Raw genomic sequence first — 72,089 nt, 5'->3', positions numbered from 1 at the left:
AATAGCGAATCTACAAGCTCACAACGCAGCGCGTCATGATGATATGCGTTGTGAGCTTGTAGATCGATTAGATTTACATAAAAAGAGAAATAATTAGTTGTACATAATTATTGCAATACTAATAATGTGTGGTTGACACAAAATCCCAAGGCACACCTGGACTTTCAAATAGCCAAAGTTTAAATACGGCCAAAGTGGTTAATGTATGTTTTGTAAAAATAATTCAAATCTACAAAGTAACTAGTAACTAAAGTTTTCAAATAATTGTAGTGGAGTAACAGTATAATATTTGCCTCTGAGATGTAGTGGAGTGGAAGTAAAAGTATTGAAAATTGGAAATACTCCAGTAATGTAAAAGTACCTAAACATTTTACTTAAAGGAGAATTTTGGACTAAGGTTTTCTTACCTTTTCTATGATGTTATGATATCTTAGGATGAATGGTACAGTAGAAAAATGTCATAACTCCATCCCGGGTCCGCCACAGCTTAAAACGTGTGTGGATAGGCCTTGCGTTAGATCGCATATTTTAATAGCTTTTTTCTTTTTTTGTGAGATATCATAACATCATAGAAAAGGTAAGAAAACCTTAATCCAAAATTATCCTTTAAGTACAGTACTTGAGTACATGTACTTAGTTACTTTAAACCACTGCTGATGATTGCATAACATCAATTACGCAAACTTTGTATGGAAAAATCTCAACATACGTACGCTTGGATGAATATGCAATTACTAAATACTTCCAGCCATATGGTGTAGGCTACATTGTTAACACCACTCGTGTTATTATATTTACATACGGTATAGCTCAGTACCATAAAACAAAGTGTTTCATTTCTTGGTTCATTTGTGTTTCTCATAAAGTCCACCCACCCAAGCTGTGTGTTCTGTATTTATTACACACTTTATTCTGAACCTTGTGACATGACCTAGTTTGACCTAGACAAGATATAGTAACACATTACAAAGTAATATGTCACCGTCCATAATCACATTATTTTGTTCAGTAACAAAGTATATTATTGGTTCAAGGTTACTTGCCTTGCTCAATCTACTATTCCACACTCTTCCACCCCAGTCGTCTTACTGACGGATGTTCATTTGAAACTCTCAATGCGTAACTGTAATATTTCAAATGACTGTGATACTTAAGAATTGTGCCTCTAAACATTCCGTAGAATTTCAACAAAATTATGCCATGGACATTTGTGAACATTCGGCGAAAATATTTGGTGTAGCTGGAAAAAAGGAATGGGCCAAGGATAGAGCCCTGGGGACCCTATTCAGTAGTATACAGGGTTTAAGTAGTTCAATTAAAACCTATGGCATCAACACATTTTTGTTTGGCTTGGTTTGCTTCTTTCCGCTGTTATCACGTGTATGCGTACGCAAACTGCAACAGCTGCCACACTGTAATCAGGAGAAAATAATGGAAACAAATTAGAAAAAGGCAGAGGCTGCTGGATGTATGTTTAAGTGGACAGGCTTGTTACATAACGTGAAGGAAATAAAAAAGAAAGAAAGAATATCTCAGTGAAAAGTAAGTTATGTCCAGATCAGAAACCATGTCTACAGATGTAAACTCGATAAACAATCTGTCTTAAGCAATTGTTCTCATTTATTTTTTAGGCAACTTCTGAAGCATCTGGCATCTCTGCCAGGCCTGCTCGCCTGCCCAGGGCTGCAGTGCAGCGGTGCCAGGGTTTAGCTGTTCACCGACTCAAACACACACAGACGCACTGGGGTGAAAACATAATCTCAAGGAATTCAGTGAAAAAAATGTGATTGTACAACCTACGGTTAAAGGGCCTGTTATCGCACCACCATTAGGCCGATTTGAAACATTGGTTTCTTCCTTGGCCTATTGGGAGAGTGCAGGCAAAGTTTCACGCTGTTCGGTCCGGCGGTGCAAGAGATTAGCTGCTCACACACATACAGTACAGACTAGAGTACACACACACAGACACACATACGGACAGGGGAGAAACCTCCCGGCCGTTCTGGGAGAGCCTTTTTTTTGTTGTTGACTGAGATGTAGGCACAGATTTATGCCCAGTCAGAGTCAGGCAAAAGCAAAATCCCCGCTCTTTGAGTTGTTCTCTTGGAATTGGAACAGTCAATGCTGTGAAAGTCATTGCTATTGGAATATGTACTCTGCAACGCAATCTGTTAAGAAAATCTAGGCTTATCTTTTCCACTTATAAATTACTTTGTGCTGACCCAGGGGGGAAATTGTTCAAATCGTCTACATTTAGGCCAATGCCCCACCCCCATGTCTTTCTTTTCCCGGGGAACCAGAAAGAGAGAACTTAATCCTGGACAAGGATTTAAGAAAAAAAAGAAAAGAAAAAAAGAATAACCATGGGAAAATTGACTTTCTCTGCAGTAAATCTGGGAAATGATATAATTGCCTCAGTTTGGTAACGATGTAATGTCTCTTGCATGGCAACTACAGTTCTCAGTGTTTAACATGCATTACAGACACAAACACACACGTGCGCAGGCGCACACACACACACGCACACACAGAGTAGCAATCAGAGAGAAAGGGAAAGAACGTCAGTATGTTCTCCATATGTAGAAGCCATGCAGCATGAGTGGGTGTTTGATATGGCAAGTATTTATATTTGTGTATTCATGCTTGCGTGCATGCGTGTGCATGTGCGTGTGCGTGTACGTGTGTGTGTGTGTGTGTGTGTGTGCACGTGCTGACTGAAGGCGTCCTCTCCTTGTCAGTCTCAGGTCAGTGGAATGTCTTTCAGGAGGGGATGACACCGTTGACACAGAGCCATAGTGCTGTTGACGGTGCTATAGTGTTGTGTAGCTCATAAACACAGCTTTGTTTATCCCTCCGAGGCCCCATGTTGCAGTGGGAAAGGGTTAATTAGGAGTCCAGTTACAAGCCGTGGACAAAGCTGTGAACCATGTCCAATAAGGAGGTGGTCTTGTCAAGACACCACCCAACACACTAGCACTGGTTCCCCCAACCTTTTTCTCTTGGAGTCCCCCCGCTTCTTTCATCTGACAAAAGATGAGACCCCCCCCCCCCCCCCCATGCACTATAGGGCATAGCATTGGTGACAATTTTGTGGTGCCACAGATCGAAAGCCCATTCATTCTTCCCAGAATGAGATTTACGAGAATATTATATTCATTATTTTAAGCCTGGAACCAAGACATCCAGGCTGTGTGACAAAACTGCAAAAAAAAGGGGTATTTATTAAATATAGCACATAATATAATTAAATATTCAAATATTTTTTTGACACAGAATCAAATGTTTTATGGTCATGATTCACCACAAGCCTGGCTGGATGGCTTGGTTCCAGGCTTAAAGATAATTTATATAAATATTTTCGGAAATCTCTATGGGAAATGTTTATGGGTTTTCTATCTGTGGTTTTCTTTTGAAGCAGATCTACAAGCTGCTTGTAAGATCTGCTTTTTTCAAAAGATTTTAATACATTTTTGCCTCACGGTGCGACTCGATTCTGCTATTTTTGAATCGTGAAAGAACTACTGGTTTGTATGGTTTAAAAGGTCATTTGTAGAATCGGCCTCAGGCCTTACATAAAACATGCAAGTTACTTCTTCCATCACTGCTGACAAGGCCCTGGTCCAGACCCCAGGTTGTTGGGAAACACGTTACTGCACAAGAGGAGCCCAACAAGAAGCCAGGAGGTCCAGGGGGGTCCAGGGGCCCAGAGCAAAGGCCCCACAGGAGAGACACATAATGAGGTTTCACCTCTCAACACAAGATAAGATAAGAACAACCAGCGAGAATGAATCGACTGCCATGGACACAGTGCTGGGATCGCCAGCTGTGTGCGTATGTGTGTGTGTGTGAGTCTATGACTTCATGTGCACATGTTTTTAATATGTGTAGCATGTGTGTGTGTGTGTGTGTGTGTGTGTGTGTGTGTGTGTGTGTGTGTGTGTGTGTGTGTGTGTGTGTGTGTGTGTGTGTGTGTGTGTGTGTGTGTGTGTGTGTGTGTGTGTGTGTGTGTGTGTGTGTGTGTGTGTGTGCGTGCGTGCGTGCGTGCGTGCGTGCGTGTGCATGCATGCATGCGTTGTGTGTGCTTGTTTGTGAGTGCGTGTGCATGCGTGTGTGTGTATAAGATGATTAATGTGGCTATAAGTGAGCGTATGTACTATGTATGCATACAGATGTACATACAGGGACAATGCTTGTTATTTGCATTGTGTTTGTTTAAACAAAGTGAGCCATTACAACGGTGTGGAGAGAGAGTTTTAATGTGGAATGGCTTCCAGCCAAGACTTGATTTATTAATCTGTCTCATTGGGTGTGTGCGGTATGTGTTTGATTGTCGATGTGTGTTGATGCAACATGAGGACACACACCCCCCATCCCCCCACCCCCACCAACCCCCCATCCCCACCATCACCACCACTGCTATCGCTACAGTGATAATGCTTGGACCCCCAAGCCCCATTTAGTGATCAGTCAGGCGTGGGTCGTGGTTCCCAGTGGTGTAAAGTATTAATTACATGTACTTAAGTACAGTGTTGAGGTATTTTTTTTTACTTTGCTGGAGTATTTCCAGTTTTCAGTACTTTTACTTCTACTCCAATATACAGTTCATCTCAGAGGCAAATATTGTACTTTTACTTCACTTATTATTTGAAAACGTATAGTTTCTAGTTACTTTGTAGATTTTGATTATTATTACAAAACATACATTAACCGCTTCAGCCCTATATACATTTCGGCCATTTGAAAATAGCCGACCTACAAGCTCACAACAAATTGTGTGCTATTTTCATAAGATCTTTATACATTTTATACGTTTGAAAACTGCATAATGAGTACTTTCTACTTTTGGTACTTTAAGTACATTTTGTTACCAATTCTTTTGTACTTTTCCTCAAGTAAATGTTGAATTCCGAACTTTTACTTTTTACAATTTCTACATGGCAGTATTGATACTTTCACTTGAGTAACATTTTTGAGTACTTTTTTCCGCCACTGGTGGTTCCTCTCCACTGTCCACTGCAGGGGGACTGCAGCAGCAAGAGGGGGAGAGGGGGCTTTGGGGACAGGGTGCGGGGGCCGTGCAGGTTAACGGGTCAGAAGGAGTATCTAAACAACTGTCCCCTAATCGCTGAAAGATCAGATCATTTTCCAGGGGGAACCACTTGCACAAGAAGAGCTCAGTATAACCGGGGCATGTGGTGGTCTTATGGTCTTATGTAAGCCACCTCTCGCCAGCATAAACATGTTTTCGTTGTGCGATGATATTTTGTGACGTGCGCGACCTTATCACTCAGCAGAATCACTGGTGGAGTGTACTGCAAAATAAGGGGGCCGGGATGTTGTTATACTTGTCGTAACCTTGGAGATGCTCCACGGAGGGCCGCTCAACAGCATTCGGTGATATAAACTTTTCCCTTAACTGAAGCGACCCCGAAAGGTTTCTGTTTCTCATGCCATATAGAACCTTTTATGGAAGTTCTCTAACTATGGTAGTGTTCTAGTGAGTATTGCAATTGCAATAGCTATTGGTGTTGAAACCTATGAAGTGTAGAGGTCAACGTTTCAAAGGTTTCTCAATGGAATTTCAAAATACTTTTCCACGATTACCTAAAGTTTCTGGTACTGGTGACGTTGTCGTGCGTTTAATGCTTAGTCACTGTAACAATGTGAAATTTAGTGATATTTCACGTTTACGCCCAAAGCGAATCACCCAAGTTGAAAAATGGGTGATTTTCGCCGAAGTGAACAGAGCAGCTGTGTGTGTGCGTGTGTGTGTGTGTGGGGGGGGGGGGGTTCGGTTCAAGCTAAAATATAAATGGTGTGAATGCAACAGAGCGACACTTTTCCCACAACTTTTATCGTGTCCGCTGTGAGCACACTTTACACGGCAAACCTTGCCAATCTGTCTCCTCAGACGGCTGTAACAGCCTGTTAAAAAATATATACTTGCAAATACCGTTTGGCCCATGGTCAGGCAGTGGTGAGCTGTTAAGCAGCTCATTTGCAGCGGCTGAAAATCGGGGGGCTTTTGTTGTAATGGAAAACACACCTCCATCTGATTGGAGTCACTTCAAAGCCCCACCTGTCACTGAACCTCCGGAGGAGATGGAAGGTATAAAAACTTGCGTAAGCAGCTTTCTCCCACCACCGAACCCCTCCAACAGACACCGGATGTGCACAAACGCACGCACGCACGCACACACAGGTACAATACATATATGTACAAACACATGCACACACACAAACACATGTATGCAGACATACACACGAACACACATTTGCACGTCCGTGCGCACGCACATACTCACACACACACGCACAGAGACACACACGGAGACACACGCACGCACACACACGCGCACACACGCACGCACTCACACACACACGTGCACACACGTGCACACAGACACTCCACCCTGCTAGAGCCCCAGGGGCCACATACACACATGTCAGGCCCAGAGATTTGTTAACAACCCAATTACTAATGAAAACAAGGTGCGAAGTAGCCCAGGAACCAAGTGTATGTGCGGGTGGCAACGGGTCTGCAGGCGGGCCTGATCCTCGGTCTGGGCCTCTGGCCAAACACGCGCACGCACACACACACACACACACACACACACACACACACACACACACACACACACACACACACACACACACGTGGCCCTTTAGGAGGCTGTCACGGGCAAACACAACAGCTCATAGGGTTACTGTAGGTTTTGTGTACACATCTGAGCCAAAAGTGTTTTACTAACACCCATGGCCACAGTTGGCTAAGTGTTATCGCTCCCTTTGATGTTAAAACAAATCTGAGAGTCCCAGTGTTATTTCAGTTCACGCTCGACTTGCAAAATATGCTTTCGCGTTTCAACATCGTGCATACCGCTCGTCAGGCAGAAACAGACGGAACGATGTCTAAAGTATCGTGTGAAGTGTTTTCAGAGCTGCAAAGAGGTATGGCTTATAACGTTTAATGATGCGATCGGCGGGTGGAGGGGGAGAAGGGATGGGAGGAACTGAGAGAGGATGGGTATGCTGTAAAAATGTGTGTAAAATTAAAATCATAATGTCTCTGTACAAAACACAATCATGTATGGAATGGTAATTGCAAAAAAAAATATTCTAAGACTCTGGAAATCAGATGTGCCTCACTTTAAGACTTGGTCATCTGAACTTGTAGACATTTTTAGATCATCTTGCTCAAATATCACTCTGAACCTACTTGGTTAGTTGTATGCCTTCCACTTTCCACATACGCTTTATTTAGCAGTGTAAGTCATTGTAATGACCATCATTGTTTTGAAACTATGCCCTGTTTCTTTTTCCTTCTTTTTTTTGTCTTTGTTTATGCTCTTTCGTCTTTTTCTTTCTTTTTTGGAAAACAAATACAAATATTATGAACAAAAATGTGTGTAAAGTGATCTGTGAGGGTCAGGATATTGGATGGATGGATGGATAGACGGATGGATGGAGACAGAGAGGCAAGGCAAAGAAGGGGGGAGTGAGGGTGGAGTAAAAAAAAAAAGAAGAAAAAAGTAGAGCACGTAGTGAGAAGAGCCGTGATGTTTGCAGGAGTCAGCTGGGTAGGAAGCAGGCCAAACACACTGGCCTAATGTCAACAGCAAACAAAACCCCCAAAACTTTGTTTGCTCTCAAATTCCTCCACGACTTCCCTTCTCGCTCGCATGCTTTCATTCTTCTGTCTCACTCCCTCTCTCAGCTCTCTCTCTCTCTCTGTCTCCCTTTCTGCGTCTCCCTCCCTGCCCCCTATTAACCCTACCTCTGGAGACGGCTTGGAGGTCTAGTGGGGATTAGGCGCCGAGGGAAGGGTGTTGGTACATGTGGTGGATACTAATGTGTTTATGTTTGAGGTTTCCTACTCATGCCTGTTTATTCTTTGATTTTTCCTTTTCTTTTTTTATCCCCCACCCACATACTGCCATTACTCGGTTTTTATTTGACGGTTGGTTATATAGGTCACAGTCGTAACGGTGGCAACTACATTTTTGTTTTGTTTGTTTAATAAGGTGCTTAATGCTGATTTCTGGCAGACGTCAAACACTATAATCTTCAGTCAGGGATTTGTTCGCACGTTTTGAGGCAGAAACGGCACGGATGAAAGTACCATCGCACATCAGGCCCGTTTCTGCGTATGCTGTGTACAAGGCAATGCATCATCAGCTTACACATCTGGACCATGCCCGCCGAAAAAAAGAGTGGGTCCCGTTGGATGTTGCATAAGGAACTAGAGCTTTGAGACACCAGGGAAAAGGCGTGGTGCGGAACGTGACGTCAAAGACCCTCGCCTGCTTATGAGCGAGCGAGTGATTCAGGAATCCATTAACAGACAATAATCTGCTTCGTCTGTTTATTCTTTATGATGCACAGTATTGCACACACACACGCACACACTCACACGCACACGCATGCACGCACGCACGCACACACACGCACACACACACACACACACACGCACGCACAACAAAGTTTCTGTTACAAAGTTCATCCAAAAGCAGATGTTGATGAGTAAAGGGGGAGTGCACTCTTAATTCCATTAGACTGGTGATTAGTGTAAGGTCTCTTGAGGAACCATCTACAGGAAAGGTCAATAAGTGCTTCTTTTTACAATTTTCAATTTTAGGCATTAAGCAGATGCTCTTATCCACAGCCACAGACAGTGTAGTGCCTCGCTTCAATACATACAACATAAATACAGTATGTATGTAAGGCAAATACGCCAGTCTGAAGACACGCATCATCATACTGTGTACAATGACCTTCTAATTCATTGATGTTGTCCGGTTCAGATTTAACAAAAAATACAAATTAATGTTACTGTAGCTACTACACTGAAGTAATAAATGACAACCACGGAAGACTTTTGTAATTTACAGTTTTGTGAGTAGCAGGGATACATGGCATTGGGAGTTCATGTAAAAATGGCACTCACAGTCTCTACAAATCAGCCAATAAGTGATCGCACTGTCCTTGAGCTATGCCTGATTTATGCTTGGTTCAGCACAAAAAAATAGTCGTCCTACAAGCTCACGTTATGAGCTTGTAGATCAGCTATTTACAATGTGCAACATGATGCACATTTAAATTAGGCGTTAGAGTAGCTGAAGCCCAGAACCATCTTGGACGCTCTATTGCACGGGAGATACTGCAGGACAATAACTCCTTCCTAAGCCCTGAGGACAGTGTCGATGACAACTGGTCTGGACCTGTCTTAGCTCAAGGCTATAGGAGGTGGCTGCCCATTCCCATATCACCGGAGGTGGGAACCAGTATTGGTTCAATGAGAACTCAGAGATGATTGCTACCATACTGAAAGAAACGTGCGCAAGGCATACGGTGCAGCGTACAACAGCCCTACAATACATCTGAAAGGCTCAAGCTGAACTGCACAACATCAAGGAAGGAGGTGCAATCTATTCTGAGGAAACTACTAAATAACTGGTCGTCTGGCCAAGAAATCTAGACATTTGCAGTGAAGAATGATTAAGCACAACTTATTGTTCTTCTTATTTTCAGTTCAAGCCAGTTCCCCACGCTCAATGAACGACAACTTGATCCATGTTGCTGCTAACCCCCATTTGTTGGCCTGTCGTGAGTATGTACAGTAGTAAACCACAGTTCTCCTCCCTTGCACATGCAGTCACCAGCAACTTCTTTTCACCTGACAGTGAGGACTTATAGTTTCACCGGGAGAGCATGATGATGCAATGTCTCTCCCAGTTCCCTGCTGAACAGGTGCTGTAGGATTTGATAGTGCAGCGACAAAGAACACAAACTCCTGTCCGCTTCCCACCTGTGAACACAGCCAATTGTGTTCGATGCAGCTCTCGGCCATGCCAGAGTCAAACTCCAGTCTCTACAGTGATGAGTGTGGGTATTTACCCCTGTGCCACCCAGGTATATACACGGGTAACAAACGCGTGTTGCCCGTGCCATTCTGAATTAAAAGTAGGCACGGAGGTTGTCGCATCAACTCTGGGATGGTGGTTGAAGACCACCCCCCAGTGGCAACCTGTCAAGAGGGAGAGCAGGAGAGTGGGAGAGAGTGGGATAGAGAAAAGATGAGGGCAGAGGGAAAGGGGTGAAACGGGTGGGAGGTGAAAGGGTTAGTGGAGGGATGTGAAAAGCACAATGTCTTCTCGGTTTAAATAGAGCAGGAGATAATCTTTACAGGCGTGGCTCTTCGCCTCCCTAACGTCAATTGCCCCAACTGCATTGATGGGTTGGCCATACCATCAGGATGCCGGAAGAGTGACTTCCACGCTCGCTCCTGTATGGTCAGTTACATCACGGCCGGACTAGCTGTGGGAGTCTAGAAGTGACCGGCTCAAAACAACACTGAATAAGACACAGCTTGAAGGCACTGATTTGGGAGGCAGCTCTGTCAGGAAGGACTTCAAGGGTTATGAAGAGGAGAGGAGGGAGGTGAGGGAAAGGAGGCGACAAGAGGAGGAAGAGGACCGTTGCAGCCGCGCGCGCGCGCGCGTGTGTGTGTGTGTGTGTGTGTGTGTGAGAACCGCATCTCCTTTTGGCATGGACGCAGGCTTCATCATACTGAATCTTTCAATCCTGTCAACATTATGCATGTAATGGCAGCTCGTTGATGTATTGCGGTCGGTAAACCTAGTAATGTTAGGGATCAAATCACTCCTGTAAACAAGATGTTTTCAAAACAAGTCACATGGTTGGTGTGTGGCTTCTCAAATGATCTATGGTTATGAGTTATACAGGAGGGAGATCTCCTTCCTTCTCACCCACAGGACACACAAGTAGCGTACAGTATGACATTCAGTGTCACGCATTTTAATAATTCCATTCAAATTGAGCTTTTGAATTATCAAGTTCTGTCCGTCTTGGGTGGGTGTGTATTTTTATTGTGAAAGTTACCGTACCGTCGTAATAAAAGGTTTTACAGTACTAGAAATGGTATTTTCCTTACAGATTAAAAAATCCATACGCAGATCCTTGATTCCCTTGATCCCCCTAAATTAATTCATAATCCTGTTTGTTCTGGAATGAACGATCCCAACCTGTCTTGGAAATGTCCAGTTTTTTTTTTACATGATCGTTAAACGGTGTAAGGAATCAACAGCAGACATTGTTTCCCCACCTTCCATTTGGCTTACAATGAAAACAAATAAACATCCTCCTTATAAAAGAGTAGGTGTGGGAACGTAAGCCCTAATTTCGTGTATGACTCAGCTGTGTGTGTCACGGCTAACGTGTGTGTACAGTAGAGTGGAGTTTTCCACATGAACCTACGCTGTAAATAAAAACAGTACCATCAATTGAAGGTTTCTTTTTCTTTTAGGGAACCTATATACATGGATACAATGCAGAACCCTTTGACAGACACCTTTGACCTCTCTACTATTTTGAGATTTTGTTTATATTGAAATGTTATGCACAAGAAAATGGGCTTCAGGCATGTCAAGTATGAGTTCTTTTACATTTCTGTTTACATGCAACTTAATTTGCAAAATCTGTTTATAATCCACTCAAAACCCCATTCTCTTGAGAAAGAGCAATATGATTACAAAACTCAGAAAACAAGCCAGAAGTCAACAACGGGAAGTTTATTCTCAAATTCTGTTTTGATTGTAAGATGATACAGTGGGTGAGGACACTGTGTGTGTGTGTGTGTGTGTGTGTGTGTGTGTGTGTGTGTGTGTGTGTGTGTGTGTGTGTGTGTGTGTGTGTGTGTGTGTGTGTGTGTGTGTGTGTGTGTATGTGCGCGTGTGCGCACGTGTGTGTGTGTGCGTGCGTGCGTTCGTGCATGTGTGCGTGCGTGTGTCTTCCCTCGCGTAAGTGATTGTGTGCACGAGTGTGTGTGTGTGTGGGTGTGTGTGTGTGTGACTGAATGACAGAATGACTGACTATTATGACTTCCTATTGGTGTTCAAATGTGGCAATGATAAACACTTCCTCTCTGTATCGCTCTGTGACTCCTGACTCTGCGTTTGGTTGAATAATGAGGTGGGAATGAAGGAGGAATGATGAGGTGCAGGTTCATGCAAGCTAAAGCCTCCGCGGGTGTGTGGAAGGAACACTTTATAGATCAAGAGTGCGTTGCTTTACGTCATCGCTGCCTCACATACGTAAGAAACTCTCCTGCAGGGGCTGTTATAGGGGTCCTTCTGGAAAGGCGTACGTGTGTGGGTGTGTGTGTGTGTGTGTGTGTGTGTGTGTGTGTGTTTGTGTGTGTAAGAACAGGAGAACGGGAGAGATGGGGGAGGCGAAGGAAATGGAAAGGAAAACAGGGAGAGAGTGTGAGGCAGACAGTTCATTTAACACTGAAGATTGCACATATGTAACCAAATGGACCCTTATGGTCCATTTGTACACCGTTTAAACTGTGTAGGGAGGGTTTTGAAGGAGTGCCTCATTAGTACCACTAGTGCAGTGTCACCTGATCTGATCATGGATCAAACCTGTTTTGCCTTCTGTAGGAGGCCTGCCCTCTGAAATTACATGCTGATATTATACCCCTGGCTTTGATGGGCATATGTTTTCACAAAGTTTCCTCCAATCCTACACACAGACATGCACACACACACACACGCACGCACGCACGCACGCACGCACGCACGCACGCACGCACGCACGCACGCACGCACGCACGCACGCACGCACGCACGCACGCGTGTGTGTGCGTGTGCGTGTGCGTGCGCGTGCGTGTGTGAGAATGCACAATATGTGCAATAATTGTTGAAGCACTTCACCTAAATCCACAATCTCTGGTCCACCTGGGCAAAGCAATTTGCTTGAATTGCTCCGGCGAAAATGTACAGCTCCAGCTGTACAAATGGAGAGAGCAGGATGTATGTGCAAACGAAAGCAGCCCGGCACTTCACAGAGCAGGAGGAAGGGGGAAGGTATGGCAGCAATACCAAGACCTTGCAGTTTGTACAGACTGGCAAGCAGATTGGAGAACTTGTTGAGTCTAGTTTGCACACTTACAAGGTTCCTCATGGTGGAAGTGTGAGGCAAAATGCTAAAGAGTTTGATATAAATAAATGATAAAATTACAGGTGGGGTCCATGCAGACGTATGGACATGCAGATATCGTGTTAAGAGTTACGTAGGCCCTATGCGTGTCAGTGAGAGAGACACAGTGTGAATGAGTGCATGTGCAAGTGAGTAGCTTTTGAAGGTGAGTGAGATTTGTCCATATGTAGACTGGCCATCCATTCTGCAAGTCACCCCTTCAGAGGTCAGGAAACCGACAAGCAGGAAATTCAATTTAGGTGATTTATTTGCTCTATTATCATGCCTGCACTGCCACAGTCTTATTGGGTCAACATGTTTTAAGAAGTGCATAAATGAGATGAGTGGTTTGTCCAACTGAAGTCCTCTGCCTATGATTGGATTTTATAAATAGTGCTGGAGTCTGATTTTGATAAAGCCTCATTGTATAGAATTCCCTATCTGTGCTTTGCATATGGTATGTGATACATACAAATAATAATTATTTTTAATCAACAAACAATTTTCTTACTGATATATTGTATTTATTTATCATCTAAACTGAGTCAAAGTTCAAACACGTTAGAAGGACGACATATACCACTGACTACCACCTGGCAAGATTTCAGAATGGGAATCAGTGACAGTATGGGAACAGATTATGAGTACAAAGCATGAATGAGAATGACAACATGACAGGCATATCCATAGTACCCATATGTACTGTCGTGATACCCTTCCTGTTCATTGTTTGTTATGATTTTGCTGTCTCAGGGGGGCGGAAGGCTTTTTTCTTTCTTTCTTTCTTTCTTTCTTTCTGTTTTTGCTTACATCAGCTGCTTATTCCTCTTTGTTTTCTCCGATGATTATTGTGGCAACTCAAGGAGGGGTGACTGGGGCAAAAATGCTGTCTGCAGGTTAGGAAGGATGACAGGAAGTTCAAAATGTCACTCTTCTGACGGAGGTGGCAGCCCTGGCCCAGAATGGGTACACAGGGTTCTTAAGCAATACGCTATCTCTGAAGAGCCAAAGCAAATTGTGAATATGTCTTTGTGTGTGTGTGCGTGTGTGTGCGTGTATGCGTGCACACACGTGCGTGTATGTGTGCACGCACGCACGCATGCATGCTCTAACATTGAAGACAAAAGGCATGGGTTAATGTTTGCAGGAGGGTCAGAATTGTTTGTATCTTGTCCAAAGAACAATATAACAATCAAGTGACATGTTTGACTCTCTCTATTCATTACCTCACATATGCACAACACGTTGTTTCCGGCTTTTTTGTTTCACCTGTGTTTTCTTGAAGGGATCGTGTGCACGCAGCCGAGGTAAGCACGCTAAGTGTGGTATGCAAACATCAGCCAAGTCAATGGAGATCCTGCTCAGTAAATGGCACATAGGATTGCTTCTACACCCCTCAGCAGGTTTTGTCATTTGCGGCCTTGGGCTTGTATCTTCCCATTGCCCTCACCGTCGCACGAAAGTAGCATTGCAGACCATTCCTTGGAAGATTCCCCCCTCAGTGGCTGTCTTTGTCATTTGGAAGCATAATGCTACTCAGAGACCTCCTCATCAAGCTCAAGGACGAAGGAAGGAGGACGGGCCCCGTCTGTCTGTATCCGAGTTTAATGTTGATTAATGGGGCCCAGACTCAGCCAGCTATATGGGCATATCAAAGGCAAAGGGCTCCATTATGGTGTTCAAAGCTGCTTTTGAATGCTTATAAAAGGGGCGTTTGAACTTTCAGATCATCACAAAAGCCTGCCACAAACGTACTGTACAGTATGATATCATGGCAGAGCACAGGGCCGTGGTGCTGACTATAGAGGAATCACACCCACTGATCCTGTAGGAGATAGAGCCCAGTGTGGGCCTCTCTTGGCGGAACAGTCACCCAGCCTCCCTGCTCCATCTCAGAAATTAGATTGAAATTACATTTCCTCATTAAGCGGGAATGCACTTCTCGCTCACCAACAGTGACCAGACCCTCAATGTAATAGGAATGTTAATTCAGTGTTGTTACCCCATGTGGTCTTATCTGCTCTGTAGATCTATAGTGTTTATTAAGCTTCCACCGTCATCTGTAGCTATATGCTGTTCAGACATTCAGACTAGCGCCTGACAGATTTATCGGTTTGGACGACTTTTTTTCCGATGACATCCGTACCCATATAATGCAGCCGATGTGTCACGATTCTGTACCTCTTACAACCTGGTTTCCCTATCCTGGGCATGCACATATTGAAAGTGGTTAAATACAATAAAGTTCAGTTTACAGTGTGTATATTCTATATTTTTATGTATGCCTGTTCATTGGTATGTTCTTAAACATTTTGAAGTTAATTAAAATCTGTCAAAAATGTTTTTTTTGCTCATAAAAGTAAACATTCTCATTAGAAACTTAAATCAAAATGTTCTCATCTTTTTTTGGGGGGTGGTGGGGGGGGTTAAATCATCAGTAAATCGGTGGTATAGGACTCTCCAAAATCAGGAACAGCATCAGACCCACATCAGTCAGGCTCTATTTCAGACGTCATTTTAGTCACAGGCACTCGGGCAGTGCAAGCCAGGCACCAAAGTGTACATGATTTAGAATGCCCAGTGAGGATATTAAGCCATGTGTGTACACAGTTACCCAGAGCAGTTCTCAAGTCCACTTTGAGACAGGAGTCTGCTGAGGGGCTGGTGAGAAGCGCCACATGAACAAGTCCCCCATGGTCCCCAGGGAACCCCCATGGAGCCGGACAGCAGGAAGACAACAGCCATGTCTGTCTGGACCTACTGTAGGATGGAACGCTGGACCACCCAGAGGGGATCCTGTTGCGGTGATTGGATGAGAGACGATTACCAACCAGGATGTTGAACATTCAGAGAAAGTGTTTGGCTTGAAAACCTATGAGAAATGCTGCATTTCGTTTACTCCCCAAAAACCCCTCTGGGTTGTTTGGTTTGGTGGCGCACATGTGGCTGAGGATCAGGATGTGTGTCCCTGCCGACCCAGTGAAAAATGTGGGGCAAAGTCGTGAGAGCCTCAGCCAACCAGCCAGTTGGAAATGGTTGGTGGATGATGTCTTTGCATTTCCTCTCTCTGTCTTAGTGTCTTCCTCATTCCCTGCTGTTGGTATGTTCCTCTGGTGTGTAAAGACTGTGAAGCCTGAATTATACTTCATCGTAGAATGGTGATGCGTGCCGAAAATCTACAAGCCAATCTACAAGCTCACAACGCGTTGCATCGGTGTGAGCTTGTAGATTTGCTATAATCCATAGTATGATGATCTAGGTAACATTGTTGTGATGATTGATTATAAATTATGTATTACTTTTCTCCATTAGATTTTTCCCCTGAGCTTCAGTTCCTCTGACTTTTCCTCTGTGATGGTGAATGCTTTGTTTTCTTATAGAAGGTCATATCACTGTCTACATGTAATGCTCTTATGTATTATATTTAGATCATCTAAATTAAACAATACACACAGAATTGTCCCAACCCCAGCTCTGATAGTTATCAGGTACACTTCTCCAAGTGGTGGCTTTTTAATTTACCCCAAGTTTGGTTAGATCGGGGGAAACTGCATTTTCCGGCCTAAGGGCATTTTACCTAAGGGCATCATACAGAATGTGGTGATGGAGCCACCATGATTGAATAGCTGTTTTTATGTTTTATATGGTGGAATTGATTTTTTATGTTACGTTGCATATGTTGTATTTTAATGTGCTGTGATTTGTGTTATGATTTTATACGGCCGCTACCGTGGTCAGTTCTCTCTTGTAAAAGAGATTTCTGATCTCAACAGGACTTCCAGATAAAATAAAGGTCAAATAAAGAAGACTAGAGGTTTGGGCCGCTTCGCGGCCCTCACATCTAGATGTTTAATGTTTCCCCTCCCCTCCTCCGCTCCTCTCCCCTCCCGCTCCCCTCCTCCTCTCCCCTCCTCTCCCTGCCCGGGCATGTTTGAGGCAGCGTGATCTAATATGAGAGTGGCGACACTATAGCGTTGACTCCCAATGTAAGAATGGAATGTGGAAATGCTTGTGCCAATGTTTGGAACTATAGCCCATAGCGGACCGCTTTGAGGCGAGATTAAAGCATGTCTTAACTCTCCCTCCCTCCCGCTGGGGACCTCAGACATGTCCGGGACATGCCCCCAGACACACCCACCCACTCCCCCTCCCTTCCCACTGGGGACCTCAGACCAGACCCATAGAAAGAGAGAGTTATGACACGCTTTAATCTCACGTCAAAGCGGGCTGCTATGGGCTATAGTTCCAAACATTGGCACGAGCATTTTCGCATTCCATTCTTACAATGGGAGTCAACGGTATAGTGTTGTAACTCTCATATTAGATCATGCTGCCTCAGACATGTCCGGGACGTGCCCCAGACACACCCCAGGGAGGGACATGCCCAGACATGCCCCCAGACACACCCACCAAAATTTGACATCATAAACAAAATGGCGCATGCTAACAGTATTAGCATATTAGCATATAATGACTTAATTAGCATAATGGTGCCCTTAATACTACTGTGGATTTGACACCATTTGAAGCCCAGGGTTGCAGACCGTCACCGCCAGCCAGAGTTATAAACAATACTTGAAATGGCAATTAGGGTCATACTTAACGGGCATTTTGCAATGCTCTGCTTGAAGTTTGAGTGTCTGCCCTGAGCCATAACACTTCAATCTGCTTTAGTCTTTGGAACAGTTTCAACGTATCTTTGTGACATGTATGATGTCACCAGAACATTATTATAAACTGTGTGAATTCAACTAAGCATTAAACCATGTACAGTAGGAAAGCACACCAGAGGAGCCTGTTCATTTTCATGATACTGATGTTGTCAGTATCATGGTCAGTATCATATCAGTATCATATGATCATGGTCAGGATCGTATATCACAGGGCTGTGACAGGGCCTTTACATACCTGTCACAGCCCTGTCACAGGGATGTCAGGGATGTCAGGCCCCTCTCACAGTACTGTGTGACAGGCATGCCAGGCCTAGCATCCCTGTGACAGGGCTAGCCTGGGACCAGACGAATCTGCCAGTGCAAAAACAAATTGCCCTCTGCAATTTGGGTGTGGCACCGCTCCATTGTGAATCCATTTCCTGCTCCAGAAGTCTGGGGTGACCAATCAGGGCTCAGTATTCAAATATGGGAGACTGTGATTGGTAGTTGGTTGTAGGTCTAACCAATTGCGTCCAGAGCCATTGTTTTGATCCCGCCCTCTTGGACAGGGTCCATGACAGCCCTGTCATTCAATGCTGTGAGAGGGGCCTGATGACAGGGCCTGACATCCATATACAATTCTACTTATAATTGTAACAGGGTTTTTTCTCTCCATGGGAAGCTAATAATTAAATAATAAACAGTCCAGTTTAATGTAAAATTCTACACAATAAAAACTAAAGCTTACATTTTAATTTAGTGTGGGGGCGGTAAGGGACCTGGATGGATATTGGATAGAAGGCACTGGCACCAAGGGTTTGGTTGTTCAGATGACTGTGCTGAAATGCATATGACTATAATGATTATATTGCTGGTAAAGCAATGTAACTATATGGATAACATCTCAAATGTTTTGTTTATTGGATTATACATTTGGGGAAAAGTCTATTATGGTTTTCAAAAATATAGAATATTAAAACTTCAAGGATACAGTATCTAAAATTGCATAATTATGCATAAATAATCCCAAATTAACTGTATGACTCGATGGTCAGTGGTCTTTTGGACCATAGGTTATTTGCCTTGCTTTGACCCATCAACCATGAAAAATAAATCTAAAATCCGGGGGCAACGCTAGCCAATGAGCCTGTTGAATTCCACTGGAACTGTTCCCCTGATTCCAGATCAGGATTACGTTGAAGGATAACACTTTATTGTGATATTGTGATCAATCTTGTCACACGTACAGCTGACGATTAGGGCTTTCGCGGTTTACCGGCAGCAAGAGTCCAGAAGCACACACAAACATCAGCCTGTGCCTGTGTGTATGTTTGGTGTGGGTGTTAATGCTGATGGGACAGGAAGAGAGTTCATTAAGTTTCCTGGCCCCGGAACCCCGATGGGATTTCGTGGCATCAGCAGAAAGAGGAGGGAGGCTCTTACGGGAGGCAGACGCACTCGCTTGTTATTCTTCAATTAAAACCTTAAACCTCTGCAAGCTGAAGGAGTTTGTTGCTGTGTGCCGGGAGACGAGCTGTCCTCCTCACCCTACAGATTGGGTTACATCACCGCAGAGAGGGACTCCCTGTCATCTTTAGCCCCGTTTTCATTTTCATCCATCACTTCCCGCCTCCTCTCCTCTCTATCCTTTGCCCTCCTCCCGTTGTGCACTTGTATGCGGCGTGATGGATTTTCCATCCTCCGTCTTGATCTGCCGGCGCACATGTTATCATTGCGACTCCCCTGGACGTTGGGCCCAGACTAAATATTTTTGCAGAAAGCATGTGAGAGGTCTTATGGGCCTCAACCCGACCCTCAGGATTACATGCGAGGGAAAGTTCGGGGCCGGGCCGAGAGAGCTCCTCGGGGTGGCGTGGAGGTTCCCGACTTGACCTTCGCATAGTTTTGGGTGGGGTGAAGGAACTTGGTCTAGACTCGCAGCGTTGGACACCACATCAATGTCAATCTTATCCACAGCTCAATACGTTTATCACAACCTCCAGGATACACTGTACACAGTACAGTGTATCAGTTACTGTACTATGTATCGTAGACAGTTCTCTGAATACGGTAGACTGTATCGATGCCTCTTGTCCAAGTTGGTGCGGTATCAGAATCCTCAGAGACACAACAACATGAACGGCAGACTTATAAGTGTATGGTGAGCGATAAAAGCGGTGTAGACGGGACCTTGACAAAGAGCAGACCCGAGACACACATGGAAAGAACGGGGATAATATGTCAAGGTGTGGCCCCCTGCTTCCTAACACATACACCATGCCGTACAGCCGTCTCTTCATAGTGCCGCATATGTGCTATCTGCTCATTCATTAACTAAAAGTGATATTTTCTTCTAGTGGTGCGTGCAACAAGTCACATGTTGATATGCTGATAAGGTTCATTACTCTTAGAGACAGCTGAGACTTGAAGGTTGGGTTAAGTGCCGTGTGTGTGTGTGTGTGTGTGTGTGTGTGTGTGTGTGTGTGTGTGTGTGTGTGTGTGTGTGTGTGTGTGTGTGTGTGTGTGTGTGTGTGTGTGTGTGTGTGTGTGTGTGTGTGTGTGTGTGTGTGTGTGTGTGTGTGTGTGTGTGTGTGTGTGCGTGCGCGCGCGTGCGCGCATGTGTAGATCATAGGTGTATATTTAGTGGAATTTCTATAATTTACACTCACTGGATATACATATATATATAGTAAGGAGCTGGCATCCTTTTAATACAGGATGCCTATCACATGATGAAGGTATAACTGTAACAGCCAGCTGTGTTTTTTTAATTGACGAATTAGATGGCTTTTTGAGTGCAAATGCCCCCTTCACAACCTGGAAACATTTTTATTTCACCACTAAGTGACTCTTGACTCTACAGTGTCCTCTACAGGATAGATAGAAATATCAGTCTGGAAGAATCCAGTCCAACATCTGTGAAGTCATGTTGATGAAAACCAGGGCTTTTCGTGAATCTCTTCTAAAGCAGTCATTCTAGAAACACAGCTGATGATTTTATTACTAGAACAAAGAGGCGCCGCTGCACTGACTGATTTAACCACTTTCACCCTGAGTCCCTATACTGTAGTTTGGGACATGTCATTATACTGTAGGCAAGATCTTTCAAAAAATGTCAAAAACGACACGTTGTGAGCTTGTACAGTAGATAAGTCATTTCAGCTATTCGTTTTGCACAATGAAGTAGCCATACAGGGCTTAAGTGGCTAACAGTTACAGAGACCAGAGGAAATCAAATTGTTTTCTCATGTGTTGTCAGATATACTCTGATTACTTGTGACATCATACGGGCATAAGCATTTTTTGCTACTTTAGGACTTCCCATGCAAGGGAAAGGGAGTGTGGGGCTGAATGCTGCATTCTATGCATGCATGTGGATTATTCTAAATGCCTCGCCCTTTGCTCATCAAACATTGGCAATGGAAATTTTTCTTTGTGGTACAAATAGTCAAATGACTTCTTCTCAGGCATTTTTTTTTCTTTTTGTTAGTTGGGTGTACTTTTCCATGGTCGATTCTTGCTAATCTCAAGGTTACACCATGTCTCTGCACGGATTAAAATACAAGTTATATCATAGTAAGAAATATCTTAATTTGAATTGTTTGGCCAGTCAGTGATACCAGAATGATATTTCATTTTTTATTTTTTTTACTGTGCAGAAAGACTTGTTAAATTGATACAGAAACTTCTTTGGAAACTATAGTAAATACAAAGAGGTGCTCATCAGCCTTGGTCCCCGTCCTCGCTGCGAATCTCATCTCACGTGAGAAAGAGGCGAGGAAAGACGACAGCAAAGAAAGAGAGGGAGGCTGGAGAGTCCAGGAACCATGGAAACTAGTGTGGAGTGTCTCCAGTGAAGCAGTCTTTGAGAGAGAGAGAGAGAGAGAGAGAGAGAGAGAGAGAGAGAGAGAGAGAGAGAGAGAGAGAGAGAGAGAGAGAGAGAGAGAGAGAGAGAGAGAGAGAGAGAGAGAGAGAGAGAGAGAGAGAGAGAGAGAGAGAGAGAGAGAGAGAGAGAGAGAGAGAGATAGAGAGAGAGAGAGAGCACTGACCCATCTCTTTGGAGGCTGAATACCCGCAGCAGTCCAGTTCTCAATGGGAACAAGCCTGCTTCTTCTGGGGAACAAAAGGGAAGGAGGTGGTGCTGTTGGTCTGGGACCCAGTCTGTCTTCATGTGCATTAGGAGACTGAATTTAACTGTGGATACTGTCCGTTTGAAGCTGCACGGGGAGATGGAGATAGATCCACTTGGCTACTGTTCAGTGGTGGAAGCACTCCATTTTTTTTTACTTAAGTAAAAGTATCAATACCACAATCTAGAAATACTTAGTTACAAGTAAAAGTCAGGTATTCAACTTTTCCTCCGGTAAAAGCAGGCATCAAAGTACCAAAAGTAAAAGTAGGCTATACTCATTATACAGAATGTCCCATTTCACAAGTTCAATACAGTTTTCAAATAATTGTGGTGGAGTAAAAAGTACAATATTTGTCTCTGAGATATAGTGGAGGAGAAGTAAAAGTATTGAAAATTGGAAATACTACCTCAAATCTGTACTTAGTTACCATGCACTGCTACTGTTGGGGCTAAATGTTAAATATTGTCCTCACTGACTCAGGCTTCTGAATGAGTATATTAAAGTTCATGATTGGTAACACTGAGAGCAAGACAGTTTGGTTTGTAAATGCTATAGCCTGCCTAAGGCAGTGACCATTTTGGTAATGCTTGTTCAAATAAAGGAATTCACATTTGGAAAATGCTTAAAAATTCAGCATTTGTATGTTTATTAAACTGGTAAATGACATTATTATTTTGACGGTTGACCTGAAAAAAATGCATTGGCCTAATAAACTATCAAGAGAACGCTATATATTCATCACTCTCAATCTTCTTAAAGATCAAATGTTTAGTATTTCCCACACAGTAACTGGTTAATTAGTTATAGGAAGCTCTGATTCCTTCACCTACCAAACTGACACATAGCCTACAGCATTTCTAAAATAAAACGTGTTGTTTAATTAAGTGTTCTTAATCAAATCTCCCCCCTACGAGGAGTAGGCATCACTACAAGCCAAAGCATACGTATAATGTATGCCAATCTATAGCGATTGGAGCTCAAATAATACATTGGTACCTATCACGAATAGAGGATAGGTGGGCACTAGGGACATCTGGGCACCTTGATGTACATTTTTGTCCAAAATGTTAAAAAATATATAAATATTTGAAAAATATTAAGTCATAATTAAGTCATGTAAAGTATACATGATATGAACATGCGCTGTACATCATCATAATAATAATAATAATAATAATAATAAGTAATGTGAAGTATACATCATGTGAACATGCACTGTACATCATTATCAGACTTAATTGTATCCTTCAACTTCTTGTTTATGCCCCAAAATGACTGGATATACAGGTTTTGTAGCAATTGAAGAAATATTAGACCTTAATTGTCGAATGTTTAAGCATGTTCTAATCATGTATACTTTACTTTACTTAAAAACATTTTCCAAATGTTTTATTTTGTAACATTTTGGACAAAATAGCCAATTTTACATGTGCCCAGATGTCCATAGTGCCCACCTATCCTGTTAGCCCTATCACACCACACTGGTGTTCACAGCTCACAGGCTGTTGGATACTGAAGGCTCCCAGAGCAATGCTTTATAGCCTGGGTTCCACCCACCAAACCCCATCGTAGCCAATGGGCGTGCTTCGCTCGCTCTTCGCTCTCCCTTGTTGCCTGATGATATCCAATTTAATAACCCATGAACATAAAACAGAATACACCAAGCGAGACAGAGAGAAGGTGCACGTCGGACAATCTCTCCCTTTTTCCTAACGGACGGATGCCCCTAAAAGCTTGAACAAGAAAACAAAGGCATATTAACAAAAGGAAAAAGGAGTGAATTATTGAAATAAAAGAGAAGGGAGAGGTTTCCAGTGGCGGTTCTAAAGAAGGGATTGATAACGGATCACTTTCTTTACGCCGGCAAAACAGTGCCTGACTTTGGCTCCTGTCTGTGATCAATGGACCAGTGCGTAAAGTTGCTGTGACGCTGCAGTCATTTTATTTTTGATCAGAAAACATTAATTTTGGGGAGGATTTGGCTCTTCTTTTAAGGTGTTGTTCCTCTTCTTCTAACGTGGATACAAGAATACAAGAGAATTTCTCTTTGTTATTGGATGACCGACGCATGTTGTTGGATGATACGTTTCTTTTGGTGCGCTCTTCTTTAAAGGCTCCCTTTGGAGACATCATTTCAACACGTTATTTCTGACGGATTCCTCTCAGGTGGCTCGCCTTCCCTGGGTGGACGACATGGATTTATGCTTTTGATTTAAAGTCAAGATACTCAAGATATTGTTACACGGCCGCTACTTCGCGTTTTTTTTTGTTGGTGTGTGTCTGTTTTTTTTTATTGTGAATCAATAAAAGGACAGCTGAGATTTCAAGACAACGGTATATTATATCCCTTTAGGAATTACAACCATGAACTGTGTTGTCAGTTTGATACAAATCCTTTTGGCAGCGGTTCTTCATATCTCCACTGTCAAGGTGAGTCCTGCTGTTTAGATATGCATGAATAAAAAGTAGAATAAAGTTGCCCTCGTTTCAATCATCAATGAGCGCTTCTCTCTCAGTGAGTGGACATAACTATAGCCGTGCTCAACTACAATCGCATTATCCTTTTTGTTTTCATTTATTAAAAGAAAAAAAAAGTATTTATCGAACAGTGTCAAAATATTCTGATAGAGTTCTTATCTAATTTTCTTTCCATTTAACAGCCATGGTGTGAACTCGTATAGGACCGCTATTTATATGTATTATTTAGGTTATAAAAAACCTTTAGTTGAGGTTGGATATTTTATAGTAATTGTTATAGCTATGCATACAAGTCGTATATATAGACACGTACCCCTCTCTGTTCTAAAGGGACTGTCTGTCTGTCACACGCCTGCATGTCATGCCACCCAACACAACACGACACGACACAATCGACCGGTTTCTCACGCAATACCTAAAGTCTGTTGCAGGCTGCAGCCTCACAGATAATATGACTAAGACTCTCACTGCAGGGGTTGTGGTGAAGAGGACAAAACGCTCGCCCCAAAACACAGTCGCCCCGAGGCAAATCCGGCAACCTCGGAACGGTCGCCACCCGGTATTCCTAAACTTAACCTCAGTATAACTATGCATGCCTAACCCTAACATTATTCCTAAACGTAACCTCAGTAAAAAATATTCCTAAACCTAACCTTATTTCTAAAAGTAACCCAGTAAAACCCGGTGCCAAAACCTAACCTTATTCCTAAACTTAACCTCAGTAAACTATGCCTAACCTTATTCCTAAACGTAACCTCAGTAAAACTATGCCTAAACCTAAACGTATTTCTAACCTTATCCTCAGTAGCCTACAAACAAATAAGAATACAAGAACTGCTGGGGGCGAGCGGTCCGAGAAAAGAATGGGGGTGAGCGTGTTTTGGGGCGAGTCTTAGGGTTACCGTTGTGGCGCGTGTGTCCTGATGCTGCACTTGCTCACATGAGGCGGGAAAAGTGACACTCTGTGTGTCTTACAGTGTAATAACCGTCCATAGAAATATAAGTACTCATGGTGAAATCGATATATAGCCTAGTCTACACTGATTCACGCCATGCATTCATGTAAAATATGATTTATTTTTTTATGTTTATAGAGGCTGTTTTAGGCTATAATGCTTAATTGTTTTTGATTGGTCTCATGTGCGTCTTTTACAGACTGCCAGTATAAACAAGGAGGTGAAGAGTAAAAATGAAGGTAAGTGTTCTTTCTATCTAAAATACCCCCATTAAAACAGTTTGGAACTTTTATATCATCTGTTGTAGTCCTACATCTACAGGGTTAGGCGCCCATTGAGCCACCTAGCGGTCAAAAAGGGAACACTCATTTCTCTATATTATGAGAACAAATGTAACTAGTTTAGGCACAGAAACACGTGTGTGTGCCTGTGTGTGTGTGTGTGTGTGTGTGTGTGTGTGTGTGTGTGTGTGTGTGTGTGTGTGTGTGCGTGCGTGCGTGCGTGCGTGCGTGCGTGCGTGCGTGCGTGCGTGCGTGCGTGCGTGTGTGTGTGTGTGTGTTAGTTCTTGACAGTGGCAGGTGATACCACTGTTATAGCTACAGGGTTGTTGTTCTCTAGATTCCCATAGAAATAAACAGCACAGAGGTGAAAGGTCTGATATGGGACTTTGGAATCACCATAAAAGAGTGCAAGATTCATCTCAACGGTTTATAGGAGGAATGGTTCCCACGTGAAGGCTTCAAAAATAATGCTTTGTGGGTCCTTTTTATTGTATTTTATTTTATGTATTTATTTACTTATTTTACGTTGTGTGTGCTGGACACTGGACAATGTGTCATCTAACTGGACTGTTCATATTGGATGCAACAGACAGTCAAGCTTGGTTCAAGGCCATACGCATGGCAGTGTATTTGTGTTGTTTACACATTATCTATGTCTGTGCAAAGATTAGACTAGGTTCTTTGATAGTAGACAGACAGCCCAAATAATACTTTCTATGTGGCATCACATATGAATATGTAATTGTTTTTGTCTGTGCAAGGGCAGCAACTCCCTTCCCCTTTGCTCTGCCATCTGCACACTCACCCTGACCTTCAAACACAAAAAGTCAGACAGCCAGACAAAAATGTAATCAGAAACACATTAACCACACAGACTCCTTTACACGCTCCACCACCCAAAAGCCATAACTTATGTATCTCACTGAAGAAAAACAAAACAACATAGAGATTTGGTTGTTTCTTAAAAGTCTTCGTCTTTTGAGTCAATTGTCCAGCCAACAAGCACCCATTCTAGTCTCTGCCCAGGATGGCTCTTATTTGAGCAGGTGTCTGCATGTTGTTAGTTTGTGACCATCGTTCATCCACTGGGGCAGCAGTGGTTTAGGAGGTTAGAGTGGCCGCTTGGGAATCGGAAGGTTCCCGGTTCGATTCCCCGGCTCCCCCTGGGTTAGTGTCGAAGTGTCCCTGAGCAAGACACTTGACCCCTCACTGCTCTTGATGAGCAGGTTGGTGCCTTGCATGGTTTCCTCCGACGTTGGTTTGTAAATGTGTGTGTGAATGTGATGCACTTCGTAAAGAACTTTGGAGAAAGGCGCTATATAAATTACTAGATAAACTCTTTGTTACCACCGCGCTCTGACTCTTCTGGTGCGATATCCTAGGTCAATATCGTAATACAAAAGTGATGGGCCGCACTCAGAATGGCAAGAGTGAGTAAACTTTTTTATTGTTATTTCTTCTCCATGTCTTTAGGCTACAAAGGACAAACGTTTCGGCTATCCAGCCTTCGTAAGTGTCACTGACGAAGGCTGGATAGCTCACTAACTCACTTTTGCTTGATGGGTTGAGTGCGACGCATCACTTTTGCTATATGAAATGCACTGTTTACCTCTGCATCTGTCGGCCAGGTCTGCTTGGGACCAAAACAAAAGGGCCTGAGAGTAAAGTCACTGACTGAATACAGCGGTGTCAGTTTGGCGGTGGTGGTGGAGGTGGTGATAGTGCAAGGCGGTGTGGTTTAGTGCCAGAGGATGTTGTTGTAGCGTTTAGGCTAGAAGCAGGGCCCTTGTTCAAGGGTGGGCTTTCTGGGGTCACATGTCAGAGGTGAACCCTGGCGCCGCACTGCCCGAGGTCACGGCTGCTCCGGTGACCCAGAGGTCAGGAGTTAGCGAGGGGTCGCTGGGAAACCAGTCTGCCGGATGGTGGCACGGATTATTCTGGGGATGGAGAGGGGATGGATGTATATAGTGGCTGGCTGGTGTGTGTGTGTGTGTGTGTGTGTGTGTGTGTGTGTGTGTGTGTGTGTGTGTGTGTTTTGTATACATTCACACGAAAATGGTCATTAGGTTTTCATCCCTGTGTGTGGGATCATGTGTGACGTCAGTGGGCTTTTGGACTTTGCAGCAGGTTTGACATCATTTTTGTTTTGCCAGTAATTATTAAGACTCTTCATCAAGCACAATGAGCGTCTGTGTTTTAGGCTGTGGCCATAGATCGGTGGCATTGTTTGCCTTCTAAGCTAGCTTTAGTAATGGGCACTACTCAGGAAATGAATGCCTGTACCTTTCTTACGTTGACAAAGGGGCACAAGTGCTCTCTTCCAGTGCTGAGCGGAAATGAGCAATGAAGGGATGACAAGAGGTTTGTCTGAAGTAGAGCAGGGTGGGGGGATGTAGTGCAAATAAAAGAGACAGAACCAGACTGCATGGGTACATAGAATGGAAACACGATGCCCCTCAAAGACATTTTCCAAGAAGTTGAATCTGCTGCTGACTTTTTATCCACTTTGGAGCGTTTTCCCCGCTCCTTCACTAAAATATACCACAGAGTGTGATTGACAATAAAGAATACAGATGATGGTGATGGATAGACAGTAATGTTCTCTTCTCCCCCAATTCCCCCCTGGCAGTGGTCCCCTTCTTGGACGTATACAACAAGAGCATGTGTCAGACACGGGAGATGCTGGTGGACATCTACCACGAGTATCCCGAAGAGATCGAGCACACGTACATCCCGTCATGCGTGGTCCTCAAACGCTGCTCGGGCTGCTGCAACGACGAGGCGCTCGAGTGTGTCCCCTCGGAAACACGCAATGTCACAATGGAGGTGAGCAACCAGCTGTTATACCAGGGTCTGGGTGGAGGACACTTGAGGGCACATAGACTTGACCTGTCACTTTCGTGCTCAACCTGCTTTCCCCCCACAAATGTAATGCCCTGACCCCTCTTCATCCTCTCTCTGCCCTTTTCCTCTCTTTCTTTCTCCCTTCCTTCTCCCCTGAGAGAGAGACACTGCCTAATCTCTGTGAGACTGAGTGTGAGGCAAGTTTAGCAGTGCAGGAGCAGAGAAAGTGAAATGGCAGGGATTGGCATGTCAGCTATGTTGTTTACCCCTGCACACCCTGTTTACACCCATGTTTACGTGGCCAAGGCTTTCATGGGCCTTGGTCAAAAAAAACCTGCTGCTATGGATCGCTGCTGGTGTAAGTTTGTACGTGCAGACAGTGTGCAGCAGATCTCGAGGCCTTTGTAGAGTCACAGCGCACAGCAGCGTCAGCAGAGTGGAGGTCAGAGAGCTTTAAAGTTGTGGTCTTTACACTGTGGTCAGTCACAGAGGTTTCCTCAAAAATAAAGGCTAATGTTACAGAAAGGGAATTGAGGTGAGGTGAAGTGAGTGATCTAATGTTCTTTTTGTTTAGTTAAGTCTCTAAATTTAAACCATGTGTTGTTGTTTGTCCCTCCTGCAGGTATTACGAGTCAGACAGAAGCATTCGCAACATACAATCCAATTAAGTTTCACAGAGCACCTAAAGTGCGACTGCAGGTAAGGAAACGTCACATCTCGTGACTCTTCCCTTTCAACGGTTACGTTCAACACATCTGACATTCATTTTAACTTAGTCAGAAACATAATCATTTTGTTTCTGCCCTTTCAGACAAAAGCCGGAGGTGAAGGCAAAGAAAGAAAAGTGAGTACGTGTTTATTTTATAATTTTGTCATGTGTGTTTTGAATGAAGAGGGGATGGATGTGTGAATGTGTTCAGTTCAGCCCTGATCGGAAACTTTGTCCACTGTCACACCTGAACACAATATTCTTACATTACGCTCAGACCAGTCAGTGTGAACGATGATGTGGTATTTACTGTACTGTGTAAACAGTAGACAAGAAGTAGTCAGCCTGGCACTTTTAATACCAACAAACCTCAGAGGAGCTCCTGTGAACAGTACTACTTTAGCAGAGTCAACAGCAGTACAAACAGTACCGCAGGGGCCAAAGCGTGGGCTGTATGTACCCCTCCTCGCTGAGCCCAGCATGTCACCGCAGGGGCAGCAAGAGAGGAAGTGCTTCAGCGTCTCCATTTACCGCGCAGCCTGTCTCACGGGGGGCAGGCGGGCCACAGTAGGGACAGGGCCAGCAGCCACTGAACGATTTTCAGGCCTATAGTTCTGCATGTTCCCTGCTGGTCTTGAGGGAAGAAAAAACAGGCCCCCAAGCATGCCTCATAGAAAAGCACAGGCTCCATCCTCTATCTTTACTGGACACACACGCACACACACACACACACACACACACACACACACACACACACACACACACACACACACACACACACACACACACATGCACTGAGCATGCTGTTTTTACGACGACGGGTTTTAGTGCTTTATGGTACGGCTGTAACATTGTGGACGAGGTCTGAGGCCATGCTTCAGACCACCCGCTACCACCTGCACCCTGACACTAGTTGCACAAACTCGACCCTCGGCCCTCGGTTAGTTGCCCATCTAATCATAGCAACAGGTGTCATGCAGTTAACCCCTTTTTATTTTTAGCGTTGTAAATAGTGGATGAGCCTGGAGACGTGGTTGAGACGCCGTCCGCTCACCGCTCACCGCAGGCTGCGAGAGGGCTGTCGACTCCAGTTGACGCAGCGGCGGTGTGGCAGCTGACGTGTGCATGCGTGCGTGTGTGTGTGTGCGCCGGGCCGGGCCGGTGCGTGTCTCAAAGCCACCTCTCTGCAGGTCAGAGAATTTGCCCCCTCGTTTTAATTGGATGAGACCGGTGCGTGTGTGTGTGCCCGGCCAGAGCCTCGCAGGGGTTAAAGCCTCGGGGATCGGTGGAGGAGAGATGGAGAGATCATGTTAGCTGAGAAGGCTGAATCAAATCCGTTTGTCATGGGGCTGAGCCCAGGCCTCGCTGGACGCCTGCCTGTCACAGCGCACGTAGGCATCGCATTTACCCTATGGCAGGGGAGGATGGGGGTACTGCAAAGACAACATGCTCATTCATCGGCGCACACGGACACACACACACACACACACACACACACACACACACACACACACACACACACACACACACACACACACACACACACACACACAGTAACTGCTGTGAATCTAAATTCAGGCGCCTGATATTCAGATTTTAAACAGGCAACAGACACACACACACACATCCACATCAGGCCTGTTCTGTCGATCAATACCCCCTGCTAATGAGGAGACCAGATTAGAAGCCAACCGCCCTGTAGATTGATTGCGTCCTGTTTGGCTTTAACTGCTATTGATTGATTTTCTGCACGAGTGTTCCTGCTTCCACTTAGGCCTCTCTCTCTCTCTCTCTCTCTCTCTGTCTCTCTCTCTCTCTGTCTCTCTCTCTTCTATTCTGCCCTTTTCTCTGTTTTCCAGGGGCAAGGGCCAAAAGAGAAAGAGAAAGAAACAGAGAGACACCATCAGGATCGCTGAGGCTGAGGCCTATACCAGCACTGCGGTGCGTGTGAGCACGGTGTCTCTCTTGGTGGTTGGCTTGATATCGGTGGAACTTTTTTGGTATTTTGTCAATTAAAAAAAATATTTTATTGGAACCTTAAGCTCCCTTTTTTTTCAACTATCCCCTTTTTTTCTTCTGTAAATATGGCCCAACATTTATTCCAGTGCCGTGGCAGTGATGTGATGCTGAAAGGTAATTATTAAGCATGGTTGGGTTTTTATAACTATCCACTGGCCCACACTAAGCTAAGGCTAGGCTAAGTGGAAGCCAAGTTGAGTCTGTTGGGTCTGTTATCTGCTTCCATGTTGCCTATTTGTTTCAGACGATAGATGATGCTTTCCAAACACCACAGCCTTAGATACAGTAGAAGCCAATTATCAGTAACAGCTACTGTACAACGGCTAAACTACATGGTGTTTAATGTAAGTGATTGTAGCCTTGAGCACAAGGAACATTGATATGTTATGCTTTGGCTTATCTTGTTCCTGTTGTCATACAGGAGGTCTTGAATGTGACGCAAAATTGACCTGTACTTAAATAGGCTGCATCAAAGTGTTGAGTCAAGGGCAAATACGTTGTCGTCTGAGACAAAGCATAGCTTCTCCACTGCACCATAGTCAGTCACCCTTGTGTCTGTCTCTGTCTGTTGTGTCTCTGGCGTGTGAACTCCCATAATCATAAGTTGGTCTTTGCACATGATTCCGCGTCTTAATGCAGTTTACCTTGATTTCAGAACAGGGTGGCGGGTAGATTGTATTATTTGATCCTGACCTCATCTCAGCCAAAACATTATTCAGTAGCACATTTTTAAATGTTCATCTGGAAAAGATTCCTGCAAATAAACATCCCACCTCACTGATTTCACCCCACATAAGTCGGGAAACGTGACATGCGATTTAAAATAAGCTTAATATTTAGATCTTTATAGGAATATATCATCAGTATAAAGCTTTGTATTCCCTGTCACTTCAGCTACGCTGAATAGAACACATGCACCTTCGATCTGTTCATATCAATGTGGGTTTGTGTGCGGTGCCTGTGGCTGGGGTGATTTCTGCAGAAGGTCTCATCTGCATACTTGCATACTGCATACTTTCCTTCCCATGTTTCTGTGCTGCTTCACTCAGATCCAATCACACAATGCGCTTGTCATGCTATTTTTAGCAAGGAATAGCAAACAGAAAAGAATGAAAGAAGAGAGTTTGTGACAGATTGTATGCTTGCATGTTCAGATTCAACAAGCGACAAGTGTCTCTGTGCTGTAGGACGGTCACTTGCTTATATTCATCACACAGTACCAGATCCTCTCATCTTGAGCCTCGAGATGTCATACTATGTAGTAGCTAACAGTGATGAGAGTTGATGTGAATATGCTGATTATGTTTTGTATAGAATTACTATTCTGTGAAGAGGCTGATGACATTAAGCATTAGGAGCGCATTGATACAGTGTCTTCTCTCTATGGTGAGGGGCGGGTGTTGGGTTGTTGTTTATCTGTTTTTTGGGGGGTGCATGAGTGTCTGTGTCTGCCTTTTCTGCAGGATTCGCTCTATAGCTTAGAACTCTCTCTCTCTCCCTTTTTGCTTCCCTTGCAGCCACTGTGAGCCTTGCTCAGAGAGAAGAAAACGCTTGTTTGTGCAGGACCCTCTCACCTGTAAATGTTCCTGCAAATTCACACAGTTAGACTGCAAGTCCAGGCAACTTGAGTTAAACGAAAGAACTTGCAGGTTTGTTTACGTTATGTCACGATAAAACAAAAGTGCCTTGAATTTCCTCCTGTCCACTTGAACGTTCCGTCTCTGCTCTTCTGCCAGGGCCTTGAATGAGGTTTCCCGTCGAGCTGCATGCTTCTTACCTGCTTTTGTGTGTTTTGTGCTGGTGTCTGGTCTGTGGTTTTCTATGTGCTTACAATGTCCCTGTCAAATGCAACAGTCTCTTGGTCTGCTGAACTCTTAATGTTGACTTTGTGATTACTGTTGACATGTTTTACTGCAAAGTGGCAGTTTAAGTATTTTGTATATAACATTGTTTACACAGCCCAGCTGTGACTAAGACGTTGTAACTACAGTATGATCTAATTTTTATACACACCAAGACGCTGATATGTTATGTACCATATTGGGTCAGTCTGAATAGAGCAGCTAATGGCCTGTGCACAGCACACCACACATCATATTGTACCATTAGTTTATCTTATCCAATCTCTTTCCCATCGGCACAGGGATATATATAACTACCTATGTGGGAGGGGGAATTTCATTTTATTTTTCACTCCCAGACAGACGTGTTTATGCGCCAGGCCTCTAAAGACTTAGAGCTCATGCACGTCACTAACACTCACAGGGAAAAGGGTTTCCCATGGTTTATTGATTGTGTGGAAAGCTCGGGTTTGAGTGAATGCAAGAAATGGTGTCCGTGTTGCTTTGCTCCGACTGAATTTCTACACCATCGTACGACGGTGTCACGGGGCTATCTTTGGCTCGCGACAATGTCGTACAATGAGTTATAAATCAGCCTTCACCTATAAATATAAAAAAGTTAATCCCCACTCATTTACTAATCAGTGGAATCAGACTGATGGCTGTTGGTGTAAATAACGCCTGCGCTCAGTAAGCAGCCAAATAGAGAGTGAACTGTGAAAGCCACCTCTACTGAGACTCTTCACAAGGCCCAGTGTTTAATGACCTCCCCTGACCTAACCACTTCCATGACCCCCGAACTCCCAGGGCCCCCCACAACGCGCTGCATTTAGCGAGCCACCACACACTCTCTCGGGTGGGGTGACCAGTGACATGTTTTCCAATTGGCCACTCCGCGGTCAGGGGGCGGATGGGGGTGGGGGGGGTGGTGCCCTGGGTTGGGGTGATGTGACGGGGATCCTGGCTACGCCCCTAGCTAGGAAGCTGATTCGCTGCTGCCGCTGCCGCCACCTCGATTAACCGATCGCCTTGTTGTCTTGTCTTCCACAGATGTGACAAACCAAGATGAGACGAGGGCAGGGGGGGGAGTGGGACGATGGCATGAAGGAATTCTTTTCTTGGCACAGCACTTTGAGGAAGCATTCCCTGCAAGGAGTTAAAATGGCAACGCAAGAGAGATCGAGCAAGAGGGAACAGTCGGGACACAGAGATCCAGCCGTTGGAAAATATATATACGTATTGATACACAGTATATGTGTATATGTATATATGTGTATATACGTATATATACAGTATATAGTGTGTATATATATACTATATATACACATATATTCTGAATGGACAATGACAATGTGTATTGCTGCTAAAAACAGAGATATTATATAAGTTAACGAATGCGCCGCTGGCGCGTGAATGGGATACATTTCTGTGCCAGTCTGTTTGGTCCTGCACATGGATAGAACTGGGAGATTCCCTCAAAAAGAAAGAAACCTGGGAGATTCCCTCAAAAGAAAGAAAAAAAAAGAGTTTTTATTTTATGTAACACTTCACTGGATGCTGGTCTGCTGTGGATATGATTTATGTTTAAAGAAATGATACGAGTATAAACATTGAGCAAAAGATTTGTGACCACAACTTCACTTGAGAGGTGCAATGGGAGCCTGACTCCCCTCGGAACTCTGATAGAGAAGATGAGGAAGGGGTGGTGAGGGGTGGGGGGCGGGCGGGGGGGGGGGGTGAATTTGGGGAGGTGGGGGAGGGAGGACGAGGAGGAGGAGGGGGAGGAGGCACTCCTGTTGTGCTTGAACTTAAATGGCAGGTCCAACGTCTAGAGAGCTGTCAGAAAGAAGAAGAAACTGTTTCCCTCTGTCATGTGATGTCACTTCCTCCACGGGGTGAAGTTCTTTGTCACCACTGTATCGACTAACACCCAATAGGATTCGGTGTGAGAATATTTGAAAAGGGATATTAATGTAGGTATATACGGAGACAGAGAGTAAATAGACGAGTTGATTGGACGACACCCACGAGTTAATGGTGGACCCTAAAGCCACCGGAGTAATCAACGAGCTCAGTTTTTATTTCCTTATTTAATGTCTTTTTTTTGTTTTCCAAAGAGATGATTGCACATCCTCATAAGAACTGTTCACTTCAAGGCAAAAGCAACGATCTGTATATACTTACCTGATATCCCTTTGTCTCGTTAACTACATCTAATTTATAATGCTAGAATATTTTCAGTATTCTACGTATTTAAGTGATATATTTATATTCAGTGTTAATAGTTGATTTTCCTCTTCAACTGTCAACGCTTTCAACAATCTGTCTGGACACGGAGAACATGAATGACTGTAGACGGCTTTTTTTTTTTTAAGAGAGAAAAAAAAAGAACAGAAAGGTTAAACACTTTTGACATTCCTGAAACATATTGCTAGCTGTGGTTTCTCCACACTAGATTGGGCCTCATAGCATGTCTCTTTGACCGATAGAAACCCCAGTGATAAAAAAGCGTGTGAAATGATGCGCCAACGCAGGTGCATCGGGTTTTGGACTGGGAGTTGGACATGTGTTTTTGCACTTGAGTGCCCCGAAAGACACGTCATCATCGAGGACTGAAAGGCGTCACGCTGACGGTGGTCGAGCTTGGACCACATTTTGGACGAGGCCAGAATGACACCGTGGCCAGCAGGCCTGCAGCTGTGCTGGACGCTGGTCTGACTAAGCTACTCACAACAGTGCGTTGGCCCCAGAGGAGAACTCTGCTTGCATGATAACCACGCCTCTGAAGCCCTCTGATGATGAGAAAGGAGAGAGAGAGAGAGAAAAGAAACATTCTATTTGTATTTAATTGCCAGAATTTTGTTTGTTTATCATGTACAGCCACATTTTTAGTATATTTTTCACATTAATATATTTATTGGTGCTGTAAAATGATGTTTTACAATATTAATAACCTTTTTTTTTGTTTTTAGTGTAACAATTAAAACATATTTATTTTGAAAATATATTGTTTTTTTTATTAAACCAAACAATTGAAAATGACCTTTTTTAGTAGTGTGAACTGTCTTGTAAACAACTAATGGAAATCAATAACATTTCACCATTTCACACCTTGGCACCACTGGTGCTGGAGCACACCATTGATCCATACTTTTTGCCCCATTTTCACTGTTTATCATAAAAGAAGTGTACAGGGCTTAAATGGTTAACCAACTGTATCATAGGGACATAGGCTTTAATGACATGGAAGGAGATACAGTTAACCAATACACATTATAAAGTAGAACACATTCACCACATACACCTATACTGTAATTGTATATATATATATATATATATATATATATATATATATATATATATATATATATATATATATATATATATATATATATATATATATATATATATATATATATAAATCACACCCAGTGTGAAGTGGGCGGTGTGTGGTCATCACAACATGACTTTTTTAAGTCCATACTGCTATTCATAGGGCTGCACATGTGTCATGTGTCTCGCTAGCCAATCACAGTCCTGAATTTGCAAAGTCAGCCAATCACATTACAGTTAGTGGTGATGACACTAGCTGTAATGTGATTGGCTGACTTTGCAAAAGCATCGATTTGCATTAACAATGGAAGGGTTAGGGGTGTAGACTGTTGTAGACTATTGGCCAATCACGGTGCAGGATTGGTCAGTGTCCAAAACTCACTTAAACAAAGTACCCGTACCTGACCGACAGCAAATATACCATATCCTTCCTGTTTTAAAAAAACAGTATCTCTGCAAAAATAACAAGGGGAGAGGTTAATTATGTCATTTAAAGGACCATATTCCAGTCAATGAATCAGCTTCATCCACATAGACTATCTTACATAAACATACATTTTCTCCAAAGTTATTCAAATGTTACAGAATGTACGGTACCTGAATAATTGAGTCAATATTGGCAAAATGTCTTAAAGGAGTAGTTCACCCAAAAAAATACACACTTTATGAATTCTTGAATTCATGGAGATTTTTGTTTTTTGTCAAATTCATTCCTAAACCAATAATTTGATGGCCGGTTCATCGGTCAAGAGGAGACTCTTTGACTCCACCAGTCATCAAATTATTGGCTTGGGAATGCGACTAAAACAAAAAAATCTCCATTAATTCAGGGCTTCATGGGGTGTGTAATTGATAGAAAATAAGATTTGTTTTTGGGGTGAACTACTCCTTTAAGAAGACATGGACATTTGAATTGCGTATGCAAATCAATCCATTGTTGTCCAGAGACTATTTCTCAGCTTCAAATCAATCAGATTAAAATGCATCAAAACGCAACAATAACAGAACGTTGAGAGAAAATACCGTTGTGAAATTGTGTGTGTTGCATTACATAGCTCAAGCAAGTTTCAAGTTTCTGCAAGTTGATTCTCATACCATAAGAATGGAAAACACTGGCTTAAAGACCAAACAAAGCACGGTGGTCGGCAGTATAACGTCAAGTGTAAGGTGAGTCATGATCAATAAGCTAAACATGGATCCTTTAAGCCTGTGGTTCTCAAACATGTTCATGTCAACGAACCTCAATTGATACGTATCTATTAGGCTGTAGACCCCCTTTTGAAAAGATTTTGAGTCAGGGACCCCCATAAGAGAAGAATTTTGTTGTTTGGTTATAGATTTAATAATTATACAACTATTTCTACTGGGTAAAATATAACAGTGGAAAGAGTGAAACCTATGATCTGAATAGTCACATTCTGTCATTGAGTTAACTTATGTGGTGAAATAACTGATCCTCATTTGGGGGGGGGGGGGGGGCTGGAACCCCCTCCTAGGACCCCACTTTGAGTTGAGGACCACTGCTTTAACCCATTAAGACCTGAGGCTACAAATGTCTTCTAAATCCTACTTGTAGGTGCCAAAATCCCATACGCGTTTTATTAGAGAATAGAGTCCACTTCCAACATACATTTTCATCATTTATTCAAACTAAAAAATGTTTCCAAAAAAGGTGTAAACAAACTCACTCAAACAAAAACGGTAAGAAAAGTGTTTCTGGTCTAACCCCAGTCCCTGTCTGCAAATTTGCTTAATTGTTGCTTTAATCAAGGGATTTAGAACAGCTGTTTTGATTAGGCACAGGTGTGATGATTGTCCTGTATATAATGAGCCAGGGTCACAGTGACCTGAGATCAGTACAAGTTGGAAAAGACAGCACTGGGGTTAGACCAGAAACACTTTTCTTACCGTTTTTGTCATGAACTCTGCATAATGTTCAGGGAATCAGGTCAGGCCATTGTCTGGTGTTGCCCTTTCACACATGTATAGCACGCAACAGGAGATTGTACAAATAGCGTTGGTCTCCATGTACAAAGGAGTTGTCAATATTACTACAGTATGTTAGCAAAGAGACAATGTGTTACTGTTTTAACAATGTTTCGATAATGAGCAATTGATCACGGAAGTTCCAATCAGTGAAAAACTACTAAAAGCTTAACTTTTGCCAAACTTTAAGGAAGCAAGTGAACTGTGATTGGCCTTTAATACTGATCTAGACTAGTGGATTGATAACAGAACGTTCACTATAAGGCTGAAGCCACTTGGCGGCCATATTGGTATGCCCTGTTGCCCCAAACACACTGAAACAGTGGGCGGTGGGTACCCCCACCGCCCACCCATTAGGCAATTTTAATATAGGATATGGATAGAGAGTAGAAAGAAAAGAGAGAGTGTATGCGTTAATTTAAGAATGTTCTATATTATTAAATTAGTGATTAACATGGACTAAAATGGTGTAGTGGTGGCTTCGCAAACTATTATATCATCATCAGCAGCCAAGAGTTTATTATAGATCAGTTTCGTATACAAAGAATCAAGTGACCCTTTTCTCAGCAGACATTTTGATGTGTCATACTGTAGTTAGGTAAACACAGCGGAAGGTAACAAGCATGGATTAAGAATTCAGAGGCCCCTGGGCGCAAACTTTTGGAGGTCAATGTCAACTTCTTGTTTAAACACAACAACTTGGAGACAAGAATGTATACTTAAATGAGTTCATAATGTGTGATTACGATGAGAAAAAGCCTACCTTATATTCAATGGTCTTCTTTTTTGGCATTTCTCGTCAAAAAACTCCACCACTTCAATAACGTCCAGGTCTCGTAAGACTTCTGACTCTATTGCGGTATAGACGGGTTTCATGTTTGTAAACATTGAGAGGATATGACCGCGCAGAGGAGGGGGAAGCCTATAGAGGGCGCCATTACCCGCAGCAGCTCTGGTCAAATGTCCATTCATAAAAGAAATGATCTTCACCGGGTTTAATGAAAGTAGATTAAATTGTGCAGTTTGTAATACCTTGTTTACTCAATAAAAATTATTTGTCGAAAGTTGGATCTGTTTGTATATAATAGCAGCATTATGCCTATTATGCCTATAATAGCAGAATTATGGCTATCTAACTCCCGAACATAACAACAGAGTGAACGGCGCTCGTTTTCATTTCCCCCGAGCATGCGCAGATTGCGCATTCTGCTCTGTGATGACGTCGCGCGGAAATCCGTCTATTGATGGAGAGTTCAAGCATCGTTGACTAATACTTGTTCTCAGTTAATTTTTAATCATCGTCAGGTGGGTAAATTAGGTTCCCCTTCACAGTTTGTCACCTAGCCTTATTTCTTGTCATCTGCTTTGCTACTCCACTGCTCCACCATTTCATTAAAAAAAAAATCCATGTTAGGTAGGCAGCTAACTTTAACATGGGCTTTTCTGTCTTTTCTGTTAGCTAAGGTACGTACGGTAAGATTAGTGAAACTTCCACACCTTTGCTATCCAAACTCCCACAATCCCAGGTTACCACTTATCGTCAAATACAATATTTTATGTTATTTGCAAATATCGTCTGCATTAATTAGTTTGTATCTCAACATACACACAGCGCACACACACACATCAGTATTTGCATATAAGCATTGCATATTGCAACACACACACACACACACACACACACACACACACACACACACACACACACACACACACACACACACACCACACACACACACACACACACACACACACACACACACACACACACACACACACACACAGTATTTGCATAAGCAAAGGTATTTGATGTGAAAAAGCAGGGGGATACAGGAATATAAACTTTGCATTGCCAAAATGGTGTTCTCATCATATTGGAATCAGTCAATCCTTTTAAATACATTACACTAAAGTGAAGATGGTAGAGACAAATGTCGGAAAGAAATCTGTGTATAACGATTAAGTCTCAGTCACACAATACTCAATACAGTAGGGCTTATTGGGGCATTTCAACCGATATGTGGATTTTTGGCAGAAAACTAGATTCATAGTATATTTAGTGAACAATAATGATTTCAACTCGGTCAGTGATCCATCCTTCCGAATGTGTGAATTCTAAGTATGAATCTACTTCTGTTCTCATTTATTCAGTGGGATTTGATTTAGTAGAGTGTAACATTTATTAAACTGTGGTTTTATCCCAACATGCAGTAGTATTGTTCATAGTCCATCAAAATAACATAACCTGCCTTGTCAGATAAATTCATGACACAGTATATTCTCTTTTCCCTAAATTCAGTAAATCTCTTAATTCAGTGTTAGAAACATTTATCTCAAGGAACTTTCCTCTTCTATACGAGCTTGGCAATGTTATTGTCCACTAATTGGCTGTATAGTGACAATAGCTGTATTCAAATTAAGAGGAAGGAAGAAACTGGGATTCCTTTTTTTTATGTGGTCATTTCTTTATTCAACAATAGAGTAGGCTACTTCAAATTCTAAAGCTTTATTTATCCAGAGCAGGAGTGCTCTTTTTCAGTAACGCCCTGCTTTTTACACTCACACAGTTACACACATTCACACCTGGTAGTTGCCCTGTACAACCAACAACAGTCGTATACTGTTGGCTAATGAGCAGCTCCACTGGAGCAGTTGGGGGTTCAGTACCGTGCTCAAGGACATTTTGATGGTGGTTGGTGAGGGAGGGTTACCTGGGTGAAGAACAATCTGGGTGGGGAAGAGAATGACCAAGACTTGCAGTTCTGTGGGATCGAACCGGAAACCTTTCGTCCACGAGCGTGCTCCTCGAACCTTTAGGCCACTGCAGCCCAAAATGCAGTTCATAAGATACAATTGATACGTACAATTAAAGGGTTTCTTTCATAGTGAGTTGGCTTTCAACAGTGAACTACGTGAAAGAATGCATAAAAAGTGACTTAAATGCATCAGAGACTGATACCAGGGTTTCACAGGAATTATATTAAATTGCTGCCTTGTTTTCTTCAAAGGTATTGTACAAAAATAATACTCCAGTTTACAGTACGTAGTTCATCAAATTTTAAGACTCTTTTGTTTGTAAACCAATACTTAGAATTTATATATTCTTTCACAACCATATCATACTGACAAAACGCTTTCTTAAATGGCTTGATGAAGCCCTGTATGGGCGAAACGTTGTTTGGTTAAAAAATGATGATAATTAAGACAGGAGAGCAGCCTATCGACTATCGTGTGCGGACATTCCCCTTTTCTTCACTTAAATGGCGACCAAACCATAACTTTTCATGTAGAGCAGAAGGAAACAGCCTGGTGAAAACACCACTCTCAGTTCATTCTCTCAGTCTCACATTAAGACGCTCAGAAGAGTAGGCTATGGTTCTTGGCAGGATTGGGCTGTGACTTTGTTACCAGAAAAACTCTCTAATTAGCTAGTGCAGAACTAGCTAATGGCTCTGTATGCGGTTATGTAATTTCATGCATTCCACCCCAAGTACAGAGAGATTAAGAGTGCCTCTTTAGGCATAAACTCTTTGGAAGACAGAACACATTAGTTATGGCTACCCCTACTACCTTTCAAATGCATTCCCTACTTTGCTCCATGCCTTCTTTAACATTTTTGGTAGTTCACATCAGCAAGTAATTAGTGCACACAGAAACTGGAATACCTTGGAAGTGTGAGTCATGGAATTACCTGGAAACGCTTAATTAACACTTATTGTCTCGTCTTTTCTCATTAAACGAAACAAGATCCGAAAGTAATGTCCAGATACTAACAGATACACTAGAGAGGGCTTGATAAAGGCACCCTCATCCATGTCATTGTTCTGTTCAAATCTTCCTGGAAAAATACAAAAAAAGTTCCACAGAACAGTAACAATGACAGTAAACCCCTCCTGAGGTTAGCTTTCTTTACATGTTTCATTTCCCATGAAATTCTGTGTTAAACAGAACAGGAAATTTACTGAGAATGCAGAAACAGGAGGTTTCCATTGCATTTGCAGCCACACGATTCAGTAATTTCAGTCAGGGGCTTGCTGTAATGTTTTATGACAGTTTAATGTAAATTTCAGCAACAGTTTAAGACAATATTGTCAAGAGAAAATTGCCTTTTTTAATTGAAGTGCTGCTACATAAACATGACATGTCTTTGCTGGATTAGGGTTTAAAGGACTCCTGAACTTTGTTCCTGTTGTTAACAGGGAAATGTGTATGAGTTCCTGTAAGGTACAAGGTTTTATAAGGACCTAAAAAAAAGTTATATAGTATAACTGTCATATAATTGATCCATAAAACATTCTTTATGGATCCATTTTATTCAAGATTCAAGATTCAAGTTACCTCTCATATTATATTGGATCACCAGAGTAAACATCTTTGCTTTAAAAAAGAATGAAAGAATAACAACAAAAGAAAGTAGTGCGATACATAGCTTCATATGTTCATATGAAGCTAATATGGTTCTTTATACAGACCCACATTGATCTACAGTATATGGAACCACATAAAACCACTGAGGGTTTAAAAAAATCAATAAACTACCATATCAAATAATTCCATATAGGACCTTTTTGTGACCATATGAGTTCAATTTAGAGAGTGTAGAAACACATGAGACATCCGTGGGGCGTTCCAGCTGTTTGACAGAGGCCTAGCTTTTGGAGTTCTCAGTTAGCACTTAACAGAGGATTAGGACATGTGATTAATGTCATACAAAGGTGCTGAAACACTTCTACATGGCAGATTTGAGCCATAAATAAAGCATGAACATAATCTTTGTCCCTCAATAACCAGAGCCCTTGTGGTGCTAAGTACCAGGAGGAATGCTGCAAATGATTTGATCTCTGATTAGAAAGGAATTTGAAAAATCACGCCAACTTTAACCTCACGTAAACTTAAGGAGCTCGCTGGTGTTGCTGGACTTTAAACTGGCGCTTTAGCAACAGCGGCGCCACTTAACCCTCTAACAGCGGAGCCTTGACTAGGCTAATGAACATTTCCCCCATACATGCTGTGCAAACCTAGACAAACTCTAGTAGCTGTTCCATCTACCAAAAAAACAAAAACAAAATTCTAAACCTTCAACCCATGTACTGCTGGTAACATGAATGAATGTCAGTCATTCGAGGAATTTATTGTGAATGAAATGACTGAGTGATGATGAGCGCTCTCGGGAATGAGGAAGGAGTAATGAGGAAGGAGGAAGGAGGACTGAGGGAGGAGGAAAGGGGAAGGAGGTATACTGTAGGAGAGATGGAGTGTTAAATGCCGACGCTGTGCCTTTAAGTGTGTGTCTGGGTTCACACGCTCGCCAGGATGCCATGCGCATGATCAGGTGAACGCAGTGGAAACTGCCCTATCGACTGACGTCATTACGTCACTTGCGCGTGTGTGTGTGTGTGTGTGTGTGTGTGTGTGTGTGTGTGTGTGTGTGTGTGTGTGTGTGTGTGTGTGTGTGTGTGTGTGTGTGTGTGTGTGTGTGTGTGTGTGTGTGTGTGAGTGTGAGATTATGTGTGAGAGAGAGAGAGAGAGAGAGAGAGAGAGAGAGAGAGAGAGAGAGAGAGAGAGAGAGAGAGAGAGCGAGAGAGAGAGAATCAGTTACCTCACCATGTCTATAGGTCAGTGGTTCTCAAAGTGAACCTGGCTTACAGGTTCACTTACTATGAGAGTGTACAAATGGAACCGTATAGGGTCCATTTGGTTGCATTTGTATACTCCCAGAGTTATGGGGGTCTTTGAAATGAAAAAGTTAGAGAATCACCTTTTCTAGGTTCTTTACCTAGGTTTTTGACCACGTCTCCCCCACCTTCTGCCAACAGTCCAGTCACATTGCTGTCTCACGAGGAGTTAATGTCTACGAGCCTTGATGACACACGCTCTGTTAACCCAGGAGGTGTTAATATGCATGTGTGTGTGCGCTAGAGTGTTGGTCCGTGCGTACACATGTCTGTTCACTTGCGCACGTGTGTGTGTGTGTGTGTGTGTGTGTGTGTGTGTGTGTGTGTGTGTGTGTGTGTGTGTGTGTGTGTGTGTGTGTGTGTGTGTGTGTGTGTGTGTGTGTGTGTGTGTGCGTGTGCATGTGTGTAAAGGCATGTTTGCCTTTGTTCATATAAGCATTTGTTCTTGTGTGTGTCCTGCCACGGGGAACAGGGGGGAGAGAGAGAGAGTGTATAAGAGGTTACAGACAGCATTTTCCATTCCCTGCCGTCTGTGTGGTGTAACCTGCCTCTGATTTGCCTGAGTAATTATTTAAGTGGAAAGTCAATGGTTAGGAAACTGGGACGCCTGGGGACCGCAGCTTTGCTTTTTCAGTCAGGATAAAGGCTTCTATCATTTCTCAATGAAAAAATGACACTTTTTTTGTTATCAAGGCTACTGGGTCACAAGACGATTGTACAAGATTAGGTGCAACAGTTTTGAAAAGTGTGAAAACTGATGTGGAGGGGGGGGGGGACGTTTTCGCAACTTCCCTTCAAGTAGCGCCTATTTCTAATACAGCCCTTCTACTGACATTAGTTCCTTATTAAGAAAACAGATTTTTTTGTATGGTGTTTTTATTGTGATATGGATCTCCCTTGGGTCTGAAATAAAGATTGAATTGAATTGAACATTAAAAAAAAAGGTTGTGAAGTACTGTTCAAAACCCACTTAAACCCTAAATACTTTGGGGTCTGTCTGTACTTGGTCCCCTCCTTTTGTCCCTCTACACCAAGTCTCTGCGCCGAAAATTGCATATCTACAATCTCACAACGTGCCGCGTTGGAACACGTGCGATCGTAGATCTGCTATTTTGTGCCCATTATGACATGCCCGGAATAGGGACGCCAGGGTTCATGTGGTCAACCTGGGTTTAAAGAAGTTTACCACTTAATGTATGCCTATGAAACACCTCATACTCTGTCAAAGTCTTCCACTGAATTACAACTCGCATTTTAATTTGAAACTGTGACGTGCTCCTTGGTGATAAACTGAGGAGGAAGCGGTGCCAGCTGAGATAATGCTAAGCTCATTCAAACCTCTGGCAAGATTGAGGGTTAAACTCATTAAACTCACACATTCATTCAGAGCACACACCGCCGTCTCATTGAGATATCCAGACACAAGTTTATTTGTTATGCTTTAACGGTATTACTCCTGCAGATAGCATCACTTTATTTCAGCTGTGTGTGTGTGTGTGTGTGTACATGTATGTGTGCAAACGCACAAGCGCACGCGCACGCGTGTGTGCGTGGGTGTGTGTTTTTGTGCATTTGTGCGTGTGTATGTATGTCTGTGTACATCTGTGTTTGCATGCTTGCACATGTGTGCAAACGTGTATGTGTGTGCCTGCATTTGAGCACATGTGTGTGTGTGTGTGTGTGTGTGTGTGTGTGTGTGTGTGTGTGTGTGTGTGTGTGTGTGTGTGTGTGTGTGTGTGTGTGTGTGTGTGTGTGTGTGTCTGTGCATGTTGCACTTGGCAGGCTGTGTAGGTTGGGAGTTAAACTAATGAGCTCTGGAGGCTGAATGTGCCTGCATTCTGGTAGATAAGCTACATTTGTTTCAGTAGCATGTAATTATAAACACAAACACAAACACACACACATACACACATGCACAGAACACGGACACACGTACATTACATATGAGCAGAAAAATAAACATACACTATAAACTCGTACACACACACACAAAAAGCAAATCAGAAGATAGAATGTGCAAACTGGCCTTTTCACTGGTACATTGCGGTACAATGCAAGCGCACGATGGGACATACATACAGTTCATTACCATCCCCACTCTAAATGTATTTGTCTGCCTTCACCGACAGCCTCTACAGTAGCTCTAAAGACCTTCACTTCCTCTTTCTCTTCCCCCACCAACCCCCCCTTCCCACCATCTTTCTTCCTGGGATTGCAAAAGTGGACCCCTCGCTGAGCCGAGAGGCCTGAGAATTATGAGGAGCTTAGCCACTTCATTTCTCGACCCAGCATGGCCCTGGGCCTCTCAGGGAAACTTCCAGTATAGGAGGACCAATAAAAGGCAGGGTGCACTACAGTAAAGTGACCTCATCCCACAGTAAAGTGGAGGGTGATGCATGGAGCAAGGAAGGAGTTAAAGGGGGGACCCAGTGGGGCGCTAAGGCTGATTGACCTGTTCCTTTCGCGTCCCCCGATACTCAACATATCATATCATCCACGGGGGGAAGCCCACTCCTCAGCTTCGTGTCTGATGCATTTATGATGTGCAGCGTGAGGCTTGGGGCCCCCTTGAACTGTGTCGCTGTAAAAATCTAAACCATGTCGGATAATTATGGCTACCTGTGTATTCCCACGGCGGCTGTTTGTGGGAACATGTGTGTGTTAGTAGGGGACGGATTTGGGGGGCCACGTATGGGGTGAGGTCGGTGGGGACGTTTGTATTTGTTCACATGAGCACTGATCGGCACTGCTGCTGCGTTCACACTTTGCTGCTACAAAGACCACAAAACGACTAAGCGTGGCCAGCTACATTGCTGCCGAAGTGTTGCTCAAGCCACACTGCGTAAATAGCACAGGCATGCAGGGCCGGATCTTCCTATAGATGATATAAACAGTTGCCTCGGGTGCCATTGCAAGGGGTTTGCCAAAATTGCACCCAGAATTATTGTATTGTATTTTTTCCCAGAAACACTGAATGGTGATATCTCCCCCTCTTCCTCTTGCCCCACACCTTCTTCTTCTTCTTCTTGTTCCATTTTTTCTTATGGAAATAACAAAAACGATGGAACTTGCACAAACATTCATTTCACCCACTGTTTTACACCTGTAAACCATGCATGTGACAATAAAGTTGATCTGTTTCTGATTCTGATTGAAGGTTTTTCTATCACTCATTTTGCACATCACGTCACAATGTGGTTCAATTAACCTAGCTGGAGTTGGTGCCCTGATTCTAGTCTGTATATAAGCCTGGGAAGGTCTCCAACTCAGAAGTACAAGATGGGGAGGGAGCCTATAGGTTGCTGAATGACCTACAGTAGAACCGGCCCTGAGCACAGCAGGGAACTGTAACGGCAAGAATACGTTATTTTCTTCTGTTTACAAAACAGAGGGATTGTGGGGGAAAGAGAAGAGGAGTGGACACGTTGAAACCAAAACATGATATGGTTGATTGACGCTTCACTGCGTCATTGGATCGCTGAAAAGAGTTGAAGCCAGTTCAACTTTTTGTGTAGCGAGACTTGTCACACGTAACGCTTGTCACGCAGCATTTGTTATGCAGTGACATGTCACGAAATGTCAAGTGTCGTCCGTGCGACGACTTTTTAGCCTGTTGCCTTTGTCCCCCTGCTGAGTGCGGCTGCCGCATCGGCCATAGACAAAAATAATAATGTTGACCCAGTTCTGTTTCAATATTATTACAATGTTACTCAATCTTGGTGAAATGTTCCTGATGAACTACTGTGTGCACATACAGTGCCATAGATAAAAGATACTGATAAAGGACACACATACACATTGGCTCCAGTGGAAACAAAAACATGATGCTGTATATTTGTAGGGCAATGCATATATGCAAATACTGAAGTTTATGTGTGTGTGTGTGTGTGTGTGTGTGTGTGTGTGTGTGTGTGTGTGTGTGTGTGTGTGTGTGTGTGTGTGTGTGTGTGTGTGTGTGTGTTTTGGGGTATTTGTCCAAGATTTGCTGACTGTACATTTTTTACAGCACCTCCTAAACATTTGTGTCCTTGTATTGTATCTCTTATGTGGACATAAATAAATTATTAAATGTGTGTGTGTGTGTGTGTGTGTGCGTGTGCGTGTGCGTGTGCGTGTGCGTGTGCGTGTGCGTGTGCGTGTGCGCGTGCGCGTGCGCGTGCGCGTGCGTGTGTTTGTGTGTGTGTGTGTGTGTGCAATACAATACTTGTGTTTATCTTTGGCAGCCTAGGACATGTACATAGGTTGGTTGTAAGAGGCTTCCAACAACTTGGGATGCCAAAAAAAGCAGCTAAACGGCATGCAAAAGTCTGTGCAATCTCTTCTACTATCGGTTGCTTGCGTGCGTGCGTGTTGCAATAGACAATGCTTAGATGCAAATAATATTATATGCAAATACACACACGTGTATTATGTAATGTTATATTTATTAAAGACATAACAGGAATAAATGTCATGTACCGTATGTTGATTAATACAGGAATGGTCAATTGTAAAAACATGATGCAAAAAAGTGACGCTTGATGACCAGGAAAGAGCAGCAAACACACCTGACGGGCATTACAGAAAAACAATGCTAAATGTTTGTCTAATACATTCTACAGTACAGTATATGGCGTTTGGGAAACATTCAACAAAACATTCTGCAACGATAAAAACCTTAAAGCTGCACTATGTAACTTTCCTCTTCTAGTGCTGGATTTGTTTACCATTGAGCTAATAGAGCCTGCCTGCTTGCTCAGGGGATAAATTGAATCTTGACCATCAGGTCAGAATTCGCGTCAGATCCTGTGTCTAAGTGAGACATGACCTTTGATCTAACGACGATCTAAAAAAGTCTCAATAGAAGAGCAAGGAGACAAAATACAGCCACCTCATTTGTATGAGTTACATTAGCATATTCTACCATACAGATTGGACAAAATAACATTTTATTCATTTAAAAAAAGTTACAAAGTGCCGCTTTAAATGGCCACCTGGCTTGACATACGATTAGATTAATACTTAGAAGGACGTTTCTGTTATGACCAGACTTGTACCTGGCCCTGGAACTCTGATAGCATCCAACGCTTGCATCATCAAGCCATTGTTTACAACAGCTGAAGCCACACCGGAGGCATCGAGTGTGCGCGTCAAAACCTGCTGACACGTCTTCCAGACCAGAGCCCTATTTTGGTTCTATTTTGGAGCGTCAATGGGCGGCACAGACCATCCAAAATGAGTTGGAGCAAACCAGAAAGGTGACCTATATTTATGTCAAACTTGTATTGCAGTGTGTATGTTTGTTTTTACTTGTTTGACTGTTTTAGAAATACAAGTCCGTTTTTAAATCAAAGGGGCATGAAACTTTCCTAAAAATAAATAAATACATACAAAATCTGATTACAGGTTATCAAACGACACAACAATTGTGGGCGTGGTCAGTAGTCGAGGTGGGTGGTGTGAGGTGAGGGAGCGGAGTAAGCGTGACAAAGCTGTTGATATGAACAGGGGACTCCCAAAAAAAACAGGTGTTTCGACCTGGGCCGACCCTTATGTCCTGCGTCACACAATGTGTGACGCAGGACGTGTGTGCCTGATGGGCCTTGCCTTGTTGTTCAGGAGTGTGCACTGCTACGTCCTACACCCGACCGGGTGAAACACCTGGTTTTCAGTGAGTCCGGTGGGAACAGGCATGCACTCGTCGTCAGTGACGCTCACGTCAATGTTGTTTGAGTCGATGACGTTTGCGTCAATGTGTCAAGTGTGTCAGGGCCAATAATAGCCAAGCCCAACAGACCAGATCAGAATGTTTGCAAACAAACGTGTAGAGCGGTATTTCCGGGTAGAATGTCTATGGATCTACACAATATAAAGTGTCCCGAACAGTAGGCTAGTTTGTCAACCTGTGGCTATATAGAGAAAAATACTGTAAGGAAACAATACTGAGGCACTACGTCTTGTCAGGTGAAAACATTTAATAGATTTAATTTACAGATGAGCAAGGCAACAGCTGACTGACGAGTTTCGAAACTTGGGTCTTCAACAGGGTCTTTTTGTGTAAAAAACTAAAAAGACCACATAACTCAAATGTCTATTTTGTGTCAACTTATAGTAAACAGTCTATCCAGATCCGTAACATCATTAAACGTAACTGGAGTATACTCCACAGTGACCCAGCTATGAAACAACTGTTCCCTGACCCTCCCACCTTCGTCCCTAAGAGAGCCCCCACCCTACAGGACCAGCTGGTACACAGCCATTTTGTAGTGGGGCGGCTTAGCTCTACATATTAGTAGAATCGTTCAATTTTGCAATAAAAGCGCCACATTTGGCAGATATGTTCATTGATATATTGGGAACAAATCTGGATATTGGGACATCAAACATTTGCACTCCCATAGTATTCAAAAACATATGGGAGTGCTATTTGGTGATTTGGATTTACCTCAAAGAATTACAGGCAAAGATATGCAGAAATGCAAAAACAGTCTTATTTTGGCGGCCGTCTTGAAGAAAATGGCTGCCATCTTTGATTTATGAGTGGCCCGGTTTCCTAATTAAAGCATGAGCACCAAAGACAGAAGAAAGGTAGACCCCGCTCTCTGCCAGAGATCGTTATCGCTGATGGTGTCTGGACAGCGAATGCTCAGGATCCTCCTCAGGCAGCTGTTGATGAATGTTTGTACCTTCATAGTTGGTCTTTGTTGTCCTCCACGTCTCTGATCCGTACAGTAGTACAGGCTTGACGTTTGAGCTGAAGAGTCTGAGCTTTGTCCGCTGGCTGATTTCTTTAGAGCTCCAAATGTTCTTGAGTTGGATGAATGCGGCTCTTGCCTTGCCGATTCCGGCTCTGATGTCTGCATCCGTGCCGCCCTGACTGTCTATGGCACTGCCTAAGTATGTGAAGGCTTTTACTTCCTCAAGCTTTTACTTCAGAGTGATTTAACACTAATAACGCGTCAGTCAGCTGTTGCCTTGCTCATCTGTAAAATAAATCTATAAACAATTTTCACCAGAAGATTGTGCCTCAGTATTGTTTCCCTACAGTCTGCTCACCACAAGCAGAACTTTGGGTTCCTTTGCTCCTATGCCTATTCCACCGAAGAGCACCTGTTTTGAGCCACTGTGACTGTGATTGAACCCAGGCAGCGCTTCCTTTCTTTTGTTTAAAACAGCCAATAGCATAAGTGTCCTATTCTTCCAGAAATAAGGTTAATAAATAATACTGCTCCAATGCGACGCAGCCGGAGTCATCTACCTGGAAATATATTTTTGGTTGTGGCGACTTCATGATGATTTGGTCTTTAGGCTACACTTCCACACCTGCCAGCAATCAGAGAGAAAGAGCACATAGCAAAGGAGGCAGTCACAAGAATTGTCGCTGTCAGGTTATTATGTGTGATGTCTCCACTAATATGCTCTTGTTAATACTTGGTTAAATATTCGTAAAAGCCACAGACAGACTTAACCACTTTCAACATTTGCATCCATATTAATTTGTGTTTCGAAAGTAGACGATCTTGGCATCTCCCATCACAACACATTGTGACCGGCTATTTTTGCTACTTTTGTGAGACACTATCATATGCCATAATTGTCACGGTCTGAGTCAGGGCAGAATGTAGGACCCACGTGCAGGATGAGGTAGAGGCTGAACAGGTTGGTTCAAAGTGTTGATCAACTCAAAATATGGGAATACAGACTATAAGGAACTGAAACCAAGACAAACTACACGTAACAATAGACAATGAACTAGCATGGGTCCAGTGCAAACACAGGGCTTAGATAGACAGGGAAATAACAGGACACGGGTGAACTCAACAGACAATCAACACTGGGATAGGCTGGGGGACTAAGGTCAGATTCACACTATGGTCCCGGATGTGCACCCTGGACCACTTGGCCGATGTTGTGGTAGTGTGAACGTTGCGTATCGTTCCCCGAAACAGATCACTGTACCGTACCCGAAACCACCTCCGGAGGTAGTCTCGGGTCCGATTGCTGCGGACTCAGGAACGGAGAGAGAAGGAAGTGGACTGCTAATCATATATCATTTATTTATTTTTATAATGACGCATTATTCTAGCTGGGTCATACCTTCTCATAGTTCTACTTGAATGTTGACAAGAAATAATAATCCCGCTAGTGTTTGAGTAGCGCGAGCCGTGGAAAAACATAAACAAAAAACACATGTATAGCGAATGTGTATATAAGGATAAATATAGCAAGGATTAGTCTGTGACGTCACTGCTAAAATACCAAGGATGCATCAGTGACGTCACGATCATATTGATAATAACATGAGACGCGAGAGACAACGTTACATTTTGAGGTTTCAAAGACCAACGCCCAACTGTGGTTGTGTATTGTTGTTCTGTTATTATTATAACTCAAGACAACGTCAGGAACACAGTAAAACTTTATTATTCACTCTGCACTCTGACAAATGACTCTTCTTCTGTGAATGACATTGCATCTCTCCCAAAAACCCTTAGTCAACAGCGCCCCCATGAGGCACATATTTACCATTACTGCTAAATGAAATGGTCTCGAGTACGAAAGAATTTTGGCCAGTGTGAATGCTGGCCAGCTGGGAGAAGCCAAGCGTACTCGGGAACGGTTTGATTCAAACGGACCCAGTCTGAATCCGCCCAAAGAGGACACAGGAGGAGAACATGACTAATCAAAAGGTAGGTGAGACAAGACAGGCAACAGCTACAATGAGAACAGGAAACAAAGGAATGATACTACAAAATAAGGTACAGGAGTGTAAAGCAACACGGAAACAAGGACTGCAACATTACTTCAGAATAACAGGGACACAACTGAAAGTAAAACACTAACTATAACTGGGAAACAACAAATACATGAAAACACAACAGGGAGACAGAGCATCGTTACAATAATGCCCTAAAATAACTCAATGGCAAAGGCTAGATGTACTTCATTGTACGTAACAGCAAAAATCACACCCTGTGTGAAGGTGCCTTTGATACATTTTGTCATCGATATGTGTTTATAATGTGTTTATAGCCACGTGTCATGTGAAGCTTGACCAATCACTTTGTTGACGCACCTGACCAATCAGAACGTTGACGGACCTGACCAATCAGAACGTTGACGGACCTGACCAATCAGAACGTTGACGGACCTGACCAATCAGAACGTTGACAGACCTGACCGATCAGAACGTTGACGGACACGGACAAAGTCAGGTATAGAGCAGGATCCGCTCTATACCTAAAGGTATAGAGCGGTTAGCGCCGCTAAAAATAGACGATCTATAAGCTCACAACTTGTACTGCAGATCTGCAATTTTTGCCAAATGTTCACCTATTATGGTATGCTCATAATAGGGAAGCTAGGGTTCATGTGGTTAATTTGTATTCATATTTCAGATGAAAAACATATGTTTGCGTGCTCATTTATTTATTTATTGATCATATCTGATCAAATTAATAGTTAATAACTCACATAACCTTGTGTCCATGTGTGTTAGGGGAAATGGGGGTGTGGTGGGGTGGGGTGTGGTGTGGTGGGGGTGTCTGTGATTAGGTTTCTTTTACAGGAAGGTTCAAAATTCCAGGGGAGACTGCGGTGATGGGGAGGCAAGCTCAGACTTGTCAGAGCATTCCACACTCTTCGGGAAGCAATCTCCTTCGCCATCCATCCCAGGGGATTTCCAATGGAAAGGCCTTCACAACAATTGAAAGGTAGTTTGGTGAAATAAACGGCAATGGAAATGGATAAAACAAAGATTAGAGAGGTCACAGACACATGGGCGTATGGCGTATATGTGTATGGTGTATGGTGCTTCCTATGGCACTTCCCTGTCTTCTATGGTATGGTGCTTCCTATGGCGCTTCCCTGTCATTTATGGTGCGTCCTATGGTGCTTCCCTGTAGTACGGTGCTTCCTATGGTGCTTGTGCTTCCCTGTCTTCTATGGTGCTTCCCTGTCTTTTATGGTGCTTACTATGGTGCTTGTGCTTCCCTGTCTTCTATGGTGCTTCCCTGTCTTCTATGGTGCTTCCTATGGTGCGTCCTATGGTGCTTCCCTGTCTGCTATAGTACGGTGCTTCCTATGGTGCTTGTGCTTCCCTGTCTTCTATGGTGCTTCCCTGTCTTTTATGGTGCTTACTATGGTGCTTGTGCTTCCCTGTCTTGGTGCTTCCCTGTCTTCTATGGTGCTTCCTATGGTGCTTCCCTGTCTTCTATGGTGCTTCTCTGTCTTCTATGGTATGGTGCTTCCTATGGTTCTTCTCTGTCTTCTATGGTATGGTGCTTCCTATGGTTCTTCTCTGTCTTCTATGGTATGGTGCTTCCTATGGTTCTTCTCTGTCTTCTATGGTATGGTGCTTCCTATGGTTCTTCTCTGTCTTCTATGGTATGGTGCTTCCTATGGTTCTTCTCTGTCTTCTATGGTATGGTGCTTCCTATGGTTCTTCTCTGTCTTCTATGGTATGGTGCTTCCTATGTTGCCCCCCTGTCTTCTATGGTGCTTCCTATGATGCAGCAACAAACAAACAAAAATCACAGCTTTTCCCTGGTTTAGCCTGCATTTAACCACATGCATAATGGACAGAAGCAATGACCACTTAGCCACTAGTAAACTATAATAAAATCAAATGTTTGCACAAATGAGTAATTGCTAATGTGCCAGTAATCCAGCCACTGTTGAGCTTCCCATCAAAGCCACATTTACTGTGGAACAGATGGCATTCGATCCTAAAACTCACACTAATGCAATAACGCATGCATGCACGTGCACGCACACACACAGACACACAGACACACAGACACACAGACACACACACACACACACACACACACACACACACACACACACACACACACACACACACACACACACACACACACACACACAAACACACACACACACACACACACACACACACACACACACACACACACACACACACACACACACAAACACACACACACACACACACACACACACACACACACACACACACACACACACACACACACACACACACACACACACACACACACACACACAGACGCGCACACACAGACCCGCGCGCGCACACACACACACACACACACACACACACACACACACACACACACACACACACACACACACACATGCACACATGCACACACACACACACACACACACACACACGCACACACATGCACACACATTCAATTTGCCACATCACACTACAGCATGGTTAGAGTTGTGGCTGTGGCTTGACAGAAAAAACTTGAATGGCATGACACTCCACCCACTACTAACTACCTCAACACCACATATCTGTCACTGTCTAACCACTGGAATTCCTTATAATGAGGCTTTGGTTGTAAACCTCACAAGACAAACAGCAAATCGAGGTCATTGACCCCAGGAGTCAAGGCCAGGTTAGTTGCATTTTCTGTTTCCCAAAATAAGGTCATTGACCCCCAGGGTCAAATCCATGCTAGTAGCATTTTCTGTCGCTTCAAACCAACGGCATTGTTGTCAGAGTTGAACTCAAACTACTGTTGCATCTTACACAATACCACTACAGGTATCCTTACTGTAGTGTATGTCTCCATATGTCTACACTCATCAAACACACAACATGCCATCTGACCAATATCAACTAATTCTGTCAAAATGTTGCTGTTTCATTAACATAAAACATGTCTCCTCAAATTGTTCTTCAATGAGTTTTCACGCCTGATGTACACGTGGTTGTGCATCGTGTCATGCATAGAAAATGGTAGTATAAAGTATAAATCAGGCCTTGCTGTCATTCCAACATGAGGAGCAACACATCCCATTGTGAAATCCACAAAAACATGTGTTTCCATTTATTAAAGACAGCGCAAAACATTTTAAATGCAGAAAATTCAAATAATAAGAAAGAAAACTGTACATAATGTTATATTAACTATAGTATTCTCATAAACAATAAATGTTATATTTTCAGTTACATCCACAGCACCCTAACATTTCCCTCAAGAGTGGAAGTAGTTTTACCTTGCTGCAGCTTGATCCTTTTATCATCGATATAAATGTATTTCTATATTTTACAGTACAGTAGAAAGGCTTCCAGAGCATTGCAAATACTGTATATCTGCCAGACATTTACAAAGTACATAATAGGCCAATACTGTACCAAGTTCAGTCAATACAGTGTACAACTACTGTAGCAACTTCATCCACTCGTGATGTCATTACAGTGATATCCATGATGCTATCTGTACAGTCCCTTTTTCAGAACCTTTCTCATTTTAAGTAATTTCCATATAATTATATTAAAACAGAAATGATACTGTTCTCTAGGTATTATGTTGTATGCAAATCTGAAGTTGTCCCTTATCTATTGCCCTACCTTTAACCAATGCTCATCACTGTGTAAATACCATTTGTTTTCTAACTGCCTTTCTGTATGGATATGGTGCAATGGTCTACTGCCTTTTCAAAATAGAGACACAAGACAAGAGAGGATTACCATTATCCCCTGACTTAATTTCGTCATGCCTACTATTTCAGTGGATTCTCGATTTGTGACGCTGCTGCATGTGTTTTTGGTTGACTTGTCCCGTGTATACCCAGTTGTTATCTGTGGAATGTAGAGGGCAGTGACTGCTGCTTTCCCATAGTTCTCTTCACAGAGATGCAGTCTTCCACTCGAACCACCCGCAAAATGAATATTGACACGTCGTCGTAGTAGTCGCCTGACTCATGTCATCATGTGGGTGTGTCTGCTGACATCGCATGAGAAAGGCATTCACGGCGCCCTACGGCTGCCCATCCCCTTACACTCCATGCCCTTTGAGCAAGCTGCCATGAGACTGCAGCATGGTCCAGCTTTGGCGCCAGACTCTTTGAAAAGTGCTCATTTAGCTTCCGTGCTTCGCTTCACCCAAATCATCCCTTGCTTTTCACTCCAGTTTCTCAGCCTCGATAGAGGCTTTCTCAAATGTATCTCACGTGGGCAATACTGAGAGAAGTGGCACTTCAATATTTATGGGGCATACAAATACCAAATATTTACAGGGCCAAAGAAAAATATTATCTTTTTTTCACTCCACACTCTCTTATTAAGCAAGTTTGTGTTTACGCCCTGGAAACCCAACAAAAACACAGATTTATGCTGAGTACACCGACGCAAGTCTGCATGCAAATGGAGCAACTATGTTGAAGGCCAACTATTACGCAATAGGGTGAAAGTCTGGCGTATACCTCATAATCAGTAGTGTAGTGGTTTACATAAGGGGCAGCAGGTGATGAAAGAGGCTCACAGGAAGTCTCAAGGCCAGTGCACTAGCACTGACACATGAGTCTAATTTATGTACTGTATCACTCAATTCACAACTTATAGGGAAGTTTTGCATCTGTCAGTGAAAGCTTTATTCTCCATCATCATTATCTTGTTTTTGTTTATGTTAATATTTGAATTTAAGTCTAAAGTTATAATTATTAAAATAATTATTATTATTAACCTTCCACATAATGTTGGATTAAACAGTGACTACTGTACCCGTTAAATCATTAACATGACATTACCGTCCACTGGTCTAAGCACCCTGTATGTAAAATCTGGGTGCTTCATGTATAGCTGATTATCTGCTGTTATTTTCTAGTTACTCTATCTCTAAAGAGAAACCTCTCCATCTACAATTACCAGTAATGAATCAGGTGAGTAACCATGCAGGATTTTACATGCTAATATACTGTTACATGTTCCACTTTCATGACCAGAAGCAAACATTGCCATGCCCACATCTGCTGAATGCTGCTATGTCTGAAAGAGCAGACAGCGAGAGTACTGCTCTCTGCTGCGGTATAGTGAGTCAGTCACTTTTATCAGACAAGGCGATCACCCTACCCCGGGAGCCCCGGGTCTGTAGCCTTATCAGATCCAGTAGCGGCTTGTGCTACTGCTATACAGCCACAGCCCCAGACACACAGCTCAGCTGCCAACCTCGTCCCATGGATGAACGGATGAACGGCTGGATAAAATGGGAGTGGATGGCCCTGATAACCACTCACTCGGCAGATGTGTGTGTAGTCGCAGGATCTCAACAGATATCCCACGGGCAAGGGGCCCCCGAGCACAGAGGAGAAGGAGCGGTGAGAGAATGCTACAGACAGAAACGGGGGGGGGGGGCTTCATCTCTCGCAGGCATCCTCGCTGATCCCTGATAAGAGGAGGAAGGTTGGCTGAGGCAATGGAAGGAGTGAGGAGGGTTAAGGGGGTGTGTAAGGAGATATCTCAGTCAGAGAGTGTACACCTGGCTGCAGAATATGTTTCCATAAACATGAACTGCGAAGAGTTTGTGTCAATTTTTGCAGCTATCGGCCCCCTGATAAGGCCATGTTGACATAGTGGAGAGAAGAGTATACATAGAAAGTATTTCTGTTTGGTTTGGCTCACTGTCCTGATAAACAAACCAGGTATGTGTTACAGTACAATCTTCCGTCCACCGGCCATTTACTGTAATGTTTAGCGATGTGACGAAGGAAGAAAAAGGAAGGTGTTTAGTTTCAGTGCACTGTTTCACACCAGTTTTACTGACAGTATGTCTGATTCCTGCTGGGAAAGATGTAACAATGAACCGATTTCCTGCTGTCTTTCCTGTTTAAACTGTAATGAACACATGCAAGCTTTTACTGTATTGCCCAGCTCATTGCCAATTAATCATTTCAGGTCATTCTTGTTTTTAATTGCTCACAGGTCAGGTAGATGACGATTCATTTTAATCTGATTACAAGTGTTGGGGCATTAGTGTGAAAATGAGATTGTTGTAATCCCTTCAGCAAAATGTTTTGGACATTGTGTTAAATATTATGTAATTCCACGAGAGAAAAAACTATTAAGCACTCTAATGGCTGTAACACAATTATATGCCCATTACATACTTTTACTGTACCCATTGCTACAGTAGTCAGATTATTACATCAGTAATACGTTTCATCCCCAGCGGCTAAACCACATTAGTTGTCATCTCTGTGCAGCGAGTCGTCTTCTTCATGCCTGATCTGCCAGCTGATCCGTGATTCTCTTAGAAAGAATGCAACCATGATTTGACTGATTGTTTCCCAGGCCCACGTTGTGTGAAACCTGTCTTACCGCCGTCTGCTTTTGCATAATCTTGTCTAACTGACAAGCTCTGCTGCAGGCCAAGGTCATCGTGGTAATGGCTGGACGCCAAATCCCAGATCAACTCTGCACTCCCAGACTGAGTCACACACACTGATAGATGTGGTGGAGCTGTAGAGCTGAGCTTTGAACCACTGGGAAACAGTTGGAACCACAAAATGGTATGGTAATTGATAAAAGGGCCTTTTAATCAATTACCATACCATTGGGCAATAATATTGCCCAATGGTATGGTAATTGATTAAAACATTAGATTAAAACATTGGTCTACACTACAGTATATTATACTGTAGACCATGGGTCTTCAACGTTTTTCAGGCCAAGGACCCCTTAGCTGAGAGACAGATGAAGCAGGGACCCCCCCCCCCCCCCCCCCCAGCCCACTACATATTGTATAAAATTGTGTTGCAGATTAAACATTTTAGATAGTTTCATAGACGATCAATGTTGAGTAAATTAATGTTTTTTGTTTATTTCAGGCATTTAACCTTGTAAACCCTCAATACTCCTTGGTTTGCTCCTTTTTGCCTGCGGAATATAGCCGATCTACAAGCTCACAACGCCTGGCAGCGCGAGGCGTTGCGTATAGTCTAATGCCTATAGGGAGGTATCCACACCCTTTGCTCTATGCACCACGCCTGTCCATCCAAATTATATTCCTGCACTCTGACGTTTTGTCCCTAACAGTGACCCACTCATACTATCTTTACTAGTGATACATACTTTCTAAAAAGAACTACATGCAACTGTCGTGTTCAAGATTTTATGATCAAGCAGCACATTACATCTGCAAGAACCCTTAGTCTCTGAGAAGAAATCTGCAGACCATTTACCTTACATTACCTCTCGCAAACGCAAGTGGTGGCAAGCAATAGAAGTTGGCTCTCACACTGGAGTCATAGAGAGTGACTTTCAAAAGTCAAGAATAAGATGGCTAAAGGTAGACACTGTTTTTGGGCATCAGAGCGCAAATTCAGGCAGTCAGTTCGGGCACTCAGGCAGTCATCGGATGTATTTATAAAGCCCAAATAGACCACGCTGAGCATTAGCTGACAACAGCGGGGGTCACAGTGGCACGGGTTGGCAGCCAGTGATCCCTTCAAAAGAACTTGATTTGTTCAACAGACTGCCTTCGCTGTGCTGATGGGGCGCTTCCTCATTTGTATACAACCAGATGACAGAAAATACTGCTGCCCATGCCCATGCTTCTATTCAGCTGAATGTCGACTGACACAAAATTGACTGACTACAGGCAATGGCCAAGCACTGATTCATTCTTTAAATCAGGTCCCTTCTGTGCGGTCAGACTACGGTAGGGCTGCGAGTATCGATTATTTTGTTAGTGATTATTCTATCGATTACTTTTTCGAGAAGCACATATTTGATTGTATTTTATATATATATATATATATATATATATGTATGTCAGAAACTGCAAGGTTCATTTCCCCTCCACTCCACAAGGAGACACCACAATGGGATTCAGACTGGTACCTGTGGTGGTGACCTCACTTCCTCCCACTATAAAAGCAGGACTGGATTCCCATTTCCCCCCTTGTCCTTAATTCCAAACACATGCAGCCGGCCTGTGTTTGCCATGTGCTGCTGATGTACCTCTGATGATTGCTATGCGTATGTTAAACCTGGTATAATGTAAGTTCCAGTGTTTTACCTCTAGTGATGTGGATTATATGATTATATTTAAGAATTGATGAACTTGAGTTATTTGGATATTTAGATGCTTAATATTATGTAAATACTAGTAAATGAAATACTTGGCCTATTATTATTATTATTATTATTATTATTATTATTATTATTTTGATGATATATCTTAATATATACAGTAACATGATTTAAAGGCCATATTTATGTTTGACGTTTTATCTGACATGATATTATAATTTGTTTCTTTGTGTCTTTGTTTAGAACCATGGCATCATCATGAAACCCAATGTCAACCCTATTCATCATTATCCGGCTAAAAATAAACTGGATATTTGATTGCAACTTTGTTTCCTGGTGGTTTGTGGCTCCAGTATGAACTTTAAATCCTAACTGTGTGTGTGTGTGTGTGTGTGTGTGTGTGTGTGTATATATGTGTATATATATATGTGTGTGTATATATATGTATATATATGTATATCCCTTTGACTCATAATGTTTTATGTTACTTAAAGGTTTAAAAAATGTGTCTACTCACTCTGCAACTCATGTTGATTCAATTCACTCACGCACACACACGCGCACGCACACGCACGTGAACGAGCACACGCACTATTAACATACTACTACATTGCTGTTGCCAGTCATTGTCTGTGTTCTATTGTATTCCAGCCCTCGGAAGCAATGAATCATGATCAGTGAATCTGTCTTTTGTGTTGTGGCTGCTGTTGGCTGGATGGCAACACCTCTTGGGGTGTGTGTGTGTGTGTGTGTGTGTGTGTGTGTATTCCTCCTTCCGCCAGTACCAAGCGGGAAGCTCCCGGTCTGAAAAATGCAGCCAAAGCGGAAGTTACTTAAAGGAGAACTTCACTAATTTCCAACCTTATCTTCCTAGAATTGGTCCACACTAATGCTCATTATAAGATGGCATCATTTCCGTCTACTCACTCTGCAACTAATTGGTGGGCTATGAATAGTTCAGAAATCTGCCTACCAATAACATCATCGAAGGGAATCAAAGCTAATAGAAATTACAGCCTTTCTCTTCCTGGAAAGATGTTGAAATAGAAGCCATTGTTGCATTCATTTTTTTAAAAGTTCATTTAAAAAGAAGTTTAAAATTTTGTTTGAAATGACAAATCCTGCCTAGTGCCTACCAATGATGTCACTGGTAGGCAGGTATCAGAATTGTCCACAGCCCACCACTGACAGTGAGTAGACAGATTGTACCATCTTATAAAGAGCATTAGTGAGAGGTTGAAAGTGGAAGTGGTCCTTTAAATCTGATCTAATGGCCAGCAGGGGGGCAACTCCACTGGTTGCAAAAATATCTATCTATCTATGTCTATGAGAGAATGACCTCAGTAAACATTTTCCTAATGAGTTCAGCTCAATTGCTAGTTTAAAGTCTTCAATACAGCACAATGTTCATTCAGAAAACGTATGGTCCTATTTATTGTAAAATAAATTATAAAACAAGGTGTTCTTTAGGGCGTGGCTACATTGTGATTGGCTAGTCTCAATGTAACGGATATGACTCACGGCACTGCCCACAATCCGTAAGACAATATGGGTAACTGACGCGTTTGTAACTGGCCATGCTTTGGCTACTTCACTTCAGAACAGGGGTGTCAATTGGGTAGGGCAGGTGCCATACCTTGGCTAGTAGCCTAACGCAGGTGTAAGACCATTGTGTTTGTATTGTGTTATAGGTATAATGCAGAGTTTTCTATGCATTTTGGGGGGTTTGACCAGGTGTCCCTGATTGAAATAAGGGACACCTCTCCTAGGATAGGTGCCTTTCAATCTCTGGGAGTTGGCAACCCTAACCTTGCCATACCTTAACTTTTGCTGAACTGACACTACTGCTTCAGAAGCATATTTGACCATACAGTGCCCTCATATTTTGTATATAATGAATAATGTGTCTATATTCACTACAGTATAAAGAAATTGCACCATTATATACCCAAAGTATTGCCTAATTTATACTGCCGACAAGAGCAGATCCTCAGGCTAAGAAGCCCATGGTTTCCAGTGACATACTGTAACAAAACCGAATAATGTCATTGGATCAAACATAGCAGTGGTTATGGGTGATATGTATAGTAAGGCCTAAGATGGTCTGTTGGCACTGGGCAAGACCTAGCCGATTGAGTGTCTAAACGGAAGTACCGGAATTTGGCGGAAGTACCGCCCAAGGAATGACGTCGGCGCTTTACAAATCTGTTTATGTTCTCTGTGAATGAAACAAGTGTTGTGATTGGTCGAAAAAGATTGTTTGCGGGGGAAATGCATACGACGGAAGTCCCACCCTATAGACACTCTCTGCATTAGGTTGTGACCAGGCTTTTCTCCTCAGAGATGAGTAAAGGCTGGGAACGAGTGCTAGTCTGTTGGTAGCGGAAAGATGAAAAAAGAAAAGAAAAGGGTAGGGTTGAATAGCACAGGGAACTGGCCAATTAAATGGAGCAGGGTGGTAAAATGGTGAAACAAAAACATATCATTGACTGACGCTTCACTGCGTCATTGGAGCACTGACAAACGTTGAAGCTGCAGCTCAACCTTCTTTTGTAGCAGCACTTGTCACAGTTTGTCAAAGTATCGCCCGTCATTTTGTAGCTTCATTTCGTCATGCCCGTGTCACGCCTGTGTCACGCCCGCCATGTAGCGATAACGTACAGTAATGCTTTACTACAGGGGTGCGAACATCCAAAAGACACACTTATGGCTATACATCATCCATGATGAAGATCGTTTGCCGTATGAAGGCTCACTTCTGTTCATCCTCCCTTCAACTCCTTTGTCCCCTTAGCCTTGACCCCCTCTTGTCCTACTTCTAGCCCCCATGGTATCTGCCATACCCTGGAGTACACCCCTGTGTGTGCGTGCGTGCGTGCGCCTGCGCGTCACACATCTTCATGTGTACCGTAGCTACGTACCTGCATGCCAAGAGTGGATGTGTCTAAGAGTGGATGACTATTTGTCTGGACGAGGTGAATGAGATGGGGGTTTAGAATTCCTATATTCAGTGTTTGGGTGCCCCTTGGTCTAAGGGCTGTCAAGAGTGCTGACAGGTGTGCCCCCCAAGGTTTGGCACTCGGCCCAGGTCTCAAATTCATACAGCTCCTGTTTAACTGCTAATAGTTCGACATTTAGTTTACATAAACTAATATGCACCACTCTAAGACACATGCTAACTGCTCCACTGACTTTATATGCCACTTGCCAATTGGTGACATTTGTTTTACAGCTGTGCTTGAAACTTGAAAGGTAGACTTTACCAATGCCTTCGGCAAAACAGTTTTGGACATGTAGAAAATGAATGATGTTTGTTAAGAGGGATAAAAATACATTATAATATAATTCAAATGTGTTATGTTTGTAACATAACATCTTGACAAGGCGGGTGTGCCCTAATCATAAATGTAAATATCTATCTATCTATTTAAGCCTTTATTTCATGGTGACAGTGGAGAGAGAGCATGCAGCAACTGACCAGGAATCAAACCAGAAACATGCTGATCAGGGTGTTCTTAGGCTGAGAACCCTACACTTCTCCCTCAGTGACGATTAACGTTGTCTTCTTATCTTATCTTGACATAATTTAATTCATAAGTACTCTGCTAGGGTGATATCAGCCCCTTGAGAGCAGGCATCTTTGATAGTTGATTAAAATAATATTTTATCCTCACCCGTCATGAATTATACACGCCTCCACTTGAGGAACTGATTCAGACCTAGGTAGCCCTCCAAGGTTCGCTACCACATGAAAGGAAATAGACTAAAACACTCTTGTTTTAGACACTCAGAACTTAATGAGATTTTTTCGTTCCCATACTCAACTTTCTGCATTAGTACACGGCTCCGGGTGTAGCTCTGCCAAGTGTCATGGATCCAGTCGATGATGTGCCAACAGTCGGGTGCATGAGATTAACTCTTCTTGCGTTACAGAGATCTCACCCTGAGATCCGACCTGCATGAACAACCCTGGACTCAGTTTGTGCTCAGTAGGCTGTGCATGGCATGTTGTACAGGTTTCCTCTGAAATGACAGCCGTATGTATTGGATGTTAGAATGGGCTAGGGTTTTCTTTTCTTTTTTTCCCCTATATAGAACAGAAGAGAATACTCTACGGGAAGTTAGGTCTTCTATACCTACAAACACATCTTGGTTCACTGCTGTATATTAGCAGCCCCCGATTACTTAAGCACATCAGTTAAAAATGTGGCCATTGTGGTACATAATATAAAATTGGACAACAGCACACTGGCTTCATATGCTGCAAAGTAGGAATGCCATATGTAGCCAACATTTACATACACAACTCTCTGATCATTCCTTTCCTGGGGGAGTACTTATGATGCATAGTCACACTTCAAGGTCAGCATAGATACATCATAGGCTAACAGTAATACTCATGCTTCTTTCATAATAATAATGATAAACGTTATCTACTGTATGAAGTGCTTCTCAAAACTACTCTTCATTATAATAATGAAATGTGTAAAATGAAAGTTCTAGTTCTATGTCTCTCCACTTCTGATATGAACAATTATGTCATTTTGAACTTGACCTTTATTGTGACCTCAACATTTGACCCTTTTGACCCAAAATGTAATAATATGTTCGAGGCAGCCTGATCATCATGCCCACTAAGTTTCATGAAAATCAGCCCATCTGTTCTCGATTTAGATTTTGAGCTTGACCTTGATTGTGACTTTGACCTTTTCAAGGTTATTAATGTCTTCATTCCTACCAAGTTATCATGAAAATACATCCATCTTGTCACATTTTGTTCACAGACTTACAGACAGAATTTGTACTACAGGACTTGTGGATTTACATTTCCACAAGGAACTTGAACTTGCTTGTGACCGTGATCTTTGACTTTGTTGAACAAAGTCAAAGACAGGGAAGGGGGAAGACAGAGAGCTCAGTGCACTGGGTGCTTCCCGTATAGCTCCGTAGAGGTTTAGAAAAAAGGGAAAAAATAATCGTGGTTCCGGTGGTTGGTTCCAGTTGGCGTCACATTGTTTTTGTTCCCCACAAAATGCGAATAAATTAGTTTAGTCTCGCTAGTCGCGCTACGAGTTAGAATAAAAGATGGATATACCAAACCATTTTTATACCAAAAGAAACGAAACGATTACACCAAACTAAACACGTTTTAAACTAGGGGAATCATTTTGGAGGTGCACAGCGCCTGTGGTTCCGGTCGTTGGTTCCGGCCACCGGATGACGTAAAGTTATTTCCACTCTGACCGGTTCAAAAAACCCGAAAATGATATTGATCCCAGGCTAAGTGTTTGGTAGAGCAGTGGTTCCGGGGACCCCCAGCGGTCCCGGACCCAAAAAAAATCTGATGGGGGTCTGCAGCCTAATACATATCAATTTGGGGGTCCTTGGCACGAAAAAGTTATAAGTTATAAGTTCATAATCAATGACCCCAAAAAAATAGGACCATGAAATGAACTGCAAAACAAATGAAAGGGAAACACAGCTGGATAGGATGAGATTTTTGATCATGCCACTCATGGTGATACAGCACAATACCAAATGTGTCACATGCCTTCTCAGTGCAGTGCATTTTGATTTTTGTCTCATAATGGCAGCTTTGTTCTACATGTGAGTTTATCCTTATTCTCTAGGATACTGTTTCTCAACCGGTGGTCCATGGACCACTAGTCGTTTGTGGCATAATTACAGGTGGTCCATGAAAAAAAAAAAGGAAAACAAATGTATAGTGCTTTTGTGAAATGTATAAAAAATATGTTTAAACTAGAAAAAGTGCAGGTCAGGTAGGTTATTGTGGCCTCCTGGTGGCGCTATAATAGGCCAATGTGAAAAGGGTGCCATTTCTTCTTAAGCCTTTCAATCGGACACTGCATTCATGATTTGAGGCATTTTGTTCCAAAAATGTGTTTTGCTAAATTAGACCTGGTGGTGGTGCTATAACAGGACAATGTGAAAAGGGTGGCATTTCTTCCTCGGCCTAGTGGGAAGGTGCAGGCAAAATTTCACGAAAATCGCACTCTGTGTTGATGATTTTAGGCATTTTGTTCAAAACGAACCAATCCTGCAGACTTTGGAGGCCAATCTCAGCCAATCAGGATAGAATATGGAAAATCGGACAGATCCGTGTTGATCAAATGACTATAGATACTGTGTACCGATTTGCGTGAGGTTTGGACAAAATCTGTAGGAGTGATATCCAAAAATGTGTTTTGCACAAATCGGCCTCCTGATGGCACTATAACAGGACGGACACACGGATGGACGGACACACGGACGGACGGACAGGGTGAAAAACATACTCTCGCCATGCCTTTCGGCCTGGCGGAGACAATAATTATAGAATCCATGAAATGTAAGAAAAACTAATAGGTGTAGTGTGGGGAATTTAGTTTTTTTAATGAAATAATGACTTGTGGGCTTGATATACTTGATGTAGTATTAAAAATTGCAGATCGACAGGCTCGCTAGAACACGTCGTGTGAACACGACATGTGAGACTGTAGATCGTCTATCTTCGGTGTGCATCACCGACGCACAACTAAATATAAATCCGGATTGTTAAATATTTTTTATCTTATTTTATTAAATAGAAATGACTGTGTAATGCCTTCTAATATATGACTGTATATATATAGTATATACTGAGGTGGGGAGTGGCGGTCCTTGAGGTTTGTTTGAAATACACAAGTGGTCCAGAGCCAAAAAAAAAAAGAAAAAGGTTGAGAACCACTGCTCTAGTTGTTACTGTATCTGGTCTGTTGACGTTGACCTCCTTGTGTATGCAAGGGTTGCAACTCTCTAAGATCCAAGTCCAAGTCTTCATTCCAGGAGAACAGGCTGTACATTCCCCTTGTTAATGGTTATGCATGTCATGGTGGTTTTACCTTGACATTGAAAGTCGAATGTGCTACAGCAAGGCCCCCGCCAATAGCTTTACCATAAATATTCATGAAGTACAGAGCAGAAACAAATTGCACTGATAGATGAAATGCATATACAGTTTATTGACAAATTGGCAGGGAAGATGTTGTGTCAAAGAAATCATTTACATATTGATGGTAATGGTACTCTCTTCTTTTTTACTCAATCCTGGCTCAGTACAGTACATCCAATGTCAAATATTTTTTTTAAACATCCACTGAAGTCATCCACATGAACTTTACAAGGGTGTACCCATAAATCAAAATAAAGTCACGTTATATAAAAACAGACAAACAAACAAAAAACGACAACATTTTGACCATGTAAAAACTGTATCTCTGCAGGTCAGGATAGACCTTAATGACCTGTTTCAGCCCCTCTGTGCGTCATCATTGGTGATTACGTCAGCACAGATGTCCTCCTGTGCCAGTCATGAGAACTTTGGTCAACAACACAGTCAGGACTCTGGGTTATCACTTCCCCCCACTGTGGGTACAACCTTCAACCATTTCCAGCACTGGTCCTCCGTTTCCCAGCCTGCCTTTCTGGCCATGCTACATACATGTACTTGCATTCACCTGCTGTTCAAGGAATGGGCAACTTTGATGATGGAGAGGGCCACTATATTTTCCACACTCACTCCAGGGGGACACATTGCATATTGTTCGGGCATTCTAGTATGTCACACAAAAGTAGCAAAAATAAATCTACAAGCTCTGCAACCTTGACAAGATCTACAAGCTTGTAGATCAGCTATTTTTTCTATTTTTTCTTTTGGAATCCAGAATACTTTTTTGCTATTTTGGAATCCTGAAAAGTAACATTTTTATTTAATCTCAAATGGATACTTTTGTTAACTTTATGAACTTAATACATTGTACATAATAATAACATTGTAATAATCATTACACAACTATAGACTGAAGTAATTAAAGTGGGTCATGTTTGCATGTTTGAAATTGGAACAGCTGAAATCAATAATATATCAGTATTCCGATATTAACCTGTGGGCCGCATTAAGTGAAGGTGGGGGCCGCAGGGGGGCCGCCAGTTGCCCATGAAGTCAGTCCCTGATGAGTCAGCAGACATGACAAGCATCCACAAGGACCAGGGCTGGGAACCAGTCCAAACTCACCTGCAAGCCACCTGTACCTTAATATCTCTACAGCGTGTGTGTGTGTGTGTGTGTGTGTGTGTGTGTGTGTGTGTGTGTGTGTGTGTGTGTGTGTGTGTGTGTGTGTGTGTGTGTGTGTGTGTGTGTGTGTGTGTGTGTGTGTGTGTGTGTGTGTGTGTGTGTGTGTGTGTGTGTGTGTGTGGGGGGGTGGGGGGGTGCGTGCGTGTGTGTGTGCATGCGTGTGTGCGTGTGCGTGCGTGTGTGCGTGTGCGTGTGTGTGTGCGTGTGTTTTCATCAGATTGTCAATTAAGTTTAAATAATTCAGTCAGGGAGGATTTCAATCACTTCATCGGTGATGGTCAGTATGTCAGACAGCAGAGTCAATTTCTTCACGGTCAATAATTCATACGGCTATTCCAGCCTGTCAGTCATTCTCCAGGAGTGATTCATTCAATGCATGCTGTGTTCACGCCTGTGCTGTCAAGTCTTAGCAAAACAAGAGCCAGACAGAGTAACAGTATGCTAGTCGGGGGGGGGAGGGGACATACTGTTTACTGTTTAGTCTTTCCCAACATGCATAAACAAACATTAAGCTGCTGAACATTCAAATTGTTGTGACTGTCGTGGATTCACTGAAGTGTACCAGGAAATCGAGGGCCATGAACCAGGGCGGGACTAGAGTAGACTGCAGGGCCGCTTCTCCCTACACGCACACTACGCACTAGTACGCAGGTTGCGCGGGGCCCCGCCTACCCGCCGATCAAAGAGGCCCCCTCTCCGCCCCCTCCCTTCAGAAGAAAATAACGTGCATTACTGCGTTCACATCAGCGCAGGCTGCGCAGCACACTAAAACCGAAATAAAGTAGCAAAAAAAGTAACTTTATCCTCGGGAAACCCCAAAAAAAATCGCGCGCGAGGGACACATGCAAGCGCGCACGTGCATGTGTCCCGTATCCTGCGTAGGGCTCCTGTGGAGTCTAAAGCGGCACTGCTAGACTGACTGACTGACTGACTGATTGATTGATTGATTGAGGTATCAAATGACCAAACCAGTGAGACCACTGACAGTAGACTTGTGAAATATTTGACAGATGAAGGAGAGAACAACAGAACACAATGACAGGAATGGGGCACTGACTTTCAGTATTTTTTTTGGTAGACAAATGGAAGTAAAGCTATAAGATAATCCTTACATGCTGTACATGCGTGTGAAGAAGTTGTAAGTCCACCCATTGCCAATGCAGAAGCTCTTGATGTCTTCACATATTATAGGGTGTTGTTACGTTTTGACAGAGAACCGTTTCTGTTCACAAGATGTATACCTATCCGCCCAAGATTAATGGTATCGGTTTTGAGTCTGCATGCTGTCTTTTAAGATATATGCAAACGGGATCAATGAGAGAAAAGAGAGATCCCATTCTGGGTGATGTTAAAGTGAGTTTATGGCTTCCTCCAGTTTTTGCTAAGTAGTTTATTTTCGAGCAAAATAATGTCTGCATAGTGGCACTTGATCTGGTTCCAAGTCGAGATGTTTGTCTTAATCGCAGACTTAAAAAGATGTTCTACTCGCCCACAAGCATCACATGGGTCACGCAGGGTTTTTACTGTTGGGTAAATATTTGGGCTTGTTGAATTTTACGAGCTGATTGTTTGAAGATTCGATGCATTCAAAATGTAAGCATGGGACCAGGTGCCAACATTCGGCACCAGAGGAAGCTTTCATAGTCAAGTCCATGCAAGCTTCCCACCCAGTATCAGTAGTATGCACATGTGGGCGCGCATGTGTTTACATACATGTTCCCCTCGTATGGATCCATACGTTTTGTCCAGGCCAGTTGGCAGGCCGAACGCGAGCTCGCGCAGTTAGCCGGAGCAGCTGCCGCCGAGCCAAGTGGACGAGGAGCATTGACTTGTGATGGTGACGTCAGGGCCAGCTGCTGCTGCAGCAAGGACCTCCCAGAACTCCCAAAGTCTCTCACACTGACCTGGGAGAAATATTGCTCTCACTTGGCTTCCCACCCTCTGTGCTTAGTTCAGTCCAGTCCAGTCCAGAGCTTTTATGCTTTTGTATGTGTGTGTATGTGTGTGTGTGTGTGTGTGTGTGTGTGTGTGTGTGTGTGTGTGTGTGTGTGTGTGTGTGTGTGTGTGTGTGTGTGTGTGTGTGTGTGTGTGTGTGTGTGTTAGACACCCCAGTCACACTGGCACCACCTTGACATTAAAGAGTTGTGCGTTGGAATATTACTCATTTGTTGGACGTTTTGCATCAATGCAGGGCCTCTCTCTCTCTCTATCTGGTTCTCTCTCTCTTTCACTCTCTCTCTCTCTCTCTCTCTCTCTCTCTCTCTCTCTCTCTCTCTCTCTCTCTCTCTCTCTCTCTCTCTCTCTCTCTACTACTCACTCTCTACTACTCTAGCACTGCCCACATCATGAACAAACTCCTGTGGAATCTCTGTGGCTTGTAATGTGAGTTAACAGCATAAAGAGGTTGTGCCCCCGTTGACACTCTATCACTGTTCACCAAGGGGGGCGATATTTTAAGCCCCTACAGAGCAGCGAGGCGGCTTATTATAGCTGTGAGGACGTCTTCACCTGGAGCAGCCAAAGAGCAGCAGTCACAAGACACGCAACACGAACTCACACCCCCTCTGCCCTGCCAGATCAAGCCACGACTCCGGCAGGACGCAAGCGAGGGTCAGATTTTCCTACTCTCTTTCGGACAGGTGACCGTAGCGTGATTCTTCCCCGCTTAGCACCAAATATAGGGCTCAGCCATGCAAAGGTTACATACTTTACAAAATGAAATTAAAAACGTGATCCTTTTTGAAAGGCATTCCCCCCACGGGACGAAGAACTTGTCAGCTTGTATTTAGTTTCAGATAAGTAGTGACTTTTAGCTTGGGTAATAAACACTATGAATTGAGCCTGACAAGCTCTGTAGTTTCACTCCATGCCATTGAGAAGTGGCTGCTGGCAGTTCTTGCGTTGGCAGGCCACTCGGGTAGTTAGACGTGATAATCTGATTTAGCCCCCGAGCATCCAAAGTTTACTTTGTTTATGCGTGTGTGTGTGTGTGTGTGTGTGTGTGTGTGTGTGTGTGTGTGTGTGTGTGTGTGTGTGTGTGTGTGTGTGTGTGTGCGTGTGCGTGTGTGTGTGTGTGTGTACCGACAATGTCCCTACAATCCACCATCCGTCCACCGCCCATCCCATGTGCACCGTGGACCGTTGCCTGCATCTGAGACAACCTCTCCCTAAATAAGGGATGGTCAGCACTCGGCATCACTCTTTTTACTCTCTGTCCCCTTTTACACATCCCCAAAGGACAGCAAACTAATCTATCTAGG

At 43.1% G+C, this 72,089-nt stretch overlaps 1 protein-coding gene across 5 annotated transcripts; it reads left to right on the top strand.

Annotated features, from left to right (window-relative positions):
• The first annotated feature begins 23,451 nt into the window (after positions 1 to 23,451).
• vegfaa (vascular endothelial growth factor Aa) lies at positions 23,452 to 34,606 on the top strand. Of its 5 annotated transcripts, none has more exons than XR_014600519.1 (7): positions 23,452 to 24,217; positions 25,421 to 25,460; positions 28,132 to 28,328; positions 28,969 to 29,045; positions 29,158 to 29,190; positions 30,915 to 31,188; positions 33,966 to 34,606. XR_014600519.1 is itself a non-coding variant. In XM_084053342.1 (7 exons), the coding sequence occupies exons 1-7, from the start codon at positions 24,152 to 24,154 to the stop codon at positions 33,982 to 33,984; spliced, it is 564 nt and encodes a 187-aa protein (XP_083909468.1). In that variant the 5' UTR covers positions 23,452 to 24,151; the 3' UTR covers positions 33,985 to 34,606. The 5 variants fall into 5 exon arrangements, 4 of the variants coding, with proteins under 4 accessions (XP_083909468.1, XP_083909469.1, XP_083909466.1 ...); XM_084053342.1 differs by lacking the exon at positions 30,915 to 31,188 and adding an exon at positions 32,592 to 32,723; XM_084053343.1 differs by lacking the exon at positions 30,915 to 31,188.
• Positions 34,607 to 72,089: the final 37,483 nt, after the last annotated feature.

Source organism: Gymnoscopelus microlampas (genome assembly GCF_963454915.1).
Source record: "Gymnoscopelus microlampas genome assembly, chromosome: 3".
NCBI classification, from domain to species: Eukaryota; Metazoa; Chordata; class Actinopteri; order Myctophiformes; family Myctophidae; genus Gymnoscopelus; species Gymnoscopelus microlampas.
This window is presented reverse-complemented; position numbering and strand designations above follow the sequence as displayed.

Coding starts and splice junctions, on each gene's coding strand:
- vegfaa (XM_084053340.1), top strand. CDS start 24,152: ATGAACTGTGTTGTCAGTTTGATACAAATCCTTTTGGCAGCGGTTCTT. Junction 24,218..25,420: donor TTCATATCTCCACTGTCAAG/GTGAGTCCTGCT, acceptor CGTCTTTTACAG/ACTGCCAGTATAAACAAGGA. Junction 25,461..28,131: donor GGTGAAGAGTAAAAATGAAG/GTAAGTGTTCTT, acceptor CCCCCCTGGCAG/TGGTCCCCTTCTTGGACGTA.